General features: G+C 46.8%; 1 protein-coding gene across 1 annotated transcript; it reads right to left on the bottom strand.

Annotated features, from left to right (window-relative positions):
* Positions 1-52,704: 52,704 nt before the first annotated feature.
* On the bottom strand, positions 52,705-63,802 carry GPR142 (G protein-coupled receptor 142). The gene is made up of 2 exons (XM_066586005.1): positions 63,658-63,802; positions 52,705-53,645 (listed from the first exon to the last, which is right to left on the bottom strand). Exons 1-2 carry the CDS (start codon positions 63,800-63,802, stop codon positions 52,705-52,707), a joined length of 1,086 nt encoding a protein of 361 aa, XP_066442102.1.
* Positions 63,803-70,508: the final 6,706 nt, after the last annotated feature.

The raw sequence follows: 70,508 nt of genomic DNA, 5'->3' as shown, positions 1-70,508 counted from the left end.
TCATTAAACAAAACAGCTATTTACGTGGTTTAGTGTTTGTCTGCAGCGCACAAATGAACTTGGCTGCGGGCAAAAAACGAGGAAAACATGCTGATATGCGTGTAAAAAAGCCTTGTACACAGAGCAAATATGTTGCACTGAGACACAAATAAAACCGCATAAGGCTTCATTCACACAACCGCATAAACAACGACATTTTTACGCCCGGACGATGTTCGCGAACCATCTGAGCCATTGGTTTCCAATGCATTTGTTCACATGGGTGAATATATGGCGCGTAAAAACGTTGAACTGTGAAAAATGGAACATAAGCAACCATAGTACGTGCCGACTAGAGATGAGCGAGTATATTCGCTAAGGGCAATTGCTCGAGCGAGCATTGCCCTTAGTGAGTACCTGCCCGCTAGAGACAAAAGGTTCGGGTGGTGGCGCGGGGGAGCGGTGAGTAGCGGCAGTCAGCAGAGGGGAGCGAGGGGGAGAGAGGGAGAGAGAGAACCTGCAGTTGGCAATTACTCAAAAAAAGCGATGCTCAATCGAGTAATTGCTCCAAACGAGCACGTTCGCTAATCTCTAGATGCCACATTTGACTTAATTTTCTATGGTGCAAAAAGTCTCCCACATGTCTTAGGGCTTAGGGCGCCCACCCACTGGCGTTTGCGATTTTCGTGCGTGAAAAACGCAGCGTTTTCGCGGCTTTTCCATTAATTTCCATTGACTTTCATGGGTGCATTAGGAGAAAAATAAGGACACATATGCAACTGACAGTTCCTATGTTAAAAATCGCAACGCAACGCAAAAAAAAACGCCAGTGGACAGGAGTACATTCAATTCTAATTGCTCTTGAGAAAAAACGCAAAACGCAAAGAAAAAAAAATCGCCAGTGGGTGGGCGCCCTAAAACAGATGAGCGTGATAAGATGCAGTTTTGCATCCCGGAAATAATGAGTAAATTCTCACAATTTTTTTTTGCAACTGTTAGGGCGCCCACCCACTGGCGATTTTTTTCCCTGCGAAATTCGCAGCATTTTTTTCTCTGCAGGGGTCTATGGGACTTGTAATGTTAAAATCGCGATCGCGCAAAATCGCAATTTACCGCGAAATCGCGATTTTAACATTACAAGTCCCATAGACCCCTGCAGAGAAAAAAATGCTGCGAATTTCGCAGGGAAAAAAAAATCGCCAGTGGGTGGGCGCCCTTATTTTCACGGGCGCAAAAAAATAGGACCTGCCCTATCTTGTGGGTGTTTGCCCATCACAGAGCTCCATAGCAGTCTATGGGGGAGTGCAAACACGCACATCTGCCTGCGCTGGTATGTGCTAAACGCTGCACATACTCGCGATCACCAACACTCCATTAGGCTACTTAGTCTTTTAAATCAGGGCAGGGTTATTCTCACACCTATATGAACCAGAGGTGGGGGAATCGATATGGTGTGTATTTATGCAGGGCTGTTTCACACATGCGTATATCAGCTGCCGTTTTTACGGCGGGCCGATATACGCTACGATCTCATGCATTGGTTTCCAATGCATCAGATCACATGGCCGTATTCCCTTGACGTAAAAGAGCCTGGCCGGCCAATGTAGCGCTGGGCGCTTTTACGTTGGGCCCAGAAGATAGTCCTGGAACTATCTTTCGGGCCGGAATACATTGGCTGCTGTATGGGCTGCTATTGGAGCCAATGACAGCAGCTGGAGAAGGGAGGTGGGAGAGAGTTTAGCAGCATGACTGCTAAATTCCCTCCCTCTTCTCTCCTCCCCGTTGGCTGACTCCAATGGGAGGGGGTGGGACGGGGCAAAGCTAATCACCACCTCCTCTCAATGCTGGCTGTGGACAAGGGGAGGGGGCGGAAGCTTAACTCTGCCCCTTCCTGCTGCCACCCATTGCAAACGGCCAGAGAGGGGGAGAGAGGAGGTGAGCCGGTGAGGGGGAGGGAAGGGGCAACGGCATGGTGGCCTCGGCGTATATGCGCCAGGGCCCATGCTGTCTGAACAGGCGCACAAACATTAGATTTGTGTGCCCATTCATGAGCTTTCACGAATCAGATGGTAGCGTATATTGGCCAACCGTGAAAGCGGCGGATGATATACGCTCATGTGAAAGAGCCCTTAGGGTGTTTTTAGGTGAAATGATTGTCATTCAAAGAATCGTACAAACGTGCGAAAGTGAACGATATCGTTGAGTCTGAACGCGAGCCAACGACTGAACGATGAGCAACAATTGTTCATTTTTCGCTTGGCGTTCATTTTATGCAGGTATAAAAACTATTGTTGGCTCGATCTCCCTTTTTTTTCTTTTTAATGTGTGCACAAAAGCGCAAAATTTGAACTAGCTTTTTATACAGCAAAAGGAATGATGAACAATTCTGAATGATTCTTGTTTGATCGAACAATGTATCTGCCTGTCTAAACAGGCTGCAAACGAGCTAGCGGTGACGTCACTGGCATGTTTGATCGTTCAAATGTGGAATGGCTTGTCTAAAAGCACCCTAAGGGCTCATTCACACGGGGAGCTAGGCGTGCAGAAATCACATGAGGCTATTTGAGCCAATGGTTTCCTATGGGAACGTTCAGATTACTTCATCTGGAGGAATGGGTAAGCACGTAATTTTTGCACGCCTAGCTCTCCATGTGAAAGAGGCCTAACCCTGTCAGACCTGGTATGGACCAATTGCTTTTTTGGTCTCCTGTGGACAAGGCTAGATTTGAAAGACAAAAAACTTAATACAATGATATCAAACTATTTGCCCATGACAAACATTCATGGCATGAAAGCTGGTGTCCCATTTTCAGGATCAGTGAGGGTCAGTCAGCCAGAGGGTCTGTACCCACACTCTAGAGATAGGCGGCGGTCCCAGCTTTTCCATAACGTTATATACAGGAAAACCTCAATTTACTCCACTGTATATGTTGGGTCAGAAAGGTATTTAACAAAATGCACCTGTCACCATCAGTGGTTAGTATGGTCCATTTCTTCCTTTGCCTATGAAGTTAGCTGGGCTAGGGACAATATATTTAAATGTGATTTTCCTATGACAAACATTCAAGGACTGCCAACTGGATGCTCCATCTGTTCTTAGGATCAATCAAAGATAAGACCCCTACCTAGAATGAAGAGAGTCATTGTCCCACTAGAGGGGTCTTATCTTTTTCGCATTATACTAGGCTGGAAAAATCTCCCTGTTCTTACAGGGTCAGGGAAGAATTCCATTTTTTTACCATTTCACAGGATTTATGCTCTGGCCCCAGCTAGACCATGAACTGAAGGTACCTTTAGGCTGGGTTCACACGGGGCGGATTTGCCGCGGAAATTCCGTGCGGAATTTCACCGCAGCAAATCCGCATGCGGCCGCTAATCCCGGGATTAGCCAGCCATGTGGACGAGATTTCTCAGAAATCTCGTCCACACGAGACGGCAAATCCGCTGCGGCTAAGCCGGCAGAAGCCGCTGCTGCGGATTTGCCGACCGCAGCATGTCCATTTTTTTTCCCCGCTGCGGCCGTGCTCTCCTCTATGGGAGCGCCAGCCGCAGCAGAAGAGCGATCGGCCAGGCCGCTTCAAAGCCATCACGGGTTTTGAAGCAGCGGTTCTCCCGGCGGAAATCTCATGGTTTTTCGCTGCGGCCAAACCGCGAGATTTCCGCCGAGAATCCGCCCTGTGAGAACATAGCCTTATATGGAGCGATTATCATTGAAAACACACAATTTGGGTGACAGTTGTCCTGTGTTTAGCCGCCGGCATTGTACTGAGCAAAAACTTGCCCACTTGTTGGAGTCGCTTGGTTTTTAGTAGAAGTAACTCCTTAACGGACGCGGCCCTTTTTTTTCAATTTTTGTTTTCAGGCTTTCCTCCCCACTTTCAAAAAATCAGAACCCTTTTATTTATCTACCGTATCAATGTAGCTTTCTGAGGGCTTCTTTGTGAGGAGATAAGTTGTAATTTTCAATGGTGCTATTTACTGTACCATATAATGTACTGAAAAACTTTTAAACATTTCTAGGTGGAGTAAAATAGGAGAAAAACGAGGTCTTATTTTTATGAGGTACTCATTGTGGCAAAAATGAGACGATAACTGTATTCTGCGGTTTGGTACGATTACTACGATACCAAATTTATAGAGTTTTTTGTTTTGCTCTACTACTATTAAAATATTAAATATCTTTGGAAAAATATAAAATTATTTCCTGCCGCGAACTTCTTCCGGCCAGAACGTATTTATTTTTTTGCTGACATAGTTGTGTGAGGCTCATTTTTTGTAGGACGTCCAGTAGTTTCATTGTTACCATTTTATAATACATAAGAACAAAGCGTGTGCGCTCAAATGGGGTCAAGACCAAAATGTGTTTGAACTTACTTGGGAAGGCTTCAGAAAGCCTCAGGCTGCTATGGCAACCAAACGGCGCCCTGCGTACTCATCAAGGGGGGGGGCGGTTCGGGAGATTTAAAGGCCGCTATCAGAAGTGACAGCAGCATCTACAGGGTTAACAGCCGCGATCAGCATTCATGCTGATCGTGGCTGCTACCGGCGCGTGTCAGCTGTGAGAAACAGCTGTCATCCGCATTGCATGAATTAGCACCCTATCTCTCTCCATACAACTGTACATCCTGTGTTGTTAAGGGGATAAACAGGAAGTCGTTCAACTATGAACGACTGCCTGTTTACCGTGAATAGAAGCAGATGGGCTGTAAAGATCATCGGTCTACTCAGCCTCCATTCAAACAAAGCATAAAGCACTGGAGCTCTAGTCAGGCGGTAGTCCGTGGGACAGCTGTGGGGCGCTTATGCACAACCCAACAAGTTTGCAAAGTTGGAAGATGAGGGAGATGCCATTACAGAACCAGCACTGTTGCATCATGAAATGCCCTCTGCACACCAGAGAGATAACTGTTCCAGTGAGAAGGGAACGGGGAGTGCAGGTTAGACAGGTCCTAGTGGTGGGGGACTCAATTATAAGGGGGATAGATAGGACAATCTGCCATATAGACGGGGATCGTCGAACGGTGTGTTGACTTCCTGGTGCTCAAGTTGGACACATCACGGATCAGATTGACAGTTTACTTGGAGGGGCTGGTGAGGATCCAGTGGTCATGGTGCACATCGGCACCAAAAGCCACACTAGAAAGGCAGCAGGATCTTAGGGAGGTAAACAAGTGGCTCCAGGGTTGGTGTAACAAGGGGGGGTTTGGCTTCCTGGAGAACTGGGCTGATTTTGCTGTCGGCTACAGGGGAGGGTGCAGCAGTGTTGGGGGAGAAGATGGCTAGAAGGCTGGAGAAGTGTTTAAACTAGGGACTGGGGGAGGGCAAAAAGAGAAACAGGGGGGTAGACAGTGTAGATAGCCACCTGGTACCAAAAAATGGAAACGAGGATCGAGTAGGGGGTGGGGTTAGTATAGTTAGAACTGACAGAATAGCTAATAATACCATTAGTAGCAAAATAAATATAAAGAACAGCAGCAACCGTATAAATTATATGGCAACAAATGCAATAAGTCTGATCAGTAAAGTGGGTGAGCTTGAAACGAGAATGTCTGATGAAAATTACGATATAGTAGGAATAACGGAAACATGGCTTGATTATAAGTGCAATTGGGCAGTGAATTTAAAGTGTTACAATCTCTTCAGAAGAGACCGTGGAAACCAGAAAGGAGGAGTAGTCTGTATGTTAAATCATACTTAATGCTGAGGCTATGGGAAGATAAAGGTGCAGGAGATGAACAGGTGGAATCTCTGTGGGTAGAAATACAGGAAGAAAAAAAATAACAAAATCCTGATAGGAGTTTTCTATAGACCACCAAAAGCAACAAAAGAAACTGAAATATTATTATTAAGGCAAATAGAAGAGGTGTCAAACCGCAACGAAGTAATTATCATGGGGGACTTTAATTATCCAGATATAATATGGAAAAACGAAACCTGCAAATCTCACAAGGGTGAGATTAAAGATAACTACCTTACCCAACTTGTGCAGGAGCCAACTAGAGGGAGGGCCACTCTGGACTTAGTATTAAAGGGGTTGTCCCGCGCCGAAACGTTTTTTTTTTTTTTCAACCCCCCCCCCCGTTCGGCGCGAGACAACCCCGATGCAGGGGTTAAAAAAGAACACTGGACAGCGCTTACCTGAATCGGAATCGGCACGTGACGGGGCGGAGCTACACGGAGCCCCATTGAGAAACGAAGAAGACCCGGACTGCGCAAGCGCGTCTAATTTGGCCATTAGACGGCGAAAATTAGACGGCAACCATGGAGACGAGGACGCCAGCAACGGAGCAGGTAAGTGAATAACTTTTGATAACTTCTGTATAGCTCATAATTAATGCACAATGTACATTACAAAGTGCATTAATATGGCCATACAGAAGTGTATAGACCCACTTGCTGCCGCGGGACAACCCCTTTAACTAACAAACCAAACAGAATCATGGGGTGCAGGGGCAGGAACACTTGGGAAATAGTGACCACAATATAATTAAATTCTAGCTGTCATTTAACAAGAAGCCTTATCATGGAGTGACAAAAAAACTAAACTTTAGTAAAGCAAAATTTGATCAGCTCAGAACTACTATCGGTAACATTAATTGGGAAAATGTCCTCATAAATAACAATTAAGACGACAAATGAGAAAAGTTTAAAAACATCCTAATGACCTCATGTGAGCAGTTCATACCCTTTAAATATAAAAGAACTACAAGTAGAAGGAAACCAATGTGGCTCGACAAGACTGTAAGGGGGGCAAGAAACAAAAAAAAGAAACTACTAAAACAAGAAGGCAGCAATGAAGCGCTAAAATCATACAGGCAAAAAAACAAATCATGTAAAGAAAAGATCGAAATTGCTAAGGTGGAGGCAGAAAAACTGATCACCAAAGAGAGCAAAAATAACCCCAAACTATTCTTCAATTATATAAACAGTAAAAGGATTTACACTGAAAGCATTGGCCCTTTAACAAATAATGCAGGAGAAACCATAGAAGATGGCAAATCTAATAAATAGTTTTTTTTCTAGTGTATTCATGAATGAAAATGTAATGCCACACGTGATGCAGGGAAATAAAACGAATCCCCACTAAATATTGCATGTCTAACACAGGAGGAAGTGCAGAACCGGTTAAAGAGGATCAAAATCGATAAATTTCCAGGCCCGGATGAAATACACCCAACGGTTTTAAGGGAACTAAGTGACGGGATCGCTAGACCGCTATTTCTTATATTTATGGACACTATTAAGACCGGGGTCGTACCGCTGGATTGGCGCATTGCCAATATGGTTCCAATATACAAAAAAGGGTCTGAAAGAGAGCCTGGTAACTACAGGCCGGTAAGTCTCACTTCAATAATTGGAAAAATATTCGAGGGGTTTCTGAGAGACGCCATCTTAGAATACCTCAAGGAAAACAACGGCATAACTCCTCATCAGCATGGGTTCATGAAGGGTCGATCATGTCAGACAAATCTAATCAGCTTCTACGATGAAGTAAGCTCTAGGCTGGACCTGGGAGAGTCTATTGATCTCGTATATCTGGACTTCTCTAAAGCATTTGACACCGTGCCGCATAAGAGGCTGATATATAAAATGGGACAGCTCTGATTGGGTGAAAACGTGTGTATCTGGGTAATGAACTAGCTCAGAGATTGGAAGCAGAGGGTAGTAGTAAATGGTTCGCAGTTTGATTGGGACGCTGTTGCTAGGGGGTTGCCATGGGGTTCAGTACTAGGCCCCATTTTGTTCAATATATTTATTAACGACCTGATAGAGGGGCTGCACAGTAAAATATCAATATTTGCAGATGATACAAAATTATACAATATAATTAATACAACGGAGGACAATGTGTGGCTACAAACAGACCTAGATAAGCTGGGGGCTTGGGCAGAAAAATGGCAAATGAAGTTCAATACTGATAAATGTAAGATTATGCACATGGGCAGGAGAAACGGATGTCACCAATATACACTAAATGGGGTACTGCTAGGGAAAAGTGATATGGAAAAAGACCTGGGGGTACTAGTGGATTGTAGACTAAACTGGAGTAACCAATGCCAGTCAGTAGCTGCAAAAGCTAATAAAGTCTTGGGATGCATTAAAAGAGGTATAGGGGCGAGAATATTATTCTACCACTATATAAGGCACTTGTCAGGCCTCACATGGAATACTGTGTACAGTTCTGGTCACCGGTGCTCAGGAAGGATGTAGCAGTGCTTGAGGGGGTTCAAAGAAGGGCGACTAAATTAATAAATGGAATGGTAGGACTGGAATACCCAGAGAGGCTAACAAAACTGGGATTATTTACCCTGTAAAAAAGATGGCTATGGGGTGATCAGATAACTATGTATAAATACATGAGGGGACAATACAAGGATCTCTCCCATGAGCTGTTTATACCCAGGACTGTGACGGTAACAAGAGGACATCCGCTATGTCTAGAGGAAAGCAGGTTTCATCACCAACACAGAAGGGGGTTCTTTACTGTAAGAGCAGTGAGACTGTGGAACTCTCTGCCTGAGGACGTGGTGATGGCAAAATCCATAGAGGAGTTTAAGAGGGGACTAGATGTCTTTCTAGAGCGCTATGATATTACAGGATATAGACATTAGGTGACCAGCGGGTTGTTGATCTCAAATGTTGATCCAGAAATTACTCTGCTGCTATTATGGAGTCAGGAAGGAATTTTTACCTCCATAGGAGCTAATTGGCTCGCTGTTTTTTTTTGCCTTTCTCTGGACGAACGGAGGGGGGGGGGGGGGGGGGTTAAAATAGGCTGAACTAGATGGACATTGTCTTCATTCAGCCTAACATACTATGTTACTATGCAGCCAAGACTCGCACCGTGTAGCGGTACTTTTAGTTTACAACTTATTTAAAGGGGTATTGCCGGACTTTGTTAACTTTTTCCATTGATGTCCAACAGGTCATTTACCAAAGTCCGGAATACCCTTTTATATCTTCCTTCACACGTACTTTTTTGTAGTTTATGAAAAATACTATGAATTTCAAGCATTTTTAAAATGTTTATACACTCTTTTTTAATTTTTATTTCTATAGAGACGTCTGTGGGAAAAGTACTGAAAACAATTCTAAAAAGAGCAACTAGGACTTCAAAAATGCACCCAAATTGCGTAAAAGCGTCACAGGCAGGGTTGATAACTCCCGGCTCAGCAACAATTCACATCGTGCCAGGGTGTTTTTGGAAGAGAAAAAAAATTGGGGTGAAAAAACTTGGATTTCCTACAAGCACTATTTTCCTATAACAGACATTCTTAGCAGAACAACTGGAGACTGTCGTGGTAAGGATGAGTGGTGGGATCCCCAGGCAGCCCCCCATCAGTCTGTGCCCCTATGCATCTAGATCTGGTGGCAGGCAGCAGTGATACAACACTACTGGATACTAAGTGAATAGGAGGGAGGGGGGGGGGGGGGGGATATCAACATTTCCATTGCAAATGTTTGCAGACAACCTCTCTCCGATAAGAAGCATAGTGTGATTAATGGGAAGCGCACAGCAGTGGAGGTGATCATTTGCATTCGGTGTCAACAGATACTTTGCTGTAATGGAGCCTGGCAGGTGAAGCGTATTTACTGTATTCTAATTTGGCTACAATGTTCACAGTCTCCACAACAGATATGTTATGTATTATATACATACAATATTTGCACTGTGTAACAGTGATGCGCTGATTATATAGAGTCAGTAGCACTACATAGGTGCTGCTCATCTCTTGCTAAGACGTAGGGCTAATGCCCACGGATGGATTTCTGCCGCTTTTCACGCGGTGGAAATCCGTGGCGTTATGCCGCATCTATTAGGTTCTAATAAACCTTATAGCTCAATGCTTACGCTGCGGAATTCTACCACAGAATTCCGCAGCAGAAAAGAAACCGCGGTATGCTCTAATTGTCGCAGGAATACGCGCGGCCGTCAATGGAAGCTGGCCGTCACGCTATACTTCCACTCTAGCACAGTGGAAGTATTGCGTGATTATGCGTCCCCGCCAGCTGCGTCATCCTGCACTGCCGGCCGGTGCGTCACGCGCTGTACTGCACATGCGCACCGGCTTGCCAGGCAGATCCGGAGAGGTGAGTATGGGGTCTTTGAGGGGCGTCGTGACGGACTCCACTGCGATATTCCGCTGGCGGAGTCCGTCATGGCCGTGGGCCAGTAGCAGCAGTTTTACACTTTACAAATTCCTTGGCGGATCCTGCCATGTGAACATAGTAACATAGTATGTAAGGCCGAATGAAGACAATGTCCATCTAGTCCAGCCTGTTTATCCTCCTGTCTTGTTGATCCAGAGGAAGGCAAAGAAAAACCAAGAGCAAAAGCCAATTAGCCCTTTTGTGGGAAAAATTCCTTCCCGACTCCCTAATGGCAATTAGACTAATCCCTGGACCAACCCCTAATAGTTCCTACCTGCCTGTATCCCCAGATTAACAGTTAACCTAAGATTTATATCCTGTAATATCCTTCCTCTCCAGAAAGACATCAAGTCCCCTTTTAAACTCCTCTATAGATTTTGCCATCACCACATCCTCAGGCAGAGAGTTCCACAGTCTCACTGCTCTTACAGTAAAGAACCCCTTTCTATGTTGGTGATGAAACCTGCTTTCTTCTAGACGTAGCCGATGCCCTCTCGTTTCCGTTGCAGTCCTGGTTATAAACAGATCCTGGGAGAGATCCTTGTATTGTCCCCTCATGTACTTATACATGGTTGTTTGGTCGCCCCTTAACCGCCTTTTTTCTAGAGTAAAAGAAAAACAATTTGGACAGCCTCTCTGGGTATTCCAGTCCAGTCATTCCATGTATTAGTTTAGTTGCCCTTCTTTGAACCCCCTCCAGTACTGTAACATCTTTCCTGAGCACCGGTGTCCAGAACTGTACGCAGTATTCCATGTGAGGCCTGACAAGTGCCTTATATAATGGAAGGATAATGTTCTCGCCCCTCGCCCCTATACCTCTTTTAATGCACCCCAAGACTTTATTTGCCTTTGCAGCAGCTGATTGGCATTGGTTACTCCAGTTTAGTCTACAGTCCACTAGTACCCCCAGGTCTTTTTCCATATCACTTTTCCCTAGCAGTACCCCATTTAGTGTATATTGGTGACATCCGTTTCTCCTGCCCATGTGCATAGTCTTACATTTTTCAACATTGAACTTCATTTGCCATTTTTCTGCCCAAGCCCCCAGCTTATCCAGGTCCGTTTGTAGCCTTCATTGTCCTCTGTTGCATTGATTATCTTATATAATTTTGTGTCATCTGCAAATATTGATATTTTACTGTGCAGTCCCTCTATCAGGTCGTTAATAAATATATTGAACAGAATGGGGCCTAATACTGAACCCTGTGGCACCCCACTAGTGACTGTGGTCCAATCAGAGTACGAACCATTTATTACCACCCTCTGCTTTCTATCTCTGAGCCAATTCTTTACCCATATACACACCTTTTCGCCCAGTCTGAGCTGCCTCATTTTATATATCAGCCTATTATGCGGCACGGTGTCAAGTGCTTTAGAGAAGTCCAGATATACGAGATCAATAGACTCTCCCAGGTCCAGCCTAGAGCTTACTTCATCGCAGAAGCTGATTAGATTTGTCTGACATGATCGACCCTTCATGAACCCATGCTAATGAGGAGTTATTCCGTTGTTCTCCTTGAGGTATGCTTCGATGGCGTCTCTCAGAAACTCCTTGAATATTTTTCCTGTTACTGAAGTGAGACTTACCAGCCTGTATTTACCAGGCTCACTTTTGGTCCCCTTTTTATAAATTGGAACCACATTGGCAATGCCCCAATCCAGTGGTACGACCCTGGTCTTGATAGTATCCACAAATATAAGAAATAGCGGCCTAGCTAACTCATCACTTAGTTCCCTTAGTATCCTTGGGTGTATTCCATCTGGGCCTGGCGATTTATCGATTTTAATCTTCTTCAACCGGTTCCGCACTTCCTCCTGCGTTAGGTATGACATATTTTGCTAGGGGTTTATTTTATTCCCCTGTATCTCATGTGGCATTTCCTTTTCGTTTGAGAATACGCTTGAGAAGAAACTATTTAATAGGTTTGCCTTACCTCCATCATCTTCAATGATTTCTCCTGCATTATTTGTTAAAGGGCCAGTGCTCTCAGTGCAAATCCTTTTGCTGGTAATATAGTTAAAAAATAGTTTTGGGTTGTTTTTGCTCTCTTTGGCGATCAGTCTTTCCGCCTCCTCCTTAGCAATTTTGATCTTATCTTTGCATATTTTGTTTTTTTCTCTGTACGATTTTAGTGCTTCTTCGGTGCCTTCTTGCTTTAGTAGTTTGAACGCTTTCTTTTTTCCGTTTATTGCCCCCCTTACAGTCTTGTCGAGCCACATTGGTTTCCTTTTAATTGAATTTCTTTTATTTTTAAAGGGAATGAACTGCTCACATGAGGAAATTAGTATCCTTTTAAACTTTTCCCATTTGTTGTGTGTACTGATATTTTGAGGATGATGTCCCAATTAATGTTACCGATAGTAGTTCTACGCTCATCAAATTTTGCTTTACCAAAGTTTAGACTGTTTGTCGCTCCCTGATAAGGCTTCTTATTGAATGACAGCTGGAAGTTGATTATATTGTGGTCACTGTTCCCCAAGTGCCCCTCAACCTGCACCCCCTTTATTCTGTCCGGTTTGTTAGTTAGGACTAAGTCCAGGATGGCCCTCCTTCTAGTTGGTTCCCGCACAAGTTGGATAAGTTAGTTATCTTTAATGGTTCTCAGGAACTTATCACCCTTGTGAGATTTGCAGGTCTCATTTTCCCATATTATATCTGGATAATTAAAGTCCCCCATGATAATTACTTCATTGCGGTTTGACACCTCTTCTATCTGCCTTAGTAGTAAGGTTTCAGTTTCTTCTGTTGCTTTTGGTGGGCTATAGAAAACCCCTATCAGGATTTTGTTATTTTTTTCTCTCTGTATTTCTACCCACAGAGATTCCACCTGTTCATCTCCTACTCCTATATCTTCCCGTAGTCTCGGCTTTAAGTACGATTTGACGTACAGACATACCCCTCCCCCTTTCTGGTTCCCACGGTCTCTTCTGAAGATATTGTAACCTTGCAAATTTGCCACCCAATCGCACTTTTCATCAAGCCATGTTTCTGTTATTCCAACTATATCATAGTTTTCATCAGTCATTCTCGCTTCAAGCTCACCGATCAGACTTCTTGCATTCGTGGTCATACAATTTATACAGTTTTTTTGTTCTTTAAATACGTTTTGTTGCTAATGGTACTATTGGCTGACCTGTCAGTTCTAACTGTACTAACCCCACCGGCTGCTTCACCCTCATCTCCATTGCTTAGACCCAGGTCGCTAGCTACACTGACTACCCCACTATTTCTCTTTTTGCCCTTCCCCCAGTCCCTAGTTTAAACACTCCTCCAACCTTCTAACCATCTTCTCCCCCAGCACAACTGCACCCTTCCCATTAAGATGCAGCCCGTCCCTACAGTAGAGCCTTTAGCCGACAGCAAAGTCAGCCCAGTTCTCCAGGAACCCAAAACCTTCCTTCTTACACTAACTCCGGAGCCACTTGTTTACCTCCCTAAGATCCTGCTGCCTTTCTAGTGTGGCCTTAGGTGCAGGTAGTATTTCCGAGAAAACTACCCTGGAGGTCCTCGCCTTAAGCTTGGACCCTAAGTCCCTGAAATCATTTTTGAGGGCCCTCCATTGACCTCAAATTTGTTCATTGGTGCCAACGTGCACCATGACCGCTGGATCCCAGTAATCTGTTAATCCGATCTGCGATGTGCCGAACTTAAAGGCCAGGAAGACAACACACCGGTGACGATCCCGGTCTTTATGGCAGATTGCCCTCTCTGTCCCCCTTATAATTGAGTCCCCCACCACTAGGAGCTGTCTAGCCTGCCCTGTACTTCCCATCCCCGTCTCACTGGAGCAGTCATCTCCCTGGCGTTCAGAGGGCATGTCATGCTGCAGGGGTGCTGGCTCTATAATGGCATCCCCCTAATCTGCCAACGTTGCAGCCTTGTTGGGTTGTGCCAGTTCAGGACTAGCCTCCCTGGTTCTCTTCCCTCTATCCCTCCTTCTTTCTGTCACCCAGCTGACTGCCTGCTCCCCCTGCTCTTCCGTAGCACCATCCGCCCCCGCCTCTACCCCAGCGAGTGCCTGCTCAGTGAGCACCAAACTCCTTTCCATCATGTCAATGGCTCTCAGTGTTGCCAGTTGCCCATTTAGATCCAGGATTTGGGCTTCTAAATGTGCGACGTGCACGCATCTTACGCAACAGTATGCACCCTCGATTGGCTGATCAAGGACCGCATACATTGCACAAGTAGCAGATTCACACAAGTGTATTTTGACGGCGAAATTGGCGTTCGTATTACGCAGAAAATAGAGCCCATAAATTTCAATAGGTTAGTCACATGTGCATATTTGGCGTGTGCAATTAATTCACAGAAAAGATACGCAATATGCTCTATTTTACGTCGTATTTGCACAGGTAAAGAACTCATCAAACTAATTGGCCATTCCCATGGTGGAGAGCATTGTTGCGTGTTTTCTTGCACACGCAAATGCGCACAATTTGTGCACACAAAAAGTACAGTAAAATGTTCTAGTGCGTGCAAATACGCAATGCCCATTCCGTAAAAATGCAAAGCAACAGTAATCGTGTCAATCTGGCCTCTGGGCTCTTTTACACAGGCAGATTTTCTGGCTGTATGATTTTTGTACCCATCTCAGGCCTCATTCACATGTACATTTTGTGCGGCTAATTTAGCTGCACTAATACCATCTGAAGCATTGGGTCCTAATGCATTCCCTCAGACGATGGAAGTTTGGCCGCATTGCGGCCAAAAAGTTGAGAGATTGGCCGATTTTATATGCGGCATGAAAAGATAGGTCTTGCCCTATCTTTTGGTTGAAATACGCTGGCACCTCCCATAGACTCCTATGAGAGCTGCCGAAAAAGGGAGGGGGAGGGAGTTGAGCTGCAGCCAGCGTTGCGAAAACATGACAGGTGCCTTTATTTAGGCATTAGAAATAATTCTGAGCATTCTAAACAGCGCGGGCGCTACATCATTTTATGAACTACTGAAGCTCCTCCCTCTGCGCCAGCAAACTTTACCCACATCTGTGTTTTACCTTTCTCCTTCTTGGCTGGACAGTTTCATTATCTGTACAGAGCTTTACGAGTTTGCTATGAGTTCAGTAAAGCTGGCTGGGGTTTATGATTCAGGTGGGCGTATTTGCTCGTGGAAAAATTGTGTGCGCAAAACATAGAGAATAGAATACGTTGATTTCAATGGCTTCATTCCCCTTTTTTCTTTTTTTTTTGCACATTCATGTCTTGCGCGTGAAAAATAGGAAAACTGCTCTATTTTTCTGCGTATTTGCGCACCGAAGGTCCACATAGAAGCCTAAGGGGGAGCGCAAATGTGTGCGCAACACGCAAGGAGACACGTGAAACACTGCGCAACGATGGTTTTTATGCCTGCAGTAAATGAACAACCAACAAAAAGCAAATGATTATCGGTCGCCATTCGGTCATTGGCTGCGTTTAGAGTGAACGATCGCTCACTTTCGCTGCATGTAAAAGGGCCTTAACTGAGAAGCAAAGCCACTTCATAAAGAAATAACTGGTGGAATGAATGACATTTTCTGCATACCCCTCACTATAGGTAGCGCCAATCGAAGGTCGCATTTTACAAATCCTTAAGATGTCATCTTCAAGACTTCAACAGTTACTTGAGTAGCAGTCAACCCACCCCCGGGTCGTATAACTCAGCTTTCCCACAGACCTGAAGGGCCAATCTGCCTGATTATACAGTGCTACACTATGATGAATACAGGAGGTTCTTCTGTGTCCTGTACCGTATACACAGTGCACCGGACAAGAAATCTGGAGCCGCCAGCACCTGGCGCCGCTCATCCTCGCAGAGATAAAGAGCGGTACAGGACATGTAGTACCACAAAGTAGTGAGATGACTTTATATTTGGCGAATCGCCTTTAGAACAGTAAAACCCACTATGATTATTTGATAATCCAGACTATTGGATAATTTGGCGCCTGCCAGGGAACAGACTGTACGCTATATACTTCATTTTATCTAGACTTGCAATTTTGAACCATGGATTGGGCATTAGGGGGGCATTCGGTGCCCCCCGCCGTTATGTTATCCATTGACTAGTTAACTGCTCCAGAGAGCGTGTACTTAATTAAAGTAGTGCCCCGGGGCGGAATAAAATATTTATAGAAGCAGTGTGGTAACGCTGGTGAAGTGGAGCGAGAGCCGCACCTCACTCCGTGACTCGCACTCGCGCTCTTTCAATATTGACCTGCCTTTCTCTACTTGACTAATTTGTTTACAATAGTCTGATTCATGGAGCGGACCTGCCATGATTGTACTTGGAAACCTTCTAGAACGTACCACGGAGGCCCCACCTCATGCTGCAACTTCTGAGGTGGCTTGAAGCCTCGGACTGTTCCGAGGGCTATGTTACAGCATGAGGGCGTACACGGGCGGATGTGGCCTGCGTATTTTCACATGCCTAGTACGCAGTATACAGCTGCGTACGTTTAGGGGCGCCCCACATGGGCAGAGGAGTTTTAGCACATGACTATGAACGGGTCTTTTTTGCGTGCGTATCAGCACATTTTACTGCACTTTTTGCGCTCGCAGTGCATGTTCATTTGTGCAAGGCAGACAAACACCCCCCGAATTAAATGTCTATATAACCTAAAGAGTTCCAGATTTGTTTTCGCACAGAATTGCGCCGCATGTTGTGCACTGCACGTGCATTTATGCATCCACCATAGACTTGGGGACCTTTGGTGCGCAAATATGCAAAAAGATAAATCGTGTTCTATTTTTTGGCGCAAAATCGGGAAATGTGTAGGAACCCGTTGACCTCACAGAATTCTATTTTCTGCATAATGCACGCGTAAATATGCCACGTATTTGCAAAATGAAGGATGCTGTTTTTGCGCTTGCATCGGCATATTTTACTGTACTTTTTGCCCCCATAAAATATGTTCAAAATATAACAAAGACACACTGATTGAAATGACTCATTAGTTCCAGGCGTGTTTTATTTTCTCAGTGGAATGAGGCTGCCTACTCACGGGACAGCGCGATATCGGGCCAATATCGCACTCGCCAATGCGCAATTTCATGCAGATGCGTGGTGTTTTTCTGGCAAAAACGCCTCACATCATTTCTGTGAAGTAGCGATCCTCCAGCGCGTTAGAGGATCGGCAAGTATTTCCCATTGTTTTCAATGGAAATCGCGCATCACACTTGCGTTCGCATCAAATGCGGTGTCTTACTGTCCTATTGAAAACAATGGGCGATGTGTTCCAAGGAACGTAAAAAGATAGGACATACCACATCACTCATCTATAGGAGTTCATTCAAAACGCACAACATTCTCAGCTGCGTAGTGTCTCACGAGTCTCCTTGCATATTATGCACACATCTGCACACCCCTATTGACGTCTATGGGGACCTTTGGTGTACAAATATGCAGAAAAATATTCTATTTTCTTTTTGCACGACTGAAATGCGCATGCAAAACATAGAAATGTGAATGAACCCATCGTGTGTAGAGACACACAAATCAGCTTGCTCTTCATGTGCAAAAATATGCTAAAATGTGCTTGTCTGAATGAGCCCTTAAAAGTACAAATATGCCCATGTGCAGACGGCCTAATTACCCATAGACTAGAAAAGACTAGAAGCAATGGGATGAAACTGAAAGGGAGGAGACACAGATTAGATATTAGAGAGTGAGGCGGATCAATGAGTGGAACAGGTTGCCACAGGAGGTGTTCAAACAAAGGCTGGACAGACATCTGTCTGGGATGATTTAGTGAATCCTGCACTGAGCAGGGGGTTGGACCTGATGACCCCGGAGGTCCCTTCCAACTCTACCATCCCAGGATTCTACTATATTGGTGCTTTCAGCCCCATGTACTATGCACATGACAAATACGTGTGTAATACATGGGCGACATACACCCGTGTGAGTCCTTATTGAGAAGACTCATAAGAAGACGTGGTGCAGCGAGAGGGAGGGGGTTTGGAGAGAACAGGGAGCTGCTTGTTCAGTGAGATAATGTAGCGGTGCAGCCGCTGACGTGGGTGCTGGATGCCTTGACTACAGATATCGTTAAGGAAATATTTACTTAGTGACGATATCTATACCTTTCATGGAATGGTGGATAGACTATGACATTTACATAGATGGCAAGTTGGAAATTGGGCAGCGATCTTAAAAATTGATGACCTATCTTCAAGATAAGTCATCAATTGCTGATTGGCGGGGGTCCACCCTCGCCGATCAGCTGTTTGCTGGGCTGGTGTCACCATGTACAGAGCAAGAAGCCGGTAGATCTGTACATTGCGGCACGCTGCAGCACTTTTTCTTCCGGCAGCTGAGCAGAAACCAAAGCAACCCCATTGGGTTCTGTTTGGCGTTGTTCAGTTCCGTCGTAAGTCGGAGCCACTCGGCCAGGGGATTTGCCTTTCCGGCTTTCTGAGCGGAGCAGAAAACCTTAACCCCTACTGCAGATGTGAGTCCACCCTAATTAAGGGCTAATGCCCATGGATGAATAATCGCTGCGGAGTTTGCGGTCAGACACCCGCCGCAAATTCTGCAGCAATGTCCAACCATAGACATGCTGTGTTAAAAGATTCTTCCCTGCCCATGAGTGTAAATCAACTGTGATTTTCTGCTCGTGGAGGAGAATCGCAGTGTGTTCTAATTTGTGCGTAATATTGCACAGACAGCTTTCATTGGAAGCCGTCCGTCCCACGATAATTCCGCAGTGAGTTACCGGGAGTATCGCGGGAAATCGCATCACCGCCCAGCATTGGAGCGTCATGTGCTGCACTTTGCATGCGCGCCGGCTCGCCGGCCAAGACGCTCGCGGCGGATCTGAAGAGGTCAGTATAGGCTCTCTGGGTGGCGCCGGATCTGATTCCGCTGCAAGATTTTAGAATTGGAATCCGACCCGGCCATGGACCTCAGGCCTAAAACATAAGAAACCATACAATTTTGCTGTGATATTGCTGACCCAGGGAATAAAGTTATATATACCGCACTGTAAAAGCAAAATGTCAAAAACAATGGTGGAATTTCTATTATTCCCCCCCCCCCTCCCCCCCAAAAAAGTAATAGCATGCATGTGAATCTACCCCAAAAAGGTGGGGTATACAACTCCTGTCCAAATGCCCTACTAGGGTCCAGGAACTGCAGAGAGGCATAGGAGACTGCTTTCTGATGTAATAATATACAGTTCCTTTTCTAGGGACCTGGTAATATGTATTTACATGGGCTGTCTAGTTCTGAAAGACTGATGACCTATGCTCAGGATAGGTCATGCACAGCTGATCCACGGGAGTCCACCGCTCAGGACCCCACCAGTCTGCTGAGTTAGGGGAACCTAACCCCTCTGTCAGACAGTGATTGGCTGACCGCCGGTGGTGTCCGCTCAGGAGCAGCTCCTGCTACATTGTAATTTTCTATATAGGGTTCACAGGATAAAGCGAATCTTGAAACACCACATGTCTGTTTCACACTGTACTCTTCTCCAATGCATCGTATATAACATTTTGGCATACAAAAATCATAAGGCTTTGACATGTAGAAGCCCCAGAAGATCGAAGGTGCAACATTTTAATTAAATCCTATTGAAAAATGATTGTCAGCCCAAAACAGCGTCTCTCCCCGGCGCATTACACTTATTGTATTTTGTGGTCATTGTTATATACAGTTTCAGTCCCTGGTGACCAAGTGGTATATACCATGTTAGTTGAACTCTGTAATTTGCTTTCCAATATCCTATTCTTCTTGCAAAGGTCAACATGTTACCACAGGTCATAAATTGTCAGATTAACCTCTTCTACCGCATTGAATCCTGAGTTTCGGGCCAACAAGTCATTTTGAATCCACAGGACTGATAAGCATTTCCTGCGGCTGCTCCCTGCTATGCTGAAGTCATTGCATAGTGTTTCTATAACACTTGGGTGGTGCGAGGGTGACGCTGGTTCCGGCTATATGCTCATCCTCTATTAATAGTGGCAGGTCTGGCACATGACACTTTGTGATGCTTTCTCTGCTCTGTAAGGACAAGGTGTGTCTTATTGTGTAAACTTACCTGAATGAGATCATTACCTTTCCAAATGAAGCACTCACAATCCAGCAGAGATGCGGGCGCGGCCGCCATTATTCACCTGCTATACTTTGTTGGCATATAAAGATTCTTCTGAAGGACAATGCAGCCCAATATGTGTGCATTGTGCTGTGATCTGTGTGCTTGCCATTGTTTGCTAGGACTATAGACATAGTAGACGGGCAGGACTATGACCTCTGTTGGCATTGTCACAAATTATAAAGAATGGCATCTAATTATGTGGAATTGCCTCATGCTCTGTACTTATAGGGCATCTACAGGGCAGAAGTTTACAGACATCGGATCACTTGTCGTGGTTCATAGACATCAGTTTGTTATCAGCGGACTATTATTGTCCATACGGCATATACCAACAGGAAGGTCTGTCAGACATCTAATAGCTTATCTACCCATAGTAAATAGAACTCGTCAACTCCAAAGTAAGGCCCCTCCCACGGGTATACACGTATTTGCGCATGCCTGAGCGCTGTGAATTTGCGGAATGAACTATGCCTTTTGCACACACATTGGCATATTTTACTGTACTTTTCCCATATGTAAGGCATGTTTATTTGCGCGCGGCAAATAAAGGCGCAACAATTGAAATCGCTACATTGCCTCCCTCATCTCAATCCGTCAACCAGCCCGGACTCTCCACTCTGCTAACGAAACCAGACTGAGCGCCCCTTTGATTCGAACTTCTCATTCCCACCTCCAAGACTTCTCCAGAGCAGCTCCGGTCCTCTGGAACGCACTACCAAAGGCTGTCCGGGCAATCCAGGACTTACAAAACTTCAGGCGTGCTCTACAAATGCACCTCTTCAGGGAGGCATACCGCATTCCCTAAACAAACCCCTCTGTACTCCGCTTGATAACATGCTCCCTGACCTACTGACTGCAATCCCTGCTAGCCACCATCCACTGCCCCTGCAGTCATACCGATTCTGCCGTCACACGGCTAAATGTCTGACCATTGTCTGTGTGTATAGCATCCCTCACTCTCCACCTCGACATACCATACACATCTCCACCCTGCCATACCATGTACATTTCCACCTCTTCTTCATACTCCAGCTGTGTTCTCTGAGCGGGATACCAACTGAAACAATAGTATCAGCGGTATCCTGCTGAGAACTCACCATTGTCTTTCAGCTTGCTGAAAAACAACGATGAACGACTCGTTAACGAAAACTGCATGATGTCTGTGTAGTTAGACCAATCGATTTTCGCTCAAAAGACGGCTTTGTGCAATTTTTGAGTGAGAATCGTTGGGTCTAAATGGGCCTTTAGAGTCCCTGGAGCCTCCTGTTTGGACTTGGGTGCAGGACAGTTGACTGCTTGAGCTGAGGAAGTCATTTACTGCTGCTGCATTGTGAAAGAGTAAGAGAAAAATCAACCCCCCAGGAGTCTTAAAAAACACCGAGTATTGTGTTAATTCCTGAAAAAACCACAGGAGACGGTGTATATATTTCAGAGGCTTGAGAGCTATCAAGAAACCATGTATGAAAGTGTGTTTAGACTATTGATCAAAAAATCACTAGATCATTTGAATGTGAACTATAATTGTTCAGTGTGAACGCAGCCAACAACTGAACGATGAACGATAAAAAATGTGCTATCTTATTGTTCATTTTACGCAAGTATGAAAATCATCGTGGGCTCGTTCGCTAATCGTTCGGCTTAAATACCGATCAGTCGTTCTCAGTCACTTATACGAGTACAGTGAATGTGAACGATTCAGTGAACGAATGATCTATCTGCTTGTATAAACAGGCTGCATGAGCGAACTCTGACATTGTTCGCACGATAAATCGTTCCGTCTAAACGGGTCTTCAGTAAAGTGTCCGGCAATGCAACTAAATGACCGTGCATTCTTGATAATTAAGTGAAACAAATTCCAAAAGGTCTGCGTTCCTGTGAAGGCCGTAACTTGTTGCTGTAATGGCCGGCAAGCTGCAACAGAGTTCTGCACTGTGGCGCAGCATTCCAAACAGTTTGCTGAGTCCAAGTGAAAGTCCTGCTGATTCCATTATAGTGATTGTATTAATAACATAGTTACATAGTTCGTAAGGCTGAATGAAGACAATGTCCATCTAGTCCAGCCTGTCTAGCCTCCTGTTTTGTTGATTCAGCTGCCAAGTAGTTTATTATGGCCCTTCAGATTCCGCAGCCTTTCTCTTATTCTACCTGTACATGGGGGACCCTACAAACCATTCTACTGCTTAGATTGGAGTAATACGGCTCACTTTAACTCGACTTCCATCTTTGAAGGATTTCATCGATAGTGTAGTGACCCTTAAAGATAGGTTTCTCCCTATTAAGGTGTGGTGCCGGGAGTCAAGGTTGTAAGAATCCTGTGTGTCATGGGAATGTTTGTGTACAGTCATTCATCAGACTGTTATGGGAACAAAGCGCTGCAAGCCACTTGCAATCCTTTAAGATCGTCATCCCAACAGCAGTCACCTTCACAAGTAACATGTCTCAACATGTAAAAGATAACAGCAAACTGTCCGTCCAAATCCATAGCTAATAAACAGTCAAACATCCTCTCTGTCAGGAGAGGTTCCATTAGTTTATCCAGTACAGATGACAAATGAAAGGCTTATTCAGATGGCCATATTGCGTTTTCACTGACCAAAACTGTGCCTGTTCCCTGCGTTTTGCATCTTTATTGCATGTATATACATTGCGTATTTCATGTGTGTAAAAAGATGCAAAAAGGCCCCATTGATTCCGTAAATAAGGAGTAAACATGTATCACGCATATTCACTGCATATTTACGCAATCTCATTGACATTAATGGGCTATTCTACTCCGTAATATCTAACAAAATAGGAAGTGCTGCGATTTCTTTCACTAGAGTATTACAGAGAGCATATAAACAATGTGTAGCAAGTAAAGTGACAATAACATGAATGTCAAACATAGGAAATGCTATGATGTTTATTGCATAGCCACAGGGGTATATGGGGTACTGGAAGGCCTCGTGTAAGGTTGGGACATCGACACAAAAATATTGGTAGTCGATAATATAGACTATCACTGAACAAACTATTGATTATTGTAAAATATCGGTGGAAAACTATGGATATTTCGATATATTGACTTTTTAAAATGTTGTTTAAAAATAAAACAGGTCGAGGGTTAATAAAGCAACAATCAACAAACATATTATAGTTTTCTTTTAAAACTTTAAAATGTTGAATTTATTATTAACTTCTAACTATTAGGCCGGCTTCACACGAGCGTGACGGGCTCCGACGCGTAATATTCCACAGTGAAGCCCGTCACGGCGCCCCCCAGAGACCCCATACTTACCAGCGGAAGATAGCGTGAAGACGCTTCCCCGCCCACCGCCGTCGCGTCATGTGACATGCCCACCGCGTCACATGACGCGGCCGGCCGTGTCACGTGACGCGCCGGCCGCGTCATATGACGCGCGGCGGTAGGCGGGGAAGCGTTTTTTCACGCTATCTTCCACTGGTTGCAGCGGGAGATAGCGTGAACAGACGGCTTCCATTGACTGCAATGGAAGCCGTCAGCGCGTACACCCGCGGCAAATAGAGCATGCCGCGGGTGAGGACGGGAGATTTCACGGTGCGAAATTCCGCGGTGGAATTACGCATCATGAGCATTGTGCTATTAGGTTCAATAGAACCTAATAGCAGGGGGCAACGCAGCGGATTTTTGCCGCGGATTTACGCGGCGTAAATCCGTTCGTGGGAAGGAGGCCTTAATAACATGAAAATATATTAACGTTACAAATGAAAATTACAGATGAAACATAGAGTTAAAATGAGGTCTATGAAAAGACGTTTTTTTTAATCATTGGCCCCAATAATTGGAGGTAAACACGCTGAAACAAGGTCCTGCCAGCTACAAGGCCGCTGGAGCTGACGGGATGTGAGCGTGATCTCTGTGTGTTTGTGGGGCTGCATGCCCTGCATTGTCTGAAGTTGCCGCTGAGGGACCAACTGTCTCCATGGCAACTTGTAAACAATGCAGGGCCTGGTAACGCGAACGCAGTGCCCCGAACACAATTGTAATTGCACTAGATGGGTCTCCTATCTTTTCTATGGTCGTTAGACGCTGAACGCACGACATGTCGCGCCTCCTTTTCTGGACGCGACCTTCGTGCGTTCAGCGTAGCCCTCCATCTGCATGGGAATGCTTTCATTTAGAAGGCCACAGCCATCGCGTTAGACAGAAGTGTTCAGAGGAGGGGCCGAATACCCCACTTTTTCTGAGAATCGTTTTGCCTGGAGCAAACCTTATTGGGGACAAAGAGTCACCTCACAGTTTCCAAAAGTTTCTAGAACTTGTTTATAAGTTCATTAGTGTCGCGAGCAAAACTACATCCTGTCCCAACACAAAGGAAAGGGCGGAATCTAAAGAAAGAACATCTGGTCATCGGACCGCAAGACATGTTTCTGCTTTACAGAAATCAATATTATATCGCCTTAAACTATCGATGTTACCGATATATCGGACATACCAATATCGATGAAAAGTATCGCCAAAGCATTAGCCATATATCGATTTTCAATGTCCCAAGCTTGGCCTTGTGCATACGGCACACACGGATTCTGTGTGGGAAATCCTGCACGGAATCCTCCTGTGCCCGCACCTGTCAGAAATCATCTTCTTGTGCAGCATAGTAATTAACGCAGCTGCAGGGGACTGGGAGCGGAGCTTATGTTAATAGCGAGCTAGAGGGGGAGGAGCTTAGAGCGGAAGGGGGGGGGGGAAGAAGACAGGAAGAGGAGCAGAAGTGAAGAAGCGTGGAACAGAGAGGACGGAGCCGAACAAGATACCCACCCACCCGCCCGGGGGATTGGGCAAGGAGAGACTTTATAGGACTTTTATTCGTTGGAAGTTGTCACAGCTGGTTTGGCCTGAACTTTCCATGCTGGCTAGAAGGAAGGTTTACAAGCCCAAGGAAAGCGGGCTTACAAACGTCCAGTGGAACTTTTAAAGTTAAATTCGGTTAAGTTAAGCGGGTTGGAGCATGGGAAGGGTTAGCGAGTTTAGAATTAATAGGTAGTAAAGGTTAAAGGGGTGGTCTCGCAAAACCAAGTGGGGTTATACACTTCTGTATGGCCATATTAATGCACTTTGTAATGTACATTGTGCATTAAATATGAGCCATACAGAAGTTATTCCACTTACCTGCTCCGTTGCTAGCGTCCTCGTCTCCATGGTTCCGTCTAAATTCGCTGGCAGCTTGCTTTTTTAGACGCGCTTGCGCAGTCCGGTCTTCTCCATTCAGCACGAGCCGCTTCAGTGTGCTCCCCGCTACAGCTCTTCTGCGCATGCGCAGACGAGCTGTCACTGCTCGGGAGCGCGCTGAAGCGGCCATTCTGCACCATCCTCTGTTAGAGGAAGGTGCAGAAACTGGAGCTGCCCAGCGGAGAAGCCCAGCCCAGCCCAGCCCAGCAGCCCCGAGAAGCCTCCCAGGTAAGTGATGGGTCGGGGGGGGCTGCCGCTGCGCCGGGCTGCGCCGGGGGGGGCTGTCGCTGCGCCGGGGGGGGCTGTCGCTGCGCCGGGGGGGCTGTCGCTGCACCGGGGGGGGGGCTGCCGCTGTGATGGGGGGGGCTGCCGCTAGGCCGGGGGGGGCTGCCGCTGCGCCGGGGGGGCTGTCGCTAGGCCGGGGGGGGGCTGCCGCTGTGATGGGGGGGCTGTCGCTAGGCCGGGGGGGCTGCCGCTGCGCCGGGGGGGCTGTCGCTAGGCCGGGGGGGCTGTCGCTAGGCCGGGGGGGGCTGCCGCTGTGATGGGGGGGCTGTCGCTAGGCCGGGGGGGGCTGCCGCTGCGCCAGGGGGGCTGTCGCTAGGCCGGGGGGGCTGTCGCTAGGCCGGGGGGGGGCTGCCGCTGTGATGGGGGGGCTGTCGCTAGGCCGGGGGGGGCTGCCGCTGCGCCGGGCTGCGCCGGGGGGGGCTGCCGCTAGGCCGGGGGAACTAGCGCTGGGCTCCGGAACCTAGCGCTGGGCTCCGGGGCCTTCACCTGGGCTGAGGGTCTAGCGCTGGGGAGCCGGGGGCTAGCGCCGGTTACCTGCTGTCTGGTCGGCGGCTGCGGGGCGTCTGGTCGGCGGCTGCGATGCGTCCGGTTGCCATGGAGACACAGCTGGCGGCGTCTCGGGAGCGCGCACGTCGGGCTGCAGCGAGCGACGGGGAAAGAGCCGGCGGCCATCTTGAGGAAACTTTTATAAGTTGCTGAAACGCTGGAACGGTAAGTACGAACCAGCTAGAAATGTCATTTACAGGGGGGCTTAGTAATGTATGTTTAATGGGGGGGACTGGGCAAAAAAAAAAATTAACTGCTTCCTCGAGACATCTCCTTTAAATCTTTAATAAAGCTGTGGCCTACCCCACATTTGACACTAAATAAGTTGTTGGTAAGTCTTTGTTAGATGGTAAGGGAGCGTCAGTCAGGCTGATGCCCCCAGTCTCTTCTATACTGCGGATGTGCTGCCAGCACTCCGGTGCACATGCGCAGTGCAGATCTCCCAGGGCCATCGGCTAGGTGATGTTGCGGATCTGTGGCACTTCTGCGATGCTCATTGCAGATGTGCCACGGCAGGGACAGCTTCCACTGACTTCAGGCCTCATGCACATGGGGAAAATTGAATTGCGAATCCTGCTTGTCAAAAGGTGCAAGCGATCCTCTGCTCAATGTGCCCACTGATCTCCACGCACACGCGCGGATTTTATTTGTGGCCACTCTGTGCAACATGCCTTATTTTCAGAGTGGATACGCAGGGACAGCTTTCTTTGAATTCAATAGAAGCCGTCCCTGCCAAGAATTCTAACAGGTGCGCAGGGTTGCTGGCAGCAGGCACGGGAGGATTCCGTGCAGGATTTCCCCCTCAGAATCCGTGCATGCCCGTGTGCATGAGGCCTAAATGTAAGCTGTCACAGTGCAGAGGGATCAGCCCTATTCTCATCTGCACAAGAAAAGACCAGAAGCAATGGGATGAAACTGAAAGGGAGGAGACACAAATTAGATATTAGACAGTGAGGGTGATCAATGAGTGGAACAGGCTGCCACGGGAGGTGGTGAGTTCTCCATCAATGGAAGTGTTCAAACAAAGGCTGGACAAATATCTGTCTGGGATGATTTAGTGATCCTGCACTGAGCAGGGGGTTGGACCCGATGACCCTGGAGGTGCCTTCCAACTATACTGTTCTAGGATTCCATGATTCTATGAAGCCGTCCCTGTGTATCCGCTTGGAAAATAAAGCATGCTGCGATCTTATTTTGGCACGTAGTGGCCGTAAGTAAAATCCGCTGGTGTGCGGGGAGAGAGGAATCTCCACGCACATCTATGGGCACATTGAGCAGTGGATCGCCCGCGCCTGTTGACAAGTGCGAGATCTGCAATTCAGATTGCCCCGTCTGCATGAGGCCTCAGTGTGTATAATGCAACTGATTGACGTAGATGCAGAGGTTTATTAGAAAGATGCAATGACAACTGATAGTTGCTGTATGACTTATGAAGACTGTGAAGTTGGGAACGCGTCTCTGTTTGGCCCTGTGGACATTGTGTGATTGGACCCAATCTCAGTCATGATAGTCATGTTTTTGGTGTTCATCACTTGGTATGCTGGGTGCGGCAGATGGATGAATAGAATGGTGCGTCTGCCCCTCAAGGTGCTGCCTGTTGAGGTAAGATTGGTGTATGAGGTCATAGCAGAAGTTGGGTGCGGTCCGTAGTCATGTACTGTGAGTGAAGCCCTCTTATCTCTGCTGTGGAAGAGGCTTAGTGCAACTGTGAGTGCTAATCAATGTAAAGTGTTGGGAGCGTCCAAAGAGCGTGCAAGGCCTGATGAGTATTAAAGAGATGTGCAGATAGAGAGATTTTTCTAGAATGTAAATATAATATGCCTGTGTTACATCCCGCACCAGCGATGAAGCCAAAACTGTGTTGCAAGTATTGGAGATAGAATAGATGTATAACAGGGCTGTGTTAGTACAAAGACTCTGCTGCATAGTTAAGATGCTGTACTTGATTCTGCAAAACTCCGGCAAGCCGAGACTGTTAGCAACATTTTAAAGGGGTTGTCCCGCGCCGAAACGGTTTTTTTTTTCTTCAATAGCTCCCCTGTTCGGCGCGAGACAAACCCGATGCAGGGGTTTAAAAAAAAAAAAAAACGGATAGTACTTACCCGAATCCCCGCGCTCCGGTGACTTCTTACTTACCTTGCGAAGATGGCCGCCGGGATCTTCACCCACGGTGGACCGCAGGTCTTCTCCCATGGTGCACCGTGGGCTCTGTGCGTTCCATTGCCGATTCCAGCCTCCTGATTGGCTGGAATCGGCACACGTGACGGGGCGGAGCTACGAGGAGCAGCTTTCCGGCACGAGCGGCCCCATTCAGAAGGGAGAAGACCGGACTGCGCAAGCGCGTCTAATCGGGAGATTAGACGCTGAAATTAGACGGAGCCATGGAGACGAGGACGCTAGCAATGGAACAGGTAAGTGAAAAACTTCTGTTTGGCTCATATTTAATGCACGATGTATATTACAAAGTGCATTAATATGGCCATACAGAAGTGTATAGACCCACTTGCTTTCGCGGGACAACCCCTTTAAGTCTGTATTGTTGAGTTAAACAGTTTCAGAATGTTACAACAGAGTTTCCAATACTTCAGCAATATAATCTGTGTGCCAAGCTCAAATGAAAGTACCGCTGATTCCAATGTGCCAAGTTAAAGTGCCTATATTATTGATTCAGCTGCCAAGTAAAGGCCGTTCTTCCCACAATGTGTGCCTCGTCCCTTAACTAATCCTGCATGTACCCCCTCAACAAATGTCCAAGAGCTATGCTCGTAATGGTGGAAACAATCATCCCCTTCAAATATATAAGCATGTGCTCTACTTCATGTCTACCTCCTAATCCACAAAATGGATCTAAAATTGCAGGCCTATACAAAACTGACCCGAATTGGGCTGAAATGGTGGATCTTAAAACGTACCATGAAAGGGGATTCAGATGCTTTGAGGTAAGCCTTTATGGACACTCACACTAGAGTGGAGAGGTCAGACAAGGAAGGAGGTAAGCTGGAGATAACAAATTTAATAGTTGGGTTCATTCATTCCTCTGACCACCAATTATGTGTCTTGGGGTGAGTAAGCTGTGCAAGGATAAGTCTTGGATATCTCAAGTAACTTCTCCTATGCACTATGTTGTCGTCTTATGTTGTGTATGTTCTATATTACATAGGTAATACTTAAGGCTTCCTATATGAGATAATGTTGATCGTAAAGAGGTGATAACTTCTCCATTGCCGGTTGTTGCACCCTCCACCGACATCCCAATATTCTTTCCCAGCAGTTGGGACCTCATGTTCATCAGGTCCCTGACTGTATGTAATCCAGCTGTTGTAGGGTTCTCACACTGAAAAGCGTATTTTAATGCTAGTTGTCTGAATCACCAATGAAGGAGAAGTTGAACCCAATTGTTCTAGTAATTTGGTTGTCGCTGGAGAGCTGCGCTGAACCACCACTTTTTGTCTAGTGTCTTTCCATTCACCCACGCCCATTTTGTGGAGCAGCATCTGGTCGTCAGTAATAACTTGTACACTTCAAACCCGTATGGCCTTTGTCTTTTCTCTGGGCCATTCCTACCACACATCTGGGCTTTTGCCTTAGGGTTCTTTGTGGGTGAGCGTGCAGAAACAGATAGGAAGCACACCGGGGGTCTGAGTGATAAACAAAATAACTTTACTGGGTAGTAGCTTCAAAGTTGCAGTCACTTTGCAAAAATCAGCGGCACAGTGCTTAATAACCTAATAAAGTATCCCTAGAAGCTCGCACTGTTAACACCATCACTTTATTTGTTGGCCATTTAAAGATGTCATATCTACAAGACTTCGTTTTTCTTACTGAGAGCAAGAACATTTTAATGCCTAAACGTTTCATTCTTTGGCAACTCTGTTACGAACCCAAGTACAAGTCTGAGCTCTGCTGCAACCAGTAACGCCCTTCGAAAACATTGAGTCTCTCAGTTATGCTGCAGGCTGCATCAGACAAGTACTACGCTCACAACACTTGGCGAGAAGATAAAGCCTCTCAGTCAGACCAGCTGCACACCGGCGGGTTTGCATTGCGGAATCCGGAGATGACGCCCACCTTCGGAATCCCTGAGCAAATACCGCCCATAGCATGCAATGGAAAAGTGATTCTTCATGCACATGAGCGGAAATCTATTTTGGTTTCTGCCCGCAGAGGAAAAATTGAAGCATGCGTGCGGATTCCACGCGGACAGCTTCCATTGAAGTCGATCTGTGGCCCGTCCGCAATTAAGATCTCTGAGCTCTATTATTGGCTTCAGTGCCTGGGCAGAAGTGTCTTCTGCAAACAAACACAAGCATGCATGATCGTGCGCCAGCGTGGGGCGAGCGGGGAGAGGTGAGTATATGCCTGTTAGTTATTTTACTCCATGTGAAAACACTTTTAGTTAAAACCCACAGCTCCCCACAATTTGGACAACCCCTTTAATGACTGCATGTGTACTTGGTTGGGATGCCCATGTCCCCCAAAAAGCACAATGCCTACAGTAGTTTTCACCTATTCATTGGGAGGGTGCTATACTCTAAGTTAGGCGTTCTTTTACCTGGGACAAAACTTCAGTTCTTTACTCTAGTCCTGGATCTAAAGACCCTGAACTTGGCTTGTTGGTGCCCCCTCCAGACACACTACACTTGGGTCACGTGCATTACCAGTTTATCTGATGGGGTTACTATTGAATATATCCCAATGCAGCACCTACTGAAAATATAGAATCATGTTGTTTATTGCATATTCATCAAGAATATAGGTACTGTCACCCAACTGTGCCATGCTTCTGAATGACACATATATCTGCGTTATACATTGTGACATCCATTGTCCCATGTTGTTGTATAACCAGACAGATTTGCTAATCAGGCTTCTTGGAAAGCTAGGTGATTGGGCCTGTGAGAGCTATAATGTCGCTGTATAGGGGGGAAGAAGGCGATTCAAGGTCCTAACTGATTTGCAGGGTATTTTATTATGCATTCCTACTACTGTTATAGCTCAGACCAATCATTTCTGGGGTTAGTGCTCCCTCTAGTGGTTATATAAAGTATACATGGGTGTAATTGAGATTCAAAAGGGTTTGGTGGCAGTGATTATCCGTTCAGTGGAGGCAGCTTTCGGTCACTTTATGGATCATCGTTCTCCATGCATTCCTATCCTTGTCCGCCTGGGATCCATAAAGTATTTTGGCAGAAATAGTGGAGTAGTTTGCCATTCTCTCTCCACCCCTCCCCATTCATCCGGGCTTGGGACCAGCGTGTAGCTAACTACATGGTAGGGTTCTAAGGGGTGTAACAAGATGTAAAATAAATGCTTGCAGCAGAGTGGGCCCCCTTACCTTTGGGGGCTATAGTTCTATATAATTGGCTTCCGTGCCATGCAGGCAGAGTTTAGTTGGCACTGCACTGATTCTTCTGATCAACTACTATCTTCTGGATGTAACTAACTGATAATGACCGATAGTTGTTACCTTCCAGTTTACTCCTCAGCCCCGGAAGCCACCACACACGTGACCCTGCAGACTAGAGATGGGCGAGCGTACTCGTCCGAGCTTGATGCTCGTTCGAGTATTAGGGTGTTCGAGATGCTCGTTACTAGAGGCGAGCACCACGCGATGTTCGAGTTACTTTCACTTTCATCTCTGAGACATTAGCGTGCTTTTCTGGCCAATTGAAAGACAGGGAAGGCATTACAACTTCCTCTTGTGACGTTCCAGCCCTATACCACCCCCCTGCAGTGAGTGGCTGGGGAGATCAGGTGTCACCCGAGTATTAAAATCTGCCCCTCCCGCGGCTCGCCACACATGCATTCTGACATAAATCAGGGAAAGTGCTGCTGATGCTGCTGCTGCTATAGGGACAGTGTTAGGTGTTATTTTAGTCTTCAAGAACCCCAACGGTCCTTCTTAGGGCCACATCTGACCGTGTGCAGTACTGTTGAGGCTGCTTTTAGCAGTGTTGCACAATTTTTTTTTTTGGATATCGGGCGTGCAGACCATTGCGTCCTCAGTCTGCAGTCATTGTACAGAGTATAGGCGCAGTAGTGGTGAGGCAGGGACAGTGGGAAAGGTGAAAGAGATATACTGGGGAAAAATACTGTATTTGGGCTGCCTGTGACCGTCTTCAGTGTACTGCGTGTCTGCTGGGGGTAGTAGTCCTAATTAATACGCAGCTAAGCGTTACAGCAGGCTTGCGCAAAATTGTTTCCTGGCTCTGCTGTGCCCGTTACATCACCGCCATCATAGCGCCAGAGGGAAACAGTATACATAATATACGCTGCATACAGTATCTGTCTGGTGTTTCAGCTCACCATTTAAACAAATTGAAGCAAAATACTTAAGGCCTACCACTGCCCTTTGGCCACTTCACTGCTTCTGCGCTGTGAATTCCACTAGCTCAGTCATACGCACCTACGTCTCACTACAGGCGTGCACAAAATTGTTTCCTGGCTCTGCTGTGCGTTCTGTAAGCGAAGTCAGCCTCCAACCACAGGCCAATAAGCGGCACATTTAATTACAGCGTTCTGTTTCTGCTCTACTTGTAATACACCATGCTGAGGGGTAGGGGTAAGCCTAGAGGACGTGGACGCGGGCGAGGACGCGGAGGCCCAAGTCAGGGTGTGGGCACAGGCCGAGCTCCTGATCCAGGTGTATTGCAGCCGACTGCTGCGGGATTAGGAGAGAGGCACATTTCTGGCGTCCCCACATTCATCTCACAATAAATGGGTCCACGCGGTAGACCTTTATTAGAAAATGAGCAGTGTGAGCAGGTCCTGTCGTGGATGGTAGAAAGTGCATCCAGCAATCTATCGTCCACCCAGAGTTCTGCGTGGTCCACTGCTGCAACTCTGAATCCTCTGGCTGCTGCTCCTCCTTCCTCCCAGCCTGCTCACTCCATGAAAATGACACATTCTGAGGAGTAGGCAGACTCCCAGGAACTGTTCTCGGGCCCCTGCCCAGATTTGGCAGCAATGGTTCCTCTCCCACCAGAGGAGTTTATTGTGACCGATGCCCAACCTTTGGAAAGTTCCCGGGGTCCGGGGGATGAGGCTGGGGACTTCCGGCAACTGTCTCAAGAGCTTTCAGTGGGTGAGGAGGACGATGATGATGAGACACAGTTGTCTATCAGTGAGGTAGTAGTAAGGGCAGTAAGTCCGAGGGAGGAGCGCACAGAGGATTCGGAGGAAGAGCAGCAGGACGATGAGGTGACTGACCCCACCTGGTTTGCTAAGCCTACTGAGGACAGGTCTTCTGAGGGGGAGGCAAGTGCAGCAGCAGGGCAGGTTGGAAGATGCAGTGCGGTGGCCAGGGGTAGAGGCAGGGCCAGACTAAATAATCCACCAACTGTTTCCCAAAGCGCCCCCTCGCGCCATGCCACCCTGCAGAGGCCGAGGTGCTCAAAGGTGTGGCTGTTTTTCACTGAGAGTGCAGACGACTGACGAACTGTGGTGTGCAAAGTTTGTCGCGCCAAGATCAGCCAGGGAGCCACCACCACCAGCCTCACCACCACCAGCATGCGCAGGCATATGATGGCCAAGCACCCCACAAGGTGGGACGAAGGCCGTTCACCACCTCCGGTTTGCACCACTGACTCTCCCCCTGTGCCCCAACCTGCCACTGAGATCCAACCCCCCTCTCAGGACACAGGCACGACCGTCTCCTGGCCTGGACCCACATGCTCACCTCCGCTGTCCTCGGCCCCATCCAGCAATGTCTCTCAGCGCAGCATCCAGCCGTCGCTAGCGCAACTGTTTGAGCGCAAGCGCAAGTACGCCGCCACGCACCCGCACACTCAAGCGTTAAACGTGCACATAGCCAAATTGATCAGCCTGGAGATGCTGCCGTATAGGCTTGTGGAAATGGAGGATTTCAAAAACATGATGGCGGCGGCGGCCCCGCGCTACTCGGTACCCAGTCGCCACTACTTTTCCCGATGTGCCATCCCAGCCCTGCACGACCACGTCTCCCGCAACATTGTACGCGCCCTCATCAACGCGGTTACTGCCAAGGTCCACTTAACAACGGACACGTGGACAAGCACAGGCGGGCAGGGCCACCATATCTCCCTGACGGCACATTGGGTGAATTTAGTGGAGGCTGGGACCGAGTCAGAGCCTGGGACCGCTCACGTCCTACCCACCCCCAGAATTGCGGGCCCCAGCTCGGTGGTGGTATCTGCGGCGGTGTATGCTTCCTCCACTAAACCACCCTCCTCCTCCTCCTACGCAACCTCTGTCTCGCAATCAAGATGTGTCAGCAGCAGCATGTCGCCACCAGTCGGTGTCGCGCGGGGTGGCAGCACAGCCGTGGGCAAGCGCCAGCAGGCCGTGCTGAAACTACTCAGCTTAGGAGAGAAGAGGCACACGGCCCACGAACTGCTGCAGGGTCTGACAGAGCAGACCGACCGCTGGCTTTCGCTGCTGAGCCTCCAACCGGGCATGGTCGTGTGTGACAACGGCCATAACCTGGTGGCGGCTCTGCAGCTCGGCAGCCTCACGCACGTGCCATGCCTGGCCCACGTCTTTAATTTGGTGGTATAGCGGTTTCTGAAAAGCTACCCACGCTTGTCAGACCTGCTCGGAAAGGTGCGCCGGCTCAGTGCACATTTCCGCAAGTCCAACACGGACGCTGCCACCCTGCGGACCCTGCAACATCGGTTTAATCTGCCAGTGCACCGACTGCTGTGCGACGTGCCCACACGGTGGAACTCTACGCTCCACATGTTGGCCAGGCTCTATGAGCAGCGTAAAGCTATACTGGAATACCAACTCCAACATGGGCGGCGCAGTGGGAATCAGCCTCCTCAATTCTTTACAGAAGAGTGGGCCTGGTTGGCAGACATCTGCCAGGTCCTTGGAAACTTTGAGGAGTCTACCCAGATGGTGAGCGGCGATGCTGCAATCATTAGCGTCACCATTCCTCTGCTATGCCTCTTGAGAAGTTCCCCACAAAGCATAAAGGCAGACGCTTTGCGCTCGGAAACGGAGGCGGGGGAAGACAGTATGTCGCTGGATAGTCAGAGCACCCTCATGTCTATATCTCAGCATGTTGAGGAGGAGGAGGAGGGGGAGGAGCATGAGGAGGAGGAGGAAGAGACAGCTTTGCCCACTGCTGAGGGTACCCATGCTGCTTGCCTGTCATCCTTTTAGCGTGTATGGCCTGAGGAGGAGGATCCTGAAAGTGATCTTCCTAGTGAGGACAGCCATGTGTTGCGTACAGGTACCCTGGCACTTCATGTTAGGATGCCTTTCTCGTGACCCTCGCGTTACACGCATTCTGGCCACTACGGATTATTGGGTGTACACACTGCTCAACCCTCGGTATAAGGAGAACCTTTAAACTCTCATACCCGAAGAGGAAAGGGGTTCGAGAGTGATGCTATACCACAGGACCCTGGCGGACAAACTGATGGTAAAATTCCCATCCGACAGCGCTAGTGGCAGAAGGCGCAGTTCCGAGGGCCAGGTAGCAGGGGAGGCGCAGAGATCAGGCAGCATGTACAGCACAGGCAGGGGAACACTCTCCAAGGCCTTTGACAGCTTTATGGCCCCCCCAGCAAGACTGTGTCACCGCTACCCAGTCAAGGCTGATTCGGCGGGAGCACTGTAAAAGGATGGTGAGGGAGTACGTAGCCGATCACACGACCGTCCTCCGTGACGCCTCTGCCCCCTACAACTACTGGGTGTCGAAGCTGGACACGTGGCCTGAACTCGCGCTGTATGCCCTGGAGGTGCTTGCTTGTCCTGCGGCTAGCGTCTTGTCAGAGAGGGTGTTTAGTGCGGCTGGGGGAATCATCACGGAAAAACGTACCCGCCTGTCAACCGATAGTGCCGACAGGCTTACACTCATAAAGATGAACAAAGCCTGGATTTCCCCAGACTTCTCTTCTCCACCAGCGGACAGCAGCGGTACCTAAACAATACGTAGGCTGCACCCGCGGATGGAAGCATCGTTCTCTATCACCATCAAAAACGGGAACCTTTTAGCTTCATCAATCTATGTATTATATTCATCCTCCTCCTCCTGCTCCTCCTCCTGAAACCTGACGTAATCACGCCGAACGTGCAATTTTTCTTAGGCCCACAAGGCTCAGTCATATTACTTTTGTAAACAATGTTTATACGTTTCAATTCTCATTAAAGCGTTGAAACTTGCACCTGAACCAATTTTTATTTTAACTGGGCTGCCTCCAGGCCTAGTTACCAATTAAGCCACATTAACCAAAGCGATTAATGGGTTTCACCTGCCCTCTTGGTTGGGCATGGGCAATTTTTCTGAGGTACATTAGTACTGTTGGTACACCAATTTTTTTGGGCCCTCGCCTACAGTTTAATCCTACTAATTTTTATGGGCTTCACCTGCACTCATGGTACAGCAAGGTGTGTGGGGTTGGCCTACACTTTTGCTACATAAATGTAACTGGGGCCTTGTCTATACTGCAACTACTGAAATGTGAAAGAGACTGTTATCTCCCTAAACTGCTGCGACGGGAATGTTACTGTGGCCTGTCTTGACTGCTACTACTACTGAAATGGAACTAATACTGTGCTCCCCCTATACTGCTGCTTCGGAATTGTTACTGGGGCCTGTCTTGACTTCTACTATTACTGAAATGGAACTAAGACTGTGCTCCCCCTATACTGCTGCTAGTGATATGTTACTGGGGCCTGTCTGGACTGCTACTACTACTGAAATGGAACTAATACTGTGTTCCCCCTATAATGCTGCTAGTGATATGTTACTGGGGCCTGTCCCTAATGCTACCGCTGAAATGTTACTAATTCTGGGCTCTACCTATACCGCTGCTAATGCTATGTCACTGGGGTGTGGAAACGGAGGCTTCCCAAAGACATGATGGTGGCGAGGCCATTTCCCACCAACGCGGTTACTGTTAAGGTGCATATAACCACGGACACGTGGAGAGGACACGTAGTGCCTCAAAAACATCCCCCTCCTACTCCAACAATGAAAACATTCTTGGCAAATACCTTTGCATTGGTCCGTCTGGTGGCAGTCCAAGAATTTCACCTTTACCGACACAGCAAGAGAGCCCCCCCACCACCCCCCCGCCACGGCCCACTAAATCCTGGCCACATTCCAAAAACCAACTAAATAAAACCGCGCTACTAGGTTTGCAGTCGCCACCACATTCCCACCAACGCGGTTACTGTTAAGGTACATATTACCTGTCTGACTGGAGCATGCACTGTGGGCCAAAGCACACCTGTATTGTATGTGACGTTAGCTCTGCTGAGCAGGGCACTGCAATGGGATACATTTATGTACCGCCGATGGGTTCCAGGGAGCCACCCATGTTGTGGGTCCACAGGGACTTCACATTAGGGATTTGTACCTGCCAGTGTCTATGTATTAAAAACCCTGGTCAGACTGGGGCATGCAGTATGGGCCGAAGACCACCTGCATTTAATCGGACGTTACCTCAGCTGTGCTGGGCAATGCAATGGGATATATTTATGTACCGCCGGTGGCTTCCTGGCACCCACCCATGCTGTGGGTCCACACGGACTTCACAATAGGGAGTTGTTCCCGCCTGTGTCTATAAATTAAAAACCCTGGTCAGGTTGGGGCATGCAGTGTGGGCCGAAGCCCACCTGCATGTAATCTGACGTTAGCTTTGCTGTCCAGGGCACTGCAATGGGATATATTTATGTACCGCCGGTGGCTTCCTGGGACCCACCCATGCTGTCGGTCCACACGGAGTTGTAACTGCATGTGTCCACTTCTAAAGAACCCCAGTCTGACTGGGGCATGCAGACACCTTGACAGAATGAATAGTGTGTGGCACATGGGTTCCCCATTGCTATGCCCACCTGTTCAGCTCCTGATGGAGGTGGCACAGGATTGGATTTCTCATTGCTTCTGTACAGTATTGTGGGCTATCGCCCCACCCCTTTTAAAGAGGGTCGCTGCCTAGCCGTGCCAACCCTCTGCAGTGTGTGCCTGCGGTTCCTCCTCATGGCAGACGCACTTATAAATAGACATGAGGGTGGTGTGGCTATGAGGCCAGCGTGTGGCATGAGGGCAGCTGAAGGCTGCGCAGGGACACTTTGGTATGCGCTGTGGACACTGGGTCGTGCAGGGGGGGGGGGGGGGGTTGGGCAGCATGTAACCCAGGAGAAGTGGCAGCGGAGTGTCATGCAGGCAGTGATTGTGCTTTGTTGGAGGTAGTGTGGTGCTTAGCTAAGGTATGCCTTGCTAATGAGGGTTTTTCAGAAGTAAAAATTGTTGGGGGGGGGGGCACTTTTGCCGCTATTGTGGCTTAATAGTGGGACCTGGGAACTTGAGATGCAGACCAACATGTAGCCCCTCGCCTGCCCTATCCGTTGCTGTGTCGTTCCCATCACTTTCTTGAATTGCCCAGATTTTCACACAAGGAAACCTTAGCGAGCATCGGCGATATACAAAAATGCTCGGGTCGCCCATTGACTTCAATGGGGTTCGTTACTCGAAACGAACCCTCGAGCATCGCGAAAAGTTCGTCTCAAGTAACGAGCACCTGAGCATTTTGGTGCTCGCTCATCTCTACTGCAGACGTCTTATAAGTCACTCACCTTCCAGCTGCTCTCCTTAAGTGTTAGGACTATGTGTGCCATACTGACTGAGGGTGCGTTCACACGAACGTATATCGGCTCGGTTTTCACACCGAGCCGATATACGTTGTCCTCGGGTGCAGAGGGGGGAGGATGGAAGAGCCAGGGCCAGGAACTGAGGCTCCCGCCCCCTCTCTGCCTCCTCTCCGCCCCTCTGCACTATTTGCAATGAGAGGAGGCGGGACGGGGGCGGGGCTAAAGTCCAGGAATTGGCCCCGCCCCCGTCCCGCCTCTCCCCATTGCAAATAGTGCAGAGGGGCGGAGAGGAGGCAGAGAGGGGGCGGGAGCCTCAGTTCGTGGCCCTGGCTCTTCCATCCTCCCCCCTCTGCACCCGAGGACAACGTATATCGGCTCGGCGTGAAAACCGAGCCGATATACGTTCGTGTGAATGCACCCTGAAGCTGAAGAGGAGCCCGTAAGCAAGGAGGGTCAGAATATAGAGGCATTCAGTCAGTTCTACTCATTTCTCCGTAACCGGTTGTTAAAACCACAGCCAGTTTCTAGAAGCAGGGAGAGCGGAGATGCCATTTTGGTCCGCTTTTTCTTAAGTGAATGGTATCCACATTTCCAAGATTTCCTGCTCCGCCACTCAGTCCCTTCTTTGTGACCTAGGCGGTGCGATGATGTCTTTGCGACCTCTGTGTCATTACTGAGGGGATCTGTGATTACTAAGGGTCATATGATGAGGGCCAGTGATTACTAACGTGTCAGTGATTACTATGGGGGAAGGGAAATCCACAGCGGAATCCGACCCTGCCCGCAGCCGAGGATACTGCTTACCCGTCCGAGTCTTTAGTGTGACTGTCCAAGTCTTCTATTTTCTTCCCTGCCAATGTGTGTGGAAGCGCCAGCTGGTGCACCGCCACACATGCGCAGTGGAGTTTTTCTTTTTAACCCTTTCCAATCCACTGTCTGACCTCTAAAGACATTACGAACGATTTAAGGCTGTACAGCTCCGATGTTGGAAGACGTTCGTTGGGATTCTCTTACTGTATATTGCCAACCTCTCTGCTGTCGGAGCCTATCTAATGTGTCACCTAATGCAGTACTGGCTTCAGCCAGCATATAGCGCCGTTGTATAACAGCAGAAAAAGAGTAAGCCCCCTAGGAAAACCAGGATAAAAATTGGATTGGAAAGGGTTAAACTCCTGCTTTCCCGTGGAATCTGCGGTCCATCCACAATTCAGTGGATTCACTGACATGGAGCATGCTGCGATTTGTTTTCTGGACCAAAATGTCTGCAAAACAAATCCGCATGCTTTAATTCATGTGCGGACCCCCATGCTTCCTTATGGGCAGCTTGATTTGCAGATCTTCCGTGTGGATGACCCACGCGGATTCCGCAAATCAGATCCGCTTGTGGACACTGGGCCTCAGTCAATGCCTTCAGCTGGAGATATAACATATTTATTGAATAAAAGCATCATACAAAACAATAAAAGACAAAAAGCTACACCGAAATAGCACAAAGTATAAAGAGCAAAAACCAGCGCCTGGAGGTCCAATAGACCCAGAGTTGGCACAGTAGGCTTCTTAGGGAAGTGGAGAGTAAGGACTCCTTCAGATGGGCATATTTGCTTGAAAAATAAAATCGGACCTGCTCTATCTTTCTGCGCATTTGTGCACCAAAGATCCCAATAGAAGTCTATGAGGGGTGCCAAATGCGTGCGCAATGGAATAAACAATACACTGCGCAATTCAGTCAAAAAAAGAACACATCTGGCAGTTTTTTAGGGCGGCTTCACACAGGCGTATTTGCGCCCGCAACACACAGAGAATAGAACCCATTGATTTCAATGGATTCATTCACATTTCCTTTCTTTGCGTGGACCTGCTCTATTTTTGTGTGCATTTACACTCCAAGGGTCCCTATAGAAGTCTATGGGAGCTGTGCAAATACATGTGCAATGCGTGCACATTTGCATAATGCGCTGCGCAATTCCATGAAAAAAAGAACACATCTGGAACTAACTAGGCTAAGTAGCCATTTACATCAGGACTAGAGATGAGCGAGCGTACTCGGATAACCACTACTCGCTCGAGTAATTGGCTTTATCCAAGTATCGCTGTGCTCGGGGCTAAAGATTCGGGTGCCGGCACGGAGCAGGGAGCTGCAGGGGAGAGCGGGGAGGAACGGAGGTAAGATCTTTCTCTCCCTCTCTCCCGCCCGCTCTCCCCTGCTCCCCGCTGCGACTCACCTGTCAGCCGCAGCGGCACCCGAATCTTTAGCCCCGAGCACAGCGATACTCGGATAAAGCAAATTACTCGAGTGAGTAGTGCTTATCCGAGTACGCTCGCTCATCTCTAATCAGGACGTGTTCGTCTGTGTGTGCAAAAAGTACAGTAAAATGTGCCAATACACGTCCAAAAAAGACTCATTTATAGCTTAATTTGTTGTGCTAAGTCACATGTAAAAATGTATATGCCCATGTGAAGCCAAGCTTAAAGAGTTTGTGTCAGCAAAGAAAAAAAATTATACTCACCTGTGCCTTACCTGGCCATTCACCAAGAACCTGCTGCTCTCCTGATGTCCCTCCGGCAGCCTTTCTATCGCAGGGCAGAAGCTGGCAAAGTGCCAGCTTCCGTCCCTGCTCCGACCACTGCTGTACGGCAAGTACTGCCGCCCAGGTCAATGGTTGATGCGTCACTGGTAACGCGTCGCCCACTGATTGGTCTGGCCGCGTCTAACCTCTGAAGTCCTTGGAGAGTGGATGGCGAGTGCGCATGCACCCCCCTTCCCAGCGCGCTTGCGCACTCGCCATCGACTCTCTGAGGACGTCAGAGGTTAGACGTGGCCAGGTTGGCGTCAGCGTGCAGGAGTTGCTGGGAGATGACCCCTTACACAACAGCTAAACAACAGAGGGAAGAAATACAACGGGATTAGGTACGTTTACTTTGTTTTTTTAACTCTTTTCTTTCCACAGGTTAGACTCTACGGGAATGCAGGGCAGGATGCAGGTGAGTATAAATTTTTTATTTTGCGGACAGAACTCCTTTAAGGCCCTTTTATGCAGTGCAATTACCAGTCAAAAATGTGTTAAAATGAGGAATAATCTCCAGTGTAAATGCAGCCAACGATCGTTCCCTTTATGGAGGCATACTAATCCTTGTTGGCTCGCTGACTAATCATTCCCTTTAAATATCGTTGAGTCGCTCTCAGTCACTTATACAGCAAATGCGAGCGAACGTTTTCTGGTCTGAAGGAGCAACGATGTATCTGCTGTATAAACAGGCCGCAAGAGCGACCATCTAGCTGACATTGTTCACTCGTTCCAATGATACTTTGGTGTAAACGGACTCTTCGTTTGATATATGAAGTTCGTACCCTTTCTCATAAAGAAGAATAAACAAGCTGCTGAAGGCTTCATACTGTTGGCCGAGTACAGGTTATGTGGACAGGCCAAGATTTTAGTCATTGGTGTTAGCACATTTAGCTGTGTTATATGCAGCATGTAATAAGGTGGAAGGGATCCTGTAGGCCCTTGTTCCTCCATGCAGAACCTTAGCAGTTTCCCTTCATGCATTAAATAGTAATTGAGGCATCAGTGGGCTTCCTCAGCCCCCCATTCCCAGTGAAAATGCTAATACAATGCATTCATTGAAAGGTTTAGGTTAAGAATAGAGATGAGCGAGCACCAAAATGCTCGGGTGCTCGTTACTCGGAACGAACTTTTCGCGATGCTCGAGGGTTCGTTTCGAATAACGAACCCCATTGAAGTCAATGGGCGACCCGAGCATTTATATCACCGATGCTCGCTAAGGTTTTCATGTGTGAAAATCTGGGCAATTCAAGAAAGTGATGGGAACGACACAGCAACGGATAGGGCAGGCGAGGGGCTACGTGTTGGGCTGCATCTCAAGTTCACAGGTCCCACTATTAAGCCACAATAGCGGCAAGAGTGGGGCCCCCCCCCCTCCCAAAAACTTTTACTTCTGAAAAGCCCTCATTAGCATGGCATACCTTAGCTAAGCACCACACTACCTCCAACAAAGCACAATCACTGCCTGCATGACACTCCGCTGCCACTTCTCCTGGCTTACATGCTGCCCAACCGCCCCCCCTCCCCCCCACAGCGCACACCAAAGTGTCCCTGCGCAGCCTTCAGCTGCCCTCATGCCACGCCACACTCATGTCTATTTAGAAGTGCGTCTGCCATGAGGAGGAACCGCAGGCACACACTGCAGAGGGTTGGCACGGCTAGGCAGCGACCCTCTTTAAAAGGGGCGGGGCGATAGCCCACAATGCTGTACAGAAGCAATGAGAAATAGAATCCTGTGCCACCGCCATCAGGAGCTGCACACGTGGGCATAGCAATGGGGAACCTATGTGCCACACACTATTCATTCTGTCAAGGTGTCTGCATGCCCCAGTCAGACCGCGGTTTTTAATTCATAGACACAGGCAGGTACAACTCCCTATTGTGAAGTCCCTGTGGACCGACAGCATGGGTGGCTCCCTGGAACCCACCGGCGGTACATAAAAATATCCCATTGCATTGCCCATCACAGCTGAGGTAGTAATGTCATGTTTAATGCAGGTGGGCTTCGGCCCACACTGCATGCCCCAGTCTGACTGGGGTTCTTTACAAGTGGAAAAGATGTATTTATAATTCCCTGTGGACCCACAGCATGGGTGGGTGCCAGGAAGCCACCGGCGGTACATAGAAATATCCCATTGCATTGCCCAACACAGCTGAGGTAGTAATGTCGTGCTTAATGCAGGTGGGCTTCGGCCCACACTGCATGCCCCAGTCAGACTGGGGTTCTTTACAAGTGGAAACAGATGCATTTATAATTCCCTGTGTGGACCCACAGCATGGGTGGGTGCCAGGAAGCCACCGGCGGTACATAGAAATATCCCATTGCATTGCCCAACACAGCTGAGGTAGTAATGTCGTGCTTAATACAGGTGGGCTTCGGCCCACACTGCATGCCCCAGTCAGACTGGGGTTCTTTACAAGTGGACAGATGTAGGTTAAACTCTGTGTGCACCTACAGCATGGGTGGCTCCCTGGAACCCACCGGCGGTACATAAAAATATCCCATTGCATTGCCCAACACAGCGGATGTAACGTCAGCTGTAATGCAGGTGGGCTAAAAATTCATTTGATTACACTGTAGGCGAGGGCCCACAAAAATTGCTGTATCAACAGTACTAATGTACATCCAAAAAATTGGCCATGGCCAACCAAGAGGGCAGGTGAAACCCATTAATCGCTTTGGTTAATGTGGCTTAAGTGGTAACTAGGCCTGGAGGCAGCCCAGTTTAACGAAAAATTGGTTCAAGTTACAGTTCCAACGCTTTTAAGAGCATTGAAACATATTAAAATTGTTTAGAAAAATTATATGAGTGAGCCTTGTGGCCCTAAGAAAAATTGCCCGTTCGGCGTGATTACGTCAGGTTTCAGGAGGAGGAGCAGGAGGAGGAGGAGGAGGAATATTAGACACAGATTGATGAAGCAGAAATGTCCCCGTTTTGGATGGTGAGAGAGAACGTAGCTTCCATCCGCGGGTGCAGCCTACGTATTGCTTACGTATCGCTGCTGTTCGCTGGTGGAGAAGAGAAGTCTGGGGAAATCCAGGCTTTGTTCATCTTGATGAGTGTAAGCCTGTCGGCACTGTCGGTTGACAGGCGGGTACGCTTATCCGTGATGATTCCCCCAGCCACACTAAACACACTCTCTGACAAGACGCTAGCCGCAGGACAAGCAAGCACCTCCAGGGCATACAGCGCGAGTTCAGGCCACGTGTCCAGCTTCGACACCCAGTAGTTGTAGGGGGCAGAGGCGTCACGGAGGACGATCGTGCGATCGGCTACGTACTCCCTCACCATCCTTTTACAGTGCTCCCGCCGACTCAGCCTTGACTGGGGAGCGGTGACACAGTCTTGCTGGGGAGCCATAATGCTGGCAAAGGCCTTGGAGAATGTTCCCCTGCCTGCGCTGTACATGCTGCTCGATCGCCGCACCTCCCCTGCTACCTGGCCCTCGGAACTGCGCCTTCGGCCACTAGCGCTGTCGGATGGGAAGTTTAACATCAGTTTGTCCACCAGCGCCCTGTGGTATAGCATCATTCTCGAACCCCTTTCCTCTTCGGGAATCAGAGTGGAAAAGTTCTCCTCATACCGTGGGTCGAGCAATGTGTACACCCAGTATTCTGTAGTGGCCAGAATGCGTGTAACGCGAGGGTCACGAGAAAGGCATCCTAACATGAAGTCCGCCATGTGTGCCAGAGTACCTGTATGCAACACATGGCTGTCCTCACTAGGAAGATCACTTTCAGGATCCTCCTCCTCCTCCTCTTCCTCCTCCTCAGGCCATACACGCTGAAAGGATGACAGCCCAGCAGCATCTGTACCCTCAGCAGTGGGCCAAGCTGTCTCTTCCCCCTCCTCCTCATCCTCCTCATGCTCCTCCTCCTCCTCCTCAACGCGCTGAGATATAGACAGGCGGGTGCTCTGACTATCCAGCGACATACTGTCTTCCCCCGGCTCTGTTTCCGAGCGCAAAGCGTCTACCTTTATGCTTTGCAGGGAACTTCTCAAGATGCATAGCAGAGGAATGGTGACGCTAATGATTGCAGCATCGCCGCTCACCACCTGGGTAGACTCCTCAAATGTTCCAAGGACCTGACAGATGGCTGCCAACCAGGGCCACTCTTCTGTAAATAATTGAGGAGGCTGACTCCCACTGCGCCGCGCAAGTTGAAGTTGGTATTCCACTATAGCTCTACGCTGCTCATAGAGTCTGGCCAACATGTGGAGCGTAGAGTTCCACCTTGTGGGCACGTCGCACAGCAGTCGGTGCACTGGCAGATTAAACCGATGTTGCAGGGTCCGCAGGGTGGCAGCGTGCTTGTGGGATTTGCGGAAATGTGCGCAGAGCTGGCGCACCTTTCCGAGCAGGTCTGACAAGTGGGGGTAGCTTTTCAGAAAGCGCTGAACCACCAAATTAAAGACATGGGCCAGGCATGGCACGTGCGTGAGGCTGCCGAGCTGCAGAGCCGCCACCAGCTTACGGCCGTTGTCACACACGACCATGCCCGGTTGGAGGCTCAGCGGCGCAAGCCAGTGGTCGGTCTGCTCTGTCAGACCCTGCAGCAGTTCGTGGGCCATGTGCCTCTTCTCTCCTAAGCTGAGTAGTTTCAGCACGGCCTGCTGACGCTTGCCCACCGCTGTGCTGCCACGCCGCATGACACCGACTGCTGGCGACGTACTGCTGACACATCTTGATTGCGAGACAGAGGTTGCGTTGGAGGAGGAGGAGGAGGAAGGTGCTTTAGTGGAGGAAGCATACACCGCCGCAGATACCACCACCGAGCTGTGGCCCGCAATTCTGGGGGTGGGTAGGACGTGAGCGGTCCCAGGCTCTGACTCTGTCCCAGCCTCCACTAAATTCACCCAATGTGCCGTCAGGGAGATATAGTGGCCCTGCCCGCCTGTGCTTGTCCACGTGTCCGTTGTTAAGTGGACGTTGGCAGTAACCGCGTTGGTGAGGGCGCGTACAATGTTGCGGGAGACGTGGTCGTGCAGGCCTGGGACGGCACATCGGGAAAAGTAGTGGCGACTGGGAACCGAGTAGCGCGGGGCAGCCGCCGCCATCATGCTTTTGAAAGCCTCCGTTTCCACAAGCCTATACGGCAGCATCTCTAGGCTGATCAATTTTGCAATGTGCACGTTTAACGCTTGAGCGTGCGGGTGCGTGGCGTCGTACTTGCGCTTGCGCTCAAACTGTGGCACTAGCGACGTCTGGACGCTGCGCTGAGAGCCATTGCTGGATGGGGCCGAGGACAGCGGAGGTGATGGTGTGGGTGCAGGCCAGGAGACGGTAGTGCCTGTGTCCTCAGAGGGGGGTTGGATCTCAGTGGCAGGTTGGGGCACAGGGGGAGAGGCAGTGGTGCAAACCGGAGGCGTTGAACGGGCATCGTCCCACCTTGTGGGGTGCTTGGCCATCATATGCCTGCGCATGCTGTTGGTGGTGCCTCCCCAGCTGATCTTGGCGCGACAAAGGTTGCACACCACTGTTCGTCGGTCGTCAGGCGTCTCTGTGAAAAACTGCCACACCGTAGAGCACCTTGACCTGTGCAGGGTGGCATGGCGCGAGGGGGCGCTTTGGGAAACAGTTGGTGGATTATTCGGTCTGGCCCTGCTTCTACCCCTGGCCACCGCACTGGCTCGGCCTGTGCCCACACCCTCACTTGGCCCTCCGCGTCCTCGGCCGCGTCCACATCCTCTAGGCCTACCCCTACCCCTCAGCATGCTGTATTACCAGTGATTTGATTTCCCAGGCAGGAAAGAAATTGGCGCAAGGCTGCACTCAACCGTAGCTGGTTGCGTCTGATTTTTGTACGTTGTCCACGCAGCACACACGTACACGGAGACCTTAGGACTGACACAGGCTGGCCAAATATAATTTCTTTTCCTTTTTAGCAAAGGGAAGCACCCACTGCGTATATTCAATGAACAAGAAGTTTAATATCTGTGGTGTGGCCCTCAAAAAGTGTCACACAACTATAGTGTAGCAGAGTTATTAACTCTAGCAGAGCAGGTATTTGCCAGTCAGGAAAGACAATGGCGCTAGGCTGCAGTAAAGCGTAGCTGGTTGCGTCTGATTTTTGTACGTTGTACACGCTGCACACACGTACACGGAGACCACAGGGGTCCACTGGGTCCACAGGGACTTCACATTAGGGATTTGTACCTGCCAGTGTCTATGTATTAAAAACCCCGGTCTGACTGGGGCATGCAGTGTGGGCCGAAGACCACCTGCATTTAATCGGACGTTACCTCAGCTGTGATGGGCAATGCAATGGGATATATTTGTGTACCGCCGGTGGCTTCCTGGGACCCACCCATGCTGTCGGTCCACACGGAGTTGTAACTGCATGTGTCTACTTATAAAGAACCCCAGTCTGACTGAGGCATGCAGTGTGGGCCGAAGCCCACCTGCATTAAACCTGACATTACCTCAGCTGTGATGGGCAATGCAATGGGATTTATTTATGTACCGCCGGTGGGTTCCAGGGAGCCACCCATGCTGTAGGTCCACACGGACTTCACAATAGGGAGTTGTTCCCGCCTGTGTCTATAAATTAAAAACCCCGGTCAGGTTGGGGCATGCAGTGTGGGCCGAAGCCCACCTGCATGTAATCTGACGTTAGCTTTGCTGTCCAGGGCACTGCAATGGGATATATTTATGTACCGCCGGTGGGTTCCTGGGACCCACCCATGCTGTCGGTCCACACGGAGTTGTAACTGCATGTGTCCACTTCTAAAGAACCCCAGTCTGACTGGGGCATGCAGACACCTTGACAGAATGAATAGTGTGTGGCACATGGGTTCCCTATTGCTATGCCCACCTGTTCAGCTCCTGATGGAGGTGGCACAGGATTGGATTTCTCATTGCTTCTGTACAGCATTGTGGGCCTGGCCCTCTGCAGTGTGTGCCTGCGGTTCCTCCTCATGGCAGACGCACTTATAAATAGACATGATGGTGGTGTCGCTATGAGGCCAGCGTGTGGCATGAGGGCAGCTGAAGGCTGCGCAGGGACACTTTGGTGTGCGCTGTGGACGCTGGATTGTGCGGTGTGTTGGGCAGCATGTAACCCAGGAGAAGTGGCAGTGGAGTGTCATGCAGGCAGTGATTGTGCTTTGTTGGAGGTAGTGTGGTGCTTAGCTAAGGTATGCCATGCTAATGAGGGCTTTTCAGAAGTAAAAATTGTTGGGGGGGGGGCACTTTTGCCGCTATTGTGGCTTAATAGTGGGACCTGGGAACTTGAGATGCAGCCCAACATGTAGCCCCTCACCTACCCTATCCGTTGCTGTGTCGTTCCCATCACTTTCTTGAATTCCCCAGATTTTCACAAATGAAAACCTTAGCGAGCATCGGCGATATACAAAAATGCTCGGGTCGCCCATTGACTTCAATGGGGTTCGTTACTCGAAACGAACCCTCGAGCATCGCGAAAAGTTCGTCTCAAGTAACGAGCACCCGAGCATTTTGGTGCTCGCTCATCTCTACTGCAGACGTCTTATAAGTCACTCACCTTCCAGCTGCTCTCCTTAAGTGTTAGGACTATGTGTGCCATACTGACTGAAGCTGAAGAGGAGCCCGTAAGCAAGGAGGGTCAGAATATAGAGGCATTCAGTCAGTTCTACCCATTTCTCCGTAACCGGTTGTTAAAACCACAGCCAGTTTCTAGAAGCAGGGAGAGCGGAGATGCCATTTTGGTCCGCTTTTTCTTAAGTGAATGGTATCCACATTTTCAAGATTTCCTGCTCCGCCACTCAGTCCCTTCTTTGTGACCTAGGCGGTGCGATGATGTCTTTGCGACCTCTGTGTCATTACTGAGGGGATCTGTGATTACTAAGGGTCATATGATGAGAGCCAGTGATTACTAACGTGTCAGTGATTACTATGGGGGAAGGGAAATCCACAGCGGAATCCGACCCTGTCCGCAGCCGAGGATACTGCTTACCCGTCCGAGTCTTTAGTGTGACTGTCCAAGTCTTCTATTTTCTTCCCTGCCAATGTGTGTGGAAGCGCCAGCTGGTGCACCGCCACACATGCGCAGTGGAGTTTTTCTTTTTAACCCTTTCCAATCCACTGTCTGACCTCTAAAGACATTACGAACGATTTAAGGCTGTACAGCTCCGATGTTGGAAGACGTTCGTTGGGATTCTCTTACTGTATATTGCCAGCCTCTCTGCTGTCGGAGCCTATCTAATGTGTCACCTCATGCAGTACTGGCTTCAGCCAGCATATAGCGCCGTTGTATAACGGCAGAAAAAGAGTAAGCCCCCTAGGAAAACCAGGATAAAAATTGGATTGGAAAGGGTTAAACTCCTGCTTTCCCGTGGAATCTGCGGTCCATCCACAATTCAGTGGTTTCACTGACATGGAGCATGCTGCGATTTGTTTTCTGGACCAAAATGTCTGCAAAACAAATCCGCATGCTTTAATTCATGTGCGGACACCCATGCTTCCTTATGGGCAGCTTGATTTGCAGATCTTCCGTGTGGATGACCCACGCGGATTCCGCAAATCAGATCCACTTGTGGACATTGGGCCTCAGTCAATGCCTTCAGCTGGAGATATAACATATTTATTGAATAAAAGCATCGTACAAAACAATAAAAGACAAAAAGCTACACCGAAATAGCACAAAGTATAAAGAGCAAAAACCAGCGCCTGGAGGTCCAATAGACCCAGAGTTGGCACAGTAGGCTTCTTAGGGAAGTGGAGAGTAAGGACTCCTTCAGATGGGCATATTTGCTTGAAAAAAAAAATCGTACCTGCTCTATCTTTCTGCGCATTTGTGCACCAAAGATCCCAATAGAAGTCTATGAGGGGTGCCAAATGCGTGCGCAATGGAATAAACAATACACTGCGCAATTCAGTCAAAAAAAGAACACATCTGGCAGTTTTTTAGGGCGGCTTCACACAGGCGTATTTGCGCCCGCAACACACAGAGAATAGAACCCATTGATTTCAATGGATTCATTCACATTTCCTTTCTTTGCGTGGACCTGCTCTATTTTTGTGTGCATTTACACTCCAAGGGTCCCTATAGAAGTCTATGGGAGCTGTGCAAATACATGTGCAATGCGTGCACATTTGCATAATGCGCTGCGCAATTCCATGAAAAAAAGAACACATCTGGAACTAACTAGGCTAAGTAGCCATTTACATCAGGACTAGAGATGAGCGAGCGTACTCGGATAAGCACTACTCGCTCGAGTAATTGGCTTTATCCAAGTATCGCTGTGCTCGGGGCTAAAGATTCGGGTGCCGGCACGGAGCAGGGAGCTGCAGGGGAGAGCGGGGAGGAACGGAGGTAAGATCTTTCTCTCCCTCTCTCCCGCCCGCTCTCCCCTGCTCCCCGCTGCGACTCACCTGTCAGCCGCAGCGGCACCCGAATCTTTAGCCCCGAGCACAGCGATACTCGGATAAAGCAAATTACTCGAGTGAGTAGTGCTTATCCGAGTACGCTCGCTCATCTCTAATCAGGACGTGTTCGTCTGTGTGTGCAAAAAGTACAGTAAAATGTGCCAATACACGTCCAAAAAAGACTCATTTATAGCTTAATTTGTTGTGCTAAGTCACATGTAAAAATGTATATGCCCATGTGAAGCCAAGCTTAAAGAGTTTGTGTCAGCAAAGAAAAAAAATTATACTCACCTGTGCCTTACCTGGCCATTCACCAAGAACCTGCTGCTCTCCTGATGTCCCTCCAGCAGCCTTTCTATCGCAGGGCAGAAGCTGGCAAAGTGCCAGCTTCCGTCCCTGCTCCGACCACTGCTGTACGGCAAGTACTGCCGCCCAGGTCAATGGTTGATGCGTCACTGGTAACGCGTCGCCCACTGATTGGTCTGGCCGCGTCTAACCTCTGAAGTCCTTGGAGAGTGGATGGCGAGTGCGCATGCACCCCCCTTCCCAGCGCGCTTGCGCACTCGCCATCGACTCTCTGAGGACGTCAGAGGTTAGACGTGGCCAGGTTGGCGTCAGCGTGCAGGAGTTGCTGGGATATGACCCCTTACACAACAGCTAAACAACAGAGGGAAGAAATACAACGGGATTAGGTACGTTTACTTTGTTTTTTTAACTCTTTTCTTTCCACAGGTTAGACTCTACGGGAATGCAGGGCAGGATGCAGGTGAGTATAAATTTTTTATTTTGCGGACAGAACTCCTTTAAGGCCCTTTTATGCAGTGCAATTACCAGTCAAAAATGTGTTAAAATGAGGAATAATCTCCAGTGTAAATGCAGCCAACGATCGTTCCCTTTATGGAGGCACACTAATCCTTGTTGGCTCGCTGACTAATCATTCCCTTTAAATATCGTTGAGTCGCTCTCAGTCACTTATACAGCAAATGCGAGCGAACGTTTTCTGGTCTGAAGGAGCAACGATGTATCTGCTGTATAAACAGGCTGCAAGAGCGACCATCTAGCTGACATTGTTTTCTCGTTCCAACGATACTTTGGTGTAAACGGACTCTTCGTTTGATATATGAAGTTCGTACCCTTTCTCATAAAGAAGAATAAACAAGCTGCTGAAGGCTTCATACTGTTGGCCAAGTACAGGTTATGTGGACAGGCCAAGATTTTAGTCATTGGTGTTAGCACATTTAGCTGTGTTATATGCAGCATGTAATAAGGTGGAAGGGATCCTGTAGGCCCTTGTTCCTCCATGCAGAACCTTAGCAGTTTCCCTTCATGCATTAAATAGTAATCGAGGCATCAGTGGGCTTCCTCAGCCCCCCATTCCCAGTGAAGGTTTAGGTTAAGAACGGGTGGAATATCTGTCTAACCCAACAATCTACTAAAGGTATCTTAACATGGGACAACTGTTAGGTACATCTTATAGCTACACCCCTGACTGCTTTTATCTTATCCCAATGTGAGGGAGGGATAGAACTAACTTGGAAAACTGGGTGGGCCAGGAAGTAATTTTTTTCCCCCATTTGAATAAAAATTGGCTACAGTCGCCCATGTGGATTGTTTTACCTTCAGCTGGGTCAAATCACCAGATCTGAGAAGGCGGAACTTGCTGGATAACTTTGTCAACCTTTGGAAGATTCTGGAACCACTAAATACATTTTACATTTATATGGATATTTAATCCATAGGTTTCCATAGATCTATAAGAACTGACTGCCTAATAGCGCCCACATAGCGTTACACTTGTGTTTCATGGTTTCCTTTATTTGTTCTTACATTCACAATATATGTCTGTGGTCACCTGTCCAGTTTCCTTCTTCCCATACTGTGTATACATACATGGCTACCAATAAACATTCTCCATTATATATATCTTTAACATAGGAAACATATGGAGAGTCTTCATTCTTATATGGTGATGACATTAACAATCTGTTCCTAATGTATATTTTCAGATTCTGGTTGACATGTAATCGTCATAGGTAAGTGCCTGGTGGAAAGTTTATTAGCATCACTTGACTCATATCGTTGTTGCTTCCAAGAGTCAAAATAGTTGTCACTTTGGGTTTTCTTATGCTCAATTGTGCAACAAGGTCTTTGAATACCAAGAATCTCCTTCACCGTATCCCGAAATTTCTTACTTACAAAGCAATACAAGAAGAAATCGACAGCAGTGTTGAGTAAAGCCAACATATTTCCAATGTCCATCGCCAAGTGAACCCTCCAGTCCTTGTGGATAGAGGATACATACATGTGAATGATTATGACAATGGTCCTTGGAGCCCACAGAACAGCAAATACAGTTGTGATGCCGATGAGTAAGGCTCTGGTCTTGCCTATTCGAAGCTTGTACCTATTAGCCTTGGATTTCTGCCTAAGCCTGAGGATGATGACAGAGTTAATGATAAAAAAGAAGGTGCAAGGAATGAAGTAAATGATGAAGCAATGGACCCATTTGAGAACACGGTCCAGCAAATCTGGTGTTCGAGGATTTCTCCAAACATCACTCCACCAGTAGAAAGGGATGCCAGTGACAAATGAGGCTAGAAAAACACTTGCAATAATCCTACGTGTACGTTCTGGATAAGAAAGAATGCGATATTGTAAAGGCAGACACAAGGCTACATATCGGTCCATCGTTAGGATGACAGTAATCCAAATGGAGGCATGGTTGGAGGAGAACTCAAGGATACTGACCAGATGGATAAAAGCGTTGGGCACCTTGCGATGGAGAATGGCAGTCTGAAGAATGAAGCCTATAAAGATGATAAAAATCTGGGTCAAGATGTCCGAAGTGGTGAGGGCCAGGAGGTAGAAGTAGGAGGATTTCTTAGTCCTGTGTGCCAGCTTTGACAAAGCGACAGCAGTTAAGATGTTCACTGTTGGAAGAGAAGAACAAGACATTTCTAAACAATCTAGAGTCATGAGATTATATCTCTACATGTAGCATCAGGGTCACTTTTCCAGTAGTTCTTCAAATTTTAGGTAACGGTGGCCAACTCTCAGGAATAACTAAATCACTCGGGCAGAGGAATCAAAATGATATTCTAAATCCTTCAGTGATATGATCCCTAAAACTGAACTTTTAATAATAATCAATTAAAACATGTACGGGATCAGGACAAACATATAAGGAAAATAATGAGACAATCCCACCCTAATCCTACTTCTACAGCCAGTGGTTGCCATAAAAATGAAAGGCTTAGGCCGCCTGCACACGGGCGGAAATCCCGCGGCGGGATTTCCCGCGGGATTTCCGCCGCTCAAAGCCTGCATAGGAGTGTATTACAATACGCACTCCTATGCAGACGGCCGCGGTTTGGCTGCGCGAAATCTCGCGCGGCAAACAAACCGCGGCATGTCCTATTTTTGTGCAGGGCTCGCAGAGCCTCACACAGAAACGTCACTCACCCAGCTGCCAGCTCCGGTCTGCACATGCGCCGACTGCCCGGCAACCGGCACATGAAAGAGCCGGGGCCGCCGGGCGCGGGTGAGTACGTGCTCGTCTCTGCAGGCGCTCGGGTCGGGTCTCGGGTGAGAATTCTCGCCGCCGGATCCGACCCGCTCGTCTGCAGGCGGCCTTAATGGTAGGATTAATAAGATAGTAACATAGTAACATAGTATGTAAGGCTGAATGAAGACAATGTCCATCTAGTCCAGCCTGTCTATCCTACTAAGTTGATCCAGAGGAAGGCAAAAAACCCCAAGGCCAGAAGCCAATTAGCCCTTTTGGGGAAAAAATTCCTTCCCGACTCCCTAATGGCAATCAGACTAATCCCTGGATCAACCCCTAATAGTTCCTACCTGCCTGTATACCCAGATTGACACTTAACCTAAGATTTATATCCTGTAATATCCTTCCTCTCCAGAAAGACATCAAGTCCCCTTATAAACTCCTCTATAGATTTTGCCATCACCACTTCCTCCGGTAGAGAGTTCCACAGTCTAACTGCTCTTACAGTAAAGAATCCCCTTCTATGTTGGTGATGAAACCTACTTTCCTCTAATCGTAGCGGATGTCCTCTTGTTACCGTCGCGGTCCTTGGTGTAAACAGATCCTGGGAGAGATCCATGTGTTGTCCCCTCATGTACTTATACATGGTTATTTGATCGCCTCTTAACCTTCTTTTTTCTAGAGTAAATAGTCCCAATTTGGATAGCCTCTCAGGGTATTCCAGTCCCGTCATTCCATGTATTAGTTTAGTTGCCCTTCTTTGAACCCCCTCAAGCACTGTGACATCTTTCCTGAGCACCGGCGTCCAGAATTGTACGCAGTATTCCATGTGAGGCCTGACAAGTGCCTTATATAATGGAAGAATAATGTTCTCATCCTTCGCCCTTATACCTCTTTTAATGCACCCCAAGACTTTATTTGCCTTTGCAGCAGCTGACTGGCATTGGTTACTCCAGTTTAGTCTATTATCCACTAGTACCCCCAGGTCTTTTTCCATATCACCTTTCCCTAGCAGTACCCCATTTAGTGTATATTGGTGACATCCGTTTCTCCTGCCCATGTGCATAGTCTTGCATTTTTCAACATTGAACTTCATTTGCCATTTTTCTGCCCAAGCCCCCAGCTTATCTCGTTCCGTTTGTAGCCGCATATTGTCCTCCGTTGCATTAATTATATTGTATAATTTAGTGTCATCTGCAAATATTGATATTTTGCTGTGCAGCCCCTCTATCAGGTCATTGATAAATATGTTGAACAGAGTGGGGCCTAAAGATAGAGCTGTGTTGATAGCACACGCCTGTCCAACGGAATAAATGTCACCCCTCGTGTAATAGGAGAATAGATAGGAAAAGAGTGAAAGAAAAACCTGTAGATAAACAGTGTACTTAGTACAGGCAACTGGTCTATTTATTACTGCCGGCCTATTGATGTTTTGACCCAAACTTTGCCCTTTTGCTCCTGAGAGGGTGCTCGATTTTCAATAGAGTATAGTCACTGTGATACCATCAGGGAGCATGGAGGTCTACATAGAGGACTACAGTGTAAAGGTGGTTTATTTGATTTGATACCATTGGACCGATGATGCTGTTTAACACAGCTTCTAGATTCACGTTCTAGATTCATAGTCTAGATAAGTTACCATGTTTTAGATGAAGGTTCTGGACCAAAGTTCTAGATTTAAGTTCCAAATTCCAGGTACAGATAACTTGGTTCTAGGTGATTCTAGTGCCAAGTTCCAGGTTTTCTGGATTTTAGATTCACTTAGGTTCTGGAATCCTGTCCCTAGATAATCGTTCGAGGCTCAGGATCCAGATTACTGACTCAAAATAGAGAATCTAAGTTTCAAACTCAAAGTTCTAGGTACCAGTTCTAGGTTCAGGTTTTCTGCATTCCAGATTCACAAATGTTCTAGATTCAAGTTGTGGAATCTTGTCCCTAGATATTATTTCAGGCTCAGATTCCAGACTCAAATTAAAGACTCAAAATGCAGGTTCTCGGTTGATGGTAGATTGGAGACTCTCCAAGCTACTTTTATTATTATTTTGCTTTTTATTTTCATTCATTTATTTTGGTCAGGGCTTTGCAGTCTTTAGGCTGGGCCATTGTGTCCAGGTGAGGAATTTCTACCTAGCGTAGGTTATTGCACTAGAACTGTAGGAGTACTAGCCAGGGATATTGTTCTCAAATTGTTGCTGATAGGCATGAAAAGGTGAATCTAGAATTCGGAAAACTAGAACCCAGAAACGGTAACTAGAACTTTGAGTTTAGAACTTAGATTCTTTGTCTTGAGTAAGTAATCTGGAACCTGAGCCTGGAACGGTTATCTAGGGACAGAATTAGTAACATAGTATGTTAGGCTGAATGAAGACATGTCCATTTAGTTCAGCCTGTTTCACCCCCCTTGTTGATCCAGAGGAAGACAAAAAAACCAAGAGGCAGAAGCTAATTAGCCCATTCAGGAAAAAAATTCCTTCCCGACTCCGTAATGGCAGTCAGAATAACTTCTGAATTAATCTTTCATAGTTCCTACCTGACTGTAAGACCCGAAACAACAACCCCGCTGGTCACCTAATGTCTGTATCCTGTAATATCATAGAAAGACGTCTAGTCTCCTCTTAAACTCCTCAATGGATTTTGCCATCACCACGTTCTCAGGCAGAGCGTTCCGCAGACTCACTGCTCTTACAGTAAAGAACCCCCTTTTGTGTTGGTGATGAAACCTGCTTTCTTCTAGATTTAGCGGATGCCCTCTTGTTACCATCACAGTCCTGGGTATAAACAGATCATGGGAGAGATCCTTGTATTCTACCCTAATGTATTTATACATAGTTATTCTCTCATTCCAATTATTAATTTAGTTGCCCTTCTTTGAACCCCCTCAAGCACTGCAACATCTTTCCTGAGCATCGGTGTCCAGAACTGTACGCAGTACTCCATGTGGGGCCTGACAAGTGCCTTATATAGTGGAAGAATAATGTTCTCGCCCCTATGCCTCTTTTGATGCACTCCAAGACTTTATTTGCTTTTGCAGCAGCTGACTGGCATTGGTTACTCCAGTTTAGTCTACAATCCACTAGTACCCCCAGGTCTTTTTCCATATCACTTTTCCCTAGCAGTACCCCATTTAGTGTATATTGGTGACATCCGTTTCTCCTACCCATGTGCATAACCTTACATTTATCAACAGTGAACTTCAATTGCCATTTTCCTGCCCCAAACCCCAGCTTATCTATCTCTGTTTGTAGCCGTACATCATCCTCCGTTGTATTAATTATCTTGCATAATTTTGTATCGTCTGCAAATATTGATATTTTACTGTGCAGCACCCTCTATCAGGTCGTTAATAAATATATTGAACAGAATGGGGCCTAATACTGAACCCTGTGACACCCCGCTAGTGACAGTGGCCCAATCAGAGTATGAACCATTTATTACCACCCTCTGCTTTCTTTCTTTCAGCCAATCCGAGCTGTCTCATTTTATATATCAGCCTCTTATGTGGCACGGTGTCAAATGCTTTAGAGAAGTCCAGATATACGAGATCAGTAGACTCTCCCAGGTCCAGCCTAGAGCTTACTTCATTGCAGAAGCTGATCAGATTGGTCTGTCATGATCGACCCCTCATGTATCCATGCTGGTGAGGAGTTATTCCATTGTTCTCCTTGAGTTATTCATCAATTGTGTCTCTCAGAAACCCCTCGAATATTTTTACAGTTATTGAAGTGAGACTTACCGGCCTGTAGTTACCCGGCTCTCTTTTGGACCCCTTTTTGTACATTGGAACCACATTGGCAATGCGCCAATCCAATGGTACAACCCCGGTCTTGATAGTGTCCATAAATAAAAGAAATAGTGGTCTAGCTATCACATCACTTAGTTCCCTTAGAAACCTTGGGTGTATTCTGTGAACCAGCCTGCTCTGCTTACTAAAAAGTTTAGTTTTTTTGTCGCTCCCTGATGAGATTTCTTATTGAATGACAGCTGCAAATTAATTATATTGTGGTCACTATTTCCTAAGTGTCCCTTAACTTGCACCCCCCATTATTCAGTCCGGTTTGTTAATACTAAGTCCAGAATGCCCCTCCCTCTAGTTGGTTCCCGCACAAGTTGGATAAGGTAGTTATCTTTAATTGTTCTCAAGAACTTATCACTCTTGTGAGATTTGCAGATTTTGTTTTCCCGTATAATATCCGGATTAAGTCCCCCATGATAATTACTTCGCTGTGGTTTGACACCTTTTCTATTTGCCTTAATAATAGCGTTTCAGTTTCTTTTGTTGCTTTTGGTGGCCTATAGAAAATCCCTATCAGGATAGTATATAAATTATAGATGGATATAATATGTGTAAACTACTAAATCGGATGTTATTCCTTTAGAAGATGGATCGAGGAAAGTAACCCTTGTCGGAACCTTTTAACATGTGCTGATAAAGTTCATTGTAAAAAACTTTGACACGCATAAAGCGAGTCAAAGAGTGACGTAATTACGTCAATTTGATCATTCCTAGGTAGCGGGATCCCCGCCCAAACACACTAATTGAACGGTATGCACCGGTAATTGCACAGCGTCTGGTAAGCCAGCCTTTTAAATGTCTGTATAAATTGATTGTGTTAAAATGTGCTTTTGAGCTTGAAAAAGGCGACAAGTAAGTCGCAGAAACGCGTAGCTCAGTATGTATTTTATGTGTTAAATAAATTGATTAAAGGGGTTGTCCCGCGCCGAAACGGGTTGTTTTTTTTTTCAATAGCCCCCCCGTTCGGCGCGAGACAAACCCGATGCAGGGGTTTAAAAAGAAAACTGGATATTACTTACCCGAATCCCCGCGCTCCAGTGACTTCTTACTTACCTTGCGAAGATGGCCGCCGGGATCTTCACCCACGGTGGATCGCAGGTCTTCTCCCATGGTGCACCGTGGGCTCTGTGCGTTCCATTGCCGATTCCAGCCTCCTGATTGGCTGGAATCGGCACACGTGACGGGGCGGAGCTACGAGGAGCAGCTCTCCGGCACGAGCGGCCCCATTCAGAAGGGAGAAGACCGGACTGCGCAAGCGCGTCTAATCGGGAGATTAGACGCTGAAATTAGACGGCACCATGGAGACGAGGACGCCAGCAACGGAACAGGTAAGTGAATAACTTCTGTATGGCTCATATTTAATGCACGATGTATATTACAAAGTGCATTAATATGGCCATACAGAAGTGTATACCCCACTTGCTTTCGCGGGACAACCCCTTTAAGTAAAATTAATCAATCGATCATTTTCCTGCTTTTCCCGTGAGCGCAAGGATTGTTTTTCTTTTTCCTAATGATATGTAACGAGCTCCAATAATTTTTGGATGCTACTCGTAATAAATGCTGTGCGGCTCTCTACGGATAAGGGATTTAGCTTCATATACGCCTTCTAGGATTCCGGTGCCGGTGAGATTTATGTTTCCAGCTTGGTCTCACCTGAGCACCCGGTGAGTAATTGCTTTACCTCACCACGTTTGATATTGTTTGATTTTTTTATTTCTCTGGCGCTCTCCTCTCATAATTCTTTATTCCTATCAGGATTTTGTTATTTTTTTCTCCCTGTATTTCTCCCCACAGAGATTCCACGTGTTCATCTCCTGCACCTATATCCTTCCGTAGCCTCGGCATTAAGTACAATTTAACATACAGACATACCCCACCCCCTTTCTGTTTCCCACGGTCTCTTCTGAAGAGATTGTAACACTGTAAATTCACCGCCCAATCGCACTTATCATCAAGCCATGTTTCCGTTATTCCAACTATATCGTAGTTTTCATCAGTCATTCTCACTTCAAGCTCACCCACTTTGTAGATCAGACTTCTTGCATTTGTTGCCACACAATTTATATGGTTGTTTTTTTTGCGCAGTGTAGCCTGGAAAGGAGAAGACAGAAGTGGGTAAAAAACGCTTCCCCCTTCTCCTCAGGGTCCTCAGCTGTGTATGACAGCTGAGAACCCAACCTGCTCCACCTAGATTGCAGCAGCAGAGGCTTTAATCCTGCGTCGTACATTTGCTATCAGCAGGGATTAAAGCCCTGGACCAAGCACCGTTTATTTACCGTGTTTGGTCCTTAAGGGTTTAATTGATTTTCTCACCAATGGATAGAGAACAAATGTCAGATAACTGGGGGTTTGGTTGCTGGCAGTGTCATCCACATCAGATAAAGCAAGAAGGGCGGATTTTGGGACTGAAAAGGCTGCTAGCAGAGACTCTCCGGCACACCTACCGGACCGCTCTGCCTCAGTTACATATGGCATGGGAGAGTTTTGAACTGGGATTATTAGGGTATGCTTTTATCAACTGGCAAACTAAAATAAATGTGGAAAACAAAGGACTATCAGTATCGTAGCACTGGTCTTGGCTTACATAAGTAAAATCTGATGACAGGTTCCCTTTAACAACTATCTTCAGGATAAAGAAGAACAAGGAGTCCTGGAAGTGATGATGTGGCCCTACAGAGCTGTGATCTCACATCATCCAGTCTGTCTGGCATTACATGAAGAGACAGAAGTATTTGAGCGAACCAACATCGACAGAAGATCTGTGGTTTGTTCTCTAAGGTGTCTGGAACAACTTCCCTGCCGAGATCCTTCAAAAACTGTGTGCAAGTGTACCTGGAAGAACTGATGCTGCTGTGAAGGTAAAGAGTGGTCTCACCAAATATTGCTGTGATTTATATTTCTCTTTTGTTCATTCATTTCCCATTTTATTAGTTGACCAAGCCTTTTGCACAATACTGTACTACAAGATGTGTTAATGTGTCCAAGCATTAACATGCAGACTCATCCATTTCCTCCAGTTCACCATTGTGGTTTTAGCACACTGAAGTAACACAGAGCAGCTGTCAGCACTCTGATCATTGTCACGTCTGCACCATTCACCATGGATATAAAGCTACGGGGCATTCTGCATGTGCTGTAAAGCAAATAGGCACAATGATAACCGATGTCCGAGACCAGGCGACCATGTAAAGACTGCAAAACAGCTTGAGGGCATTTGTGCACACTTGACTTGATCATAAACACGTTATGGCCGTTCTGAAGGACTGCGCTTCTTACTTCCTCTTGATGGAAAATTATATCTATGAGCCACATGTCCAGATATTGCGGATGTCATCAATAATAAAAGCTGAGAAAAATCAATGGTGTGCCCCATGACAGATGATTGCTGTCGTATGTCTATCCTTCACTGGCAATATCAGAAATGGCACTACTGGGGCATATGTACAACTTGGCTTGCACCAGATATGTGGCATCAAAAAGTTGTAAATTTGGTGCAAGTGCCAAAATTGCTACGTTTTGATCATTTACACCAGACCCTATCACTTTTTCAATAGATGGACAGGACCTAGGATTACAGAGCATGGCTGTGCATCGCCGGTCAGACTATAACTTACACCAGATTGACATAAACATAAATTATAGCTGAAAACGATGCCAGTTTACAGTTTGCGTAGGTTTCAGTTTGGCTCATGAAGGTGTTGCTAGATGCAAGAGGCTTCTGCCTCTTAATACATTTATCGCACTTACACTGGCGTAAAGTTTACTTAGACCGGTGTTATGAAATACCAGTGTAAATACATATGCCCCATGCTCACTAGTGCTAGTACTCTGCTATGATTCATTATAGGTGAAGTTTGACCACTGGAACCCACGGCAATCTTCAGAGTGATGGGTACTAGATATGTAGAATTTTGGGACTGCATTGAACTACTGGGACAGTTTCTGGGGTACGTTACAACAAATATGATGTCTGTGTGGCCACGCCCCCTAACAGTAGACCCTTGGCATATATGTCAAAATTGCAGCTTTTGTAAGCCAGAAAATTTGCATACAAACATTGATAAATATGCCCCAATATACACTCAGATAGAAGGTTAAATGCCCCTTTATTTTAACTCCTAAAGGAGTTAACAAGGCTGTGGCAATTGGTCCGTGCTTCCTGTATACATTGACATTGACATTTTACAGACATTTATTACAGGAATTAGGAATAATGAGCTAACAAGTGGCTGTTCTCCTGTAATCAGCCGCATGTTACCCAGGCAACGTAGCTGAGCATAATTAAAAGCCAATTATACAAGCCTTTCACACGTACGCAGAAAGAGAGGAAGATGTGGTTGGGATGTAGTTTCTGCAGCACACAGACTTATGTAAGGAAGAAAAGGAAAGATGAACAAAATAGCTAAAAAGTAAATAGAAGAAAGAAAATCAAGAATGAGAAAAAAGAAGAAAACTAAGAAAAGGAAATAGAAAAGGGGTGAAGAAAGAAGAAGAAAACTAGAAAGAAAGAACAAGAAAAGGGGTGAAGAAAGAAGATGGAAACTAGGAAAAAAGAGAAAGGAGAAAATTACAAAGAAAGAAGACAATAAGGATGAAAGAAGAAGAAAACTGGCAAAGAAAGCTAGGAAGGAAGAAAAAGAAGAAAACTAGGCACAAAGAAGAAGGAGACTGTGAAGAAAGAACAAGAAAATGGCTACAACAGAAGAAAAAAGTAGTCAGAAAGAGGAAAAGTGGCAAGGAAAGTAGACAAGGGGCAAAGAAAAAGGACAAGAGGCAAAACAAGAAGGAGAAAACTACAAAAAAGAGGAAGACAGCAAGCAGAAAAAATAAGAAAACTGGTTAAGAAAGAAGAAGAAAACTAGGCACAAAGAAGAAAGAGACTATGAAGAAAGAACAAGAAAATGGCTACAGCAGAAGAAAAAAGTAGGGAGAAAGAAGAAAATTGACAAAGAAAACTAGGAAGGAAAAAGAAGAAAACTAGGAAGAAAAGAAGGGGCAGAGAAAGAAAAAATCTAAAAAGAAAAAGGGGCAAGGCAAGAAGAAGAAAAGGAGAAAACTATAAAGAAAGAAGAAAACAACAAAGACAAAAGAAGAAGAAAACTGACAAGGCTCGGAAGGAAGAAGAAGAATACTAGGCAGAAAGAAGACTAAGAAGGCAGAAGAAAATTGGCTACGAAATAAGAAGAAAACTATGAAGAAAGAAAAAAGAGGCAAAGAAAGAAGAAGAAAATTATGAAGAAAGACCGACAGATGGGACTAGTACCCTGAGTTACAATATTGCCTCTGAATCAGAAAGCCAATGATTTAAATCCAATTCTAGTGAAGATGCCTCATGTTGAGTCTAGCACAAAAAGCTAACTATGATGTAACCATAGCTGCACATGAAGACCCACCACTCCCATGAATTCATTGAGTGGACAAGGTCATATCACAGCTCCATATCTATTGGTCTCTGTGAACAAAAGCCTACTTCTACTGCTAGGTTTGTTAACTGTTACAGAATTTAGATCATTAGGTTTGTTCCAGATTACTCAATTGACTTTGCAAACAATTCGGTCTCTGAACCCTCTTCCAAACAACAGTAACACCAATTCATATAGTAAAAGCTGTTAAAGTGTGGCTATCTAACTACTACACTCACCTGGTAAGCCAAGACCAAGTAGTATACTGTAATATATAACTGGTATATAACCAAGCATACATGGTGAAGGATCTGTCTTTTGGCCTTCCTCTTCAGCAGCCAACAAAGAGGTTTTGTTTTCACTGGTATTTTGTAAAGGGATCATCCTCAGACATCAAAAGTGCAGCTCTAGGGATAGAAAATGGAGATGTTGACGTCATTGGAAACAAAATGTATAACTAGTACAATAGCTTAGCCTCAAGATAACACTCGGTGAAGGAGGTCCACCTCCCTCTTTCATTATCGGGACTATAATGCCCATACGTCTGGTTGGTTATCGAATTTGGCAATGCAGAAACATTTGCATCCCAAATACAACCAACTATAATCCAGAGAAATTTTGTCCAAAGTGTTCTCCATGGAAGACTTGCTAACAGAATTGTAACCTTCTCAAGTGGAATCTCATCCCAAATTATGATCTAATCATGAAACACTAGAGAAGGAGTGACGATGACGAAGAAGGAGACCTTACACAACTTTGTTCCATAGAAGAACAATCACCCAAATGGTGACCACGGTCATAAACGGCTATACTGATAGAAAACAAGAGGGTGTAGACTCCTCTGAGCCTTAACCTTAAAGCCTGCGGGGGATATCCCCCCAAAACAGAAGAAATTCCGCTAAGATACTCGGAACAACTTACTCGCTGACTTTTGCTAGCTTTTGCCATATAAACAATTTGCAAATTTGAAGTCACATCTTAAAGTATATTTTGCTATTGCTGTAAATATAAAACAAGAATTTCCATTAGTTACACGCAGCAGCTTAGTTTAGGACAATAACTCAACAACTCAGCAAAAATATTTGATAACTGGGAGTTACACCCCTGGAACCCTTAACCCCTTTAGGGGCATACCCAGAAAATTTTCGGGGCTTGCTCCACTGACCATGCAGTTAAACCCCGGAAGATTTCCGTGGACAGCTCTAGTGCTGAAATGTGCAGAGCACTGAGCTGTTATGTGAAATCTTCTGGGGTTTTTACTGCATACTCAGTGCAGCAAGCCCCGGAGATTTAACTGTCAAAGTAGTACAGTGGCACAGTGACTATGTGTCCAGACCGTGGGAGAACTGTGTAATAGCTTTATTTAAAAAACCTGCCCTGTGAGGCATGACATAGTAATAATAAACCTGCCACTGAAGGGGTTAATGGGAGACTTCTGACCTCCATTCAGCAGGCTATGTCGGCATATACATGGAGCCGTGGTTGTAAATCGCCAAAGCTTTCTCCATTAAAGGGAACCCGTCACTACAGAACAGCAACATAAAATAAGTTATGGTGCTGTTATGGGAGGTTAATAGGATCCGTAAGATGTATCCTTTATATTCACCTATTCAGTGGTTCCCAGTGTGTCCCCCCGTGAAGTCGGCACACGGTCTGAAACTTGACTTTTTTAGACCGCTCTGGAAACACTGTCTCATAGTCATGGGAGGACACCATGGGAAGCAGGGAGTTTATGGTGCTGTTCCATGGTCATAGGTTCTCTTTAAAGTCTACAAGAACTGTGGGAACCAAGCAACAGTAGTCTTGAATCCACCAGAAGGGGCTTCCAGAGTGGTGCCCTACTCCCTGATGTCCATATGCTACCCTGGCTATCTGCAGCAGCCACAATGATAACTTAATAATAAGACTGTATGCAATAAGATCCTAAATGCTCTCCCCCCTTCCCTCCAGTGGCAACTGCAGGAAACCAGAATGTAATCATTTAACTCAATGCATATGCTGCAGACTTTGGAGCTCTTTATTAGGAAAGCAGAACTCTGACCACTATAAAGATATCACAGAGCAGGGGCGGACATTGGTGATAACGGCTAAGTGGCTTAACTGCCATTCCCAATCATTTCAGTGATGAGTGACCATTCGCTTCATCGGAGAGTGACCATGCATGAGCGACCACCAATAACAGAAAGCAGGTCCCCCAGCTGTATTCTCTCTTCTCTACTCACTGGAAAACACCTTTTAGGCAGTTTGGGTACATTATCATTTCTCAGACTCCTAGAGTGCAGAATCCCATATGGCACCTTTACATTTCATCCACCACCTGTCTGTTTCACAGTTATCTTCACACTAAATGAAAGTGATTACATAATTGGCTCATCTCCATTAATCCCTGACATTATAGGTGAGCTAAAGGTATAAAATCACAAGCAGAAGTCGTACTAGAGATAGCGCTATAATTATTACTGCCCCTTCACTCCAAATCACACCTAGAACTCCACAGATATTCACAGGGGCAGAAGTCTAATTCTTGTAGTAAGGCCCTTCACCGACTTAAAGGGGTTGTCCCGCGCCGAAACGGGTTTTGTTTTTTTTCAATAGCCCCCCCGTTCGGCGCGAGACAAACCCGATGCAGGGGTTAAAAAAGAAAACGGGATAGTGCTTACCTGAATCCCCGCGCTCCGGTGACTTCTTACTTACCTGGTGAAGATGGCCGCCGGGATCTTCTCCCTCGGTGGACCGCAGGTCTTCTGTGCGGTCCATTGCCGATTTCAGCCTCCTGATTGGCTGGAATCGGCACGTGACGGGGCGGAGCTACAAGGAGCCGCTCTCCGGCACGAGCGGCCCCATTCAGAAAAGAAGAAGACAGGACTGCGCAAGCGCATCTAATCCGGCGATTAGACGCTGAAAATTAGACGGCTCCATGGAAACGAGGACGCTAGCAACGGAACAGGTAAGTGAATAACTTCTGATAACGTCTGTATGGCTCATAATTAATGCACAATGTACATTACAAAGTGCATTAATATGGCCATACAGAAGTGTATACCCCACTTGCTGCCGCGGGACAACCCCTTTAATAAAATATAACGTTTAATAATAACTGTTTAAAAAACACAAACCACCATAGGGCACACCTAACATACAGAACATAGAACAGACAATCGACGTGTATGAAATTCGTGTCCTAAAGAGGTTATCTCTCCGAATGAGCCGTGTAAGTTATATGAATGGAGCAATGGGGGTAAATACCATCCGTGTAAGATGCCTAATGTCCATACGCACGTGATGAACTGATATGTTAGTGCTGTACAGGCGGCATAGGTTGCTACATTTCTACATATGCTACATATGCGTCAGTAAATACGGCTTGCTCAATAGTATAGAGTAGTCAGGACTTCGTCCACTGTATGTGGAGCAAAGTCGGATAAACTAAATTGTAACAATGTTCTCTACTAATCAATAAGTTAATATAGGTCATTTCCTCGTATGATAATGATAAACGGTTCATCAGGAGGATTAGTATCAGTAAGAAGATGGACACAACGTCGATACGGCAGTTGGGGGTCAGTATTAATTACAAACTGGCCCCTTAGAGTGTGCTCATAGATACATAGAGGGAGTAGGTAAGGTAGATAGAGTGTGGTGAGGAATCTTATCCTAGTGTTTCACATAGAACAGGTCTAAATGGTAGCATGACCGTTTTGATTGCGAAACACTAGACAGTTGCTTCACCATCAGGTAGAGATGCAACTGAGTGAGGAAACTGGAGGGGCCTGTAGAATGAATAGTTCAAGTCGCCTCCTAAAGGGCTATAGAAAAATGAACCCCAAAAGTATATTTTTTGTCGCCTTTCCCCTAATGTTCCTCGCAAGGGGTCATTCCAAAAACCAGTAATATTTCAGATAGAATCGCGGCTTGCCAATTACTGCATTTTAATTGCTCTCTTACTTGTGTATAAGCTGTGACTATAAATAAAATGAGCCCCAATAGGGAGAATGGGGGGTTATATTTTTGTCTCCCTTCCCCTGCTATTCCTCACGGGGCATCATTACATTTACTGGTAATGATTACGATGGACCAGCGGCTCACCAAATTGCATCATAGATGCTGTGTGGCTTGTGCATAAACTATGGCTATAAGGTTACAGCGTAGTGAATGCTATAGCGATTGCAGCTGCGCCTAGGCTTCTATATTGCATTCACTCCTTATGCTCTGAAGAAAGCAGCCGCTATACTGGCTAATAGCAATAGACCACTCCGTGCTCTAACTCCTCACAACAGAGTTAAAGGGGTTGTCCCGCGAAACAAAGTTGGGGTTATACACTTCTGTATGGCCATATTAATGCACTTTGTAATGTACATTATGCATTAATTATGAGCCATACAGAAGTTATTCACTTACCTGTTCCATTGCTAGCGTCCTCGTCTCCATGGTGCAGTCTAATTTTCAGCGTCTAATCGCCCGATTAGACGCGCTTGCACAGTCCGGTCTTCTCCGTGTTGAATGGGGCGCTTGTGCTGGAGAGCTGCTCCTCGTAGCTCCGCCCCGTCACGTGTGCCGATTCCAGCCAATCAGGAAGCTGGAATCGGCAATGGACCGCACAGAAGACCTGCGGTCCACCGAGGGTGAAGATCCCGGCGGCCATCTTCGCAAGGTAAGTAAGAAGTCACCAGAGCGCGGGGATTCGGGTAAGTACTATCCGTTTTTTTTTTTAACACATGCATCGGGTTTGTCTCGCGCCGAACGGGGGGGCTATTGAAAAAAAAAAAAACCGTTTCGGCGCGGGACAACCCCTTTAAGCACTCATTCCTCAATTTCCAATGTCTCCCATGCACACAAAATAATAAAAGGTAATCACTGTGACAGTAGGGTTCTTTTTGAACTTAATACTCACACTGGGAAGAGCCCACTAACTAATTTTAAACATAAAATATAACTTTTATTCACTCGGTTAAAAATTGAGCTCACTGACAAACATACACAGATATATATCAATCTAAATGATCAATTTACGATCAGTAAAGTATCAACACTGTAGTTCCAATATCAATGGATTCTCTTAGTGGACAAAAAGTATATAAATTATGCACGATCAACTTGTTTTTGTGTGTCGTGCAGAAATTGATTTATTCTCCCACAGTTGACGCGTTTTTCTTCAGTCACCTCCAACCTGTGACTGATTCATCAGGATGGGGAGACAGTATATTACAGAAATAGGTCCACTTTGATGATGGATAGTGAGGATGTATTAATCACTTATCAAAAACGCCCTTCTTTCTTGGGGATTTTTATATACAATACGGGAGTTTTCCCCCAAATTTGATGATACTTGTGTTGCAAATGGTCTGAATTATGATATTAATTGGTTTCAGCTCAGTACTTGAAGTATCCACCCCAGATTAATTTAAGTTTTAGTTGTGGTTAACGGATGCCATCCGAGCTAAATCTCAAACCACATTAATGATATCACTCAGGAATCATGTGGTTACGATGATACGCGGACTGCTATCCAACTGATATATGTATCTTCACTGTGACTCTGTTAGACTAATGGTCATCGGTGTGATCTTATTCCATAAATTATTCTAGTAACTTGCTGGGGTACTTCTGTGTAGCTGTCCCTGATGTTTGTTCATAAACCATCAGTAGCTAACAGATGTTACACAGCTACTTGAAATGTTTTTATAAAGGCGGTCATAAACACAGTTGGGCCTCAATATTATGAGCCCATTGATAAACTGTGTTATCAATAGTGTCCTTAGTGCAGCTTTAGGTTAGTCTAAGTCAAAAGAGCTAGATACTTTGGCTCAATTGCAGTGACTGAACACTAAAGCTGACTTAGTTTGCTGCCCAGATCACTAAAGGGAGCTGTAACATAGCACTGGAATTGGATGTGATATCTGATAGCACCCTTCAACCTTTCCCACACAGCACAGCATGTGCAACCGCCGGGATCAATGTCCCACAATAAACTGACAGACCTGGTATCCTCTGGTTTGTCAGGGTTTAAGTATACCAAACTCCTCCCCTCTCATTGGGGGCTCGTCTCTGTCTGCACCTATTACAAGGCGTCCGGCCTTAAAGTGGGCGTTCCCATCTGCTGCGATCATGGGACCACTAGTGTCACATGACTCAAATCATGTGGCTGCCGATGTCATGTGACCTATTAACTCATGAGGCGCCATCCAGGTCCTTTAGCTAGTGCAGAAATTCAGCGTTATATCGTGAGTCCCGCTGTCTTACTTGACAGTTTGTTGTTAATCTCTCACTTGCTGTCTGCTTATTCAACGCCCCTGCTATTAGTTTAAAATCGCTCACTTTTAACGGAGAGACTATCTCCAACTGTTTTATTATATGAATAATGTATTAAATAGGCGATCCTATTGTTTTATGATCACACTACCTAGCAAACCATTATGAGCAATGAACATTAGAACAGGGCTGTCGTGTCATTTCTATGATTTGTGCAGTGATATTTATTTGGAGTGGTATATTTTAATTGTAGCTCAAGCTAACAGCAAATGAACTGATTTTTCTTGCTGAACAAGATAAGTGTTTCCATAAAAAGACTACACCATTGTCTTAATGAAGGTTTTTTGTTTTTATTTGATCCATTCATCTCAAAATGTTGCTACTATAACCTGTGTGTTATTACAACCATATTTATTTTACAGATGTATTTTTGAGGTCCTCACATTATATTCATGGTATCTATTAACGTGTAAATGAAAGGAGCAAACGACAAACATTCATTCAAACCATTTGGAGCAACTGAATTCAAGCGATGGATCCATCTTGATTCCTTCTGAAGTAGATCGCGATCTACATTGCCTCTACGTGCCGTCAAACGCAGGGTCTCAATTCCTCTAAATACCACGTTGTGGGGATCATTGTTATGTACGTCTCGGATGTGGTTCGCTAAACTAGTGCTCTCATTCCTGTTTATGTTTCCTATATGTGAGAGCACTCTTCTTTGCAATTGTTGGGTCGTCTTACCTACATAATCCTTTGGACAAGGACATGTTGCGACATATATAACGGCTGTGGTTCTGCAGGTAATGAAGCTCCTAATGGACTAGGTTTTTCCCGTTGC

Source organism: Eleutherodactylus coqui, chromosome 13 (genome assembly GCF_035609145.1).
Source record: "Eleutherodactylus coqui strain aEleCoq1 chromosome 13, aEleCoq1.hap1, whole genome shotgun sequence".
In the NCBI taxonomy this organism is placed as follows: domain Eukaryota; kingdom Metazoa; phylum Chordata; class Amphibia; order Anura; family Eleutherodactylidae; genus Eleutherodactylus; species Eleutherodactylus coqui.
Note: the sequence above shows the minus strand (reverse complement) of the source record. Positions and strands in the feature narration are given on the sequence as shown.

Bases quoted from the DNA above. Each gene is read 5' to 3' on its own strand.
- GPR142 (XM_066586005.1), bottom strand. From the start codon at position 63,802: ATGATCCCTTTACAAAATACCAGTGAAAACAAAACCTCTTTGTTGGCT. The intron at 53,646-63,657 runs GTGAGTGTAGTA...CTCTTCCAACAG, and splicing joins ACTTGGTCTTGGCTTACCAG to TGAACATCTTAACTGCTGTC.